General features: G+C 42.8%; 12 protein-coding genes across 12 annotated transcripts; 7 read left to right on the plus strand and 5 right to left on the minus strand.

Annotated features, from left to right (window-relative positions):
- Nucleotides 1-2,577: 2,577 nt before the first annotated feature.
- On the minus strand, nt 2,578-4,358 carry J4E92_002024 (uncharacterized protein; the record flags this gene model as incomplete). Its single annotated transcript, XM_051493430.1, has 4 exons — nt 2,578-2,822; nt 2,887-3,013; nt 3,064-3,708; nt 3,771-4,358. The coding sequence occupies 4 exons, from the start codon at nt 4,356-4,358 to the stop codon at nt 2,578-2,580; spliced, it is 1,605 nt and encodes a 534-aa protein (XP_051356661.1).
- Nucleotides 4,359-6,077: 1,719 nt separating this feature from the next.
- On the plus strand, nt 6,078-6,869 carry J4E92_002025 (uncharacterized protein; the record flags this gene model as incomplete). Its single annotated transcript, XM_051493431.1, has 1 exon — nt 6,078-6,869. One exon carries the CDS (start codon nt 6,078-6,080, stop codon nt 6,867-6,869), a length of 792 nt encoding a protein of 263 aa, XP_051356662.1.
- A 29-nt stretch (nt 6,870-6,898) lies between these two features.
- J4E92_002026 (uncharacterized protein) lies at nt 6,899-8,572 on the minus strand (the record flags this gene model as incomplete). The annotated part of the gene is made up of 2 exons (XM_051493432.1): nt 6,899-7,927; nt 7,979-8,572. 2 exons carry the CDS (start codon nt 8,570-8,572, stop codon nt 6,899-6,901), a joined length of 1,623 nt encoding a protein of 540 aa, XP_051356663.1.
- Nucleotides 8,573-8,972: 400 nt separating this feature from the next.
- J4E92_002027 (uncharacterized protein) lies at nt 8,973-9,512 on the plus strand (the record flags this gene model as incomplete). Its single annotated transcript, XM_051493433.1, has 1 exon — nt 8,973-9,512. One exon carries the CDS (start codon nt 8,973-8,975, stop codon nt 9,510-9,512), a length of 540 nt encoding a protein of 179 aa, XP_051356664.1.
- Nucleotides 9,513-11,816: 2,304 nt separating this feature from the next.
- Nucleotides 11,817-13,367, plus strand: J4E92_002028 (uncharacterized protein; the record flags this gene model as incomplete). Its single annotated transcript, XM_051493434.1, has 3 exons — nt 11,817-12,479; nt 12,530-13,191; nt 13,238-13,367. The coding sequence occupies 3 exons, from the start codon at nt 11,817-11,819 to the stop codon at nt 13,365-13,367; spliced, it is 1,455 nt and encodes a 484-aa protein (XP_051356665.1).
- Nucleotides 13,368-14,241: 874 nt separating this feature from the next.
- J4E92_002029 (uncharacterized protein) lies at nt 14,242-16,239 on the plus strand (the record flags this gene model as incomplete). The annotated part of the gene is made up of 5 exons (XM_051493435.1): nt 14,242-14,556; nt 14,613-14,879; nt 14,930-15,965; nt 16,021-16,138; nt 16,194-16,239. 5 exons carry the CDS (start codon nt 14,242-14,244, stop codon nt 16,237-16,239), a joined length of 1,782 nt encoding a protein of 593 aa, XP_051356666.1.
- A 9,955-nt stretch (nt 16,240-26,194) lies between these two features.
- J4E92_002030 (uncharacterized protein) lies at nt 26,195-27,907 on the plus strand (the record flags this gene model as incomplete). Its single annotated transcript, XM_051493436.1, has 1 exon — nt 26,195-27,907. One exon carries the CDS (start codon nt 26,195-26,197, stop codon nt 27,905-27,907), a length of 1,713 nt encoding a protein of 570 aa, XP_051356667.1.
- A 2,890-nt stretch (nt 27,908-30,797) lies between these two features.
- On the minus strand, nt 30,798-36,036 carry J4E92_002031 (uncharacterized protein; the record flags this gene model as incomplete). Its single annotated transcript, XM_051493437.1, has 2 exons — nt 30,798-35,810; nt 36,028-36,036. 2 exons carry the CDS (start codon nt 36,034-36,036, stop codon nt 30,798-30,800), a joined length of 5,022 nt encoding a protein of 1,673 aa, XP_051356668.1.
- Nucleotides 36,037-37,163: 1,127 nt separating this feature from the next.
- On the minus strand, nt 37,164-38,987 carry J4E92_002032 (uncharacterized protein; the record flags this gene model as incomplete). The annotated part of the gene is made up of 1 exon (XM_051493438.1): nt 37,164-38,987. The coding sequence occupies one exon, from the start codon at nt 38,985-38,987 to the stop codon at nt 37,164-37,166; it is 1,824 nt and encodes a 607-aa protein (XP_051356669.1).
- Nucleotides 38,988-40,444: 1,457 nt separating this feature from the next.
- On the plus strand, nt 40,445-42,451 carry J4E92_002033 (uncharacterized protein; the record flags this gene model as incomplete). Its single annotated transcript, XM_051493439.1, has 1 exon — nt 40,445-42,451. One exon carries the CDS (start codon nt 40,445-40,447, stop codon nt 42,449-42,451), a length of 2,007 nt encoding a protein of 668 aa, XP_051356670.1.
- Nucleotides 42,452-47,039: 4,588 nt separating this feature from the next.
- J4E92_002034 (uncharacterized protein) lies at nt 47,040-47,691 on the minus strand (the record flags this gene model as incomplete). The annotated part of the gene is made up of 2 exons (XM_051493440.1): nt 47,040-47,083; nt 47,379-47,691. 2 exons carry the CDS (start codon nt 47,689-47,691, stop codon nt 47,040-47,042), a joined length of 357 nt encoding a protein of 118 aa, XP_051356671.1.
- Nucleotides 47,692-51,651: 3,960 nt separating this feature from the next.
- Nucleotides 51,652-53,184, plus strand: J4E92_002035 (uncharacterized protein; the record flags this gene model as incomplete). Its single annotated transcript, XM_051493441.1, has 1 exon — nt 51,652-53,184. The coding sequence occupies one exon, from the start codon at nt 51,652-51,654 to the stop codon at nt 53,182-53,184; it is 1,533 nt and encodes a 510-aa protein (XP_051356672.1).
- Nucleotides 53,185-71,718: the final 18,534 nt, after the last annotated feature.

Here is a 71,718-nt window from a genome sequence, read left to right on the forward strand (position 1 = left end):
CTGGGCAAGACCGAAGCGCCAACTCAACTTTGCGCTCTGCCTGTGCGATACACGTACTCTGTAAAAATGGAGGCATTGGACAAATGCATTAGAAAATTCATCGTGCGATGGGTGTAACAGCCATGGAGACGATTACACAGGTCAACAAATGGCGGTGGGGTGATACCCGATGTATGTGGCGCGACTTTCACGCTACTCGCAGACGATCTTTCCCTTTTCGGACCGAGGCTTGGAATCTTAACGTGACGGCGAGCAGACGACGATACTGACGATAAGGTGATTAAGATCGATATCACGCACGAATTGCTTTGTATAAGAATCAGGTTAACCCGACGGTGTTGTATAACATAGTTCCAAGCTTATCATCATCGACTTTCGGACCTCCGTCAGCAACAACTCCCCGAGTCAGCATCACCCGATCGGGACAAAGACGAATCAAGATATCAGCAACGAACACTGTACCGTCATAGGATCTTGAAGGGACATATATTCACTGGAAACCAAACAGCTTGACCCACCAGAATTGCAAATTGCGAGTGGTCAACCTCGGAATACATCAACGACGACGATTCAGCACTGCTATCGATCGACTATCTCCAATTCATCGCCAGGCTAGACAATCAAAGGAGCAAAGTATTCGGAAATGGCAACAGCATACTACTTCGCAGCACATTTCAACATGCCCAGAACGCATGCGATCGATGATGCATCGCCATTCCATGCAAGCACGCCGAATACCACCTCGCCATTCTCCTTCATCCCAGTTACGCACGAATCAGTACAAGCCCAGCCTCTTGTCTCAATAGCACCAAATACAACCACAAGGGAAAGAGGCGCAACGAACCCACAGTCGACCTCAATCCTCTTCCGTCTACCGGCAGAACTCCGAAACCAAATCTACGAGGAGCTACTCTGTCCGAACACGCCGCACCACAAGAACCTCGCTACATACTACACGTCATCCAGACCTCCAACGGTCTACCCAGCCATCCTCCGCACATGTCGCAAAGTCCACGAAGAAGCCCAGGATCTACTATATACAACACACGTCTTCCACGCCCACCGTTCCCTCCTCACCGCCCTACCACATCTGACCTTACCCGAGAAGCCAATCTTGTCTCCAACCAACATTGCGAAGATCACGCGCTGGCAGCTTGAGCTACGGCTAGATACCGATCCCCGGTTTACCAGCAGTCAAGCTACGGCCGCATTCTCCGGTGCGGAGTTCCTCCAGGTTAAGGTTTGGCAGAGTATGTTTGACGGGGCGGACAATTCGGTCTTGAAATTGTTTACTGGGGTGAGGGGGGTGGGGGTTGCGAAGGTCACGGGGTGTGATGATGAGAGATTGGCGAGGTGGTTGGAGAAGAGGATGATGATGCCGATTGGAGAAGAAGAGAGCAGGGAAGGGGGATGTTGTCAGTGTGGAAAGAAGGCAGATGAGGAGCTGGAGTGGTTTGGTGTGGCTAGAGATGCTTGGACGTTTGGGAACAGGTAGGGAGGAGGATGACGTTGGGTTGACTTTCGATTGCACCTTGGGTTTGTTACACGGGAATCACTCAATGAGACCAATGAATTTAGACTTAATTGCAGGAACAGTGCCTGGGTGCCCTATATGCCATGCTTTTGGAGGTCTACACACGGGAATGGCCCCGAAGCGGTATGTGCGAGAGTGGTGGATTGGCAACCAATCACAATGGTGCGGTACAGCGAGGAATATGAAGTGGTAGGCTTGTTCGTCCATCTGACAAGCTAAGACATGCGTGTGTTGGACCATGCGTAAGCTGGCCATGGGGTTGCTGATGCCAGATGCGATTACATTAAAATTCGGTTCTAGCAGAGGTCTAGGCCACTCAATCATCGATTATGGGCGTGCTGCTTATGAATGATATATCGGCCGGGCTCTGACAACGAAGAGATGGGGTAACAACTACATGGGGGCCGAAGAAGAGTCTGGGAGGGAAGATCTGGGGAGACGTCGGAGCGTGGTGAGCGCGCGTCTGTGCTGGCGCAGGGGAGAAATACATGATGTCATCATTTCTCTCCACTCGTGATTAGTCGTCACATTCGTCTTCAATGTTTGAACCATCAACTCTCAGCTTCGATACTTACTCTCATGCGATGACAAAATCCTGCACTCTCTGTTCCAAGCCACGCGACGTCCTCGTGCGCTGCCAGATCGACGAATCGCAAAAATGGCATTTCGTCTGCCCTGGTGCATGCTGGAAATCGGTCTCTGGTGGCGTTGAGGACGCGAAAGGGATGCAAGATGAATATCCACATTACCGGTATGGGGGCATGGTGAGTTGCTGAAAGGTTCTGGGAGAAAGAGAGGCGGCTAATGTGAGGTCGTGGGTAGTGGAAGGATAGAAGTGCCGATGGGCCGGTTAGCGCGAAGAAACCGAAGAAGGTCAAGGAGAGGCAAAAAGAAGAGATGAAAGCGAGGGAAGGAGGCGATGAGGCTCAGAGTGAAACATGAATGATACAATAGGTAGGCAAATATGCTCGTTGCTCGATCGGATGTGATAAGACGCTGACCATGGCAGCCTTATGACGGGGTGTCCAATGCCGACACCAAATTTATACACTATACCGAAACTTCCTGTTGTGGAAGTCGGTAGTATCCTCAATGGAATCCACATCGCTCGAATTGATGCCTTGAGCGTGTGAACTCTCCGCTTCTTCGCGATCGCGTTGGGCGTTCCGCCGTAAGAGCAGGGCTCGCAGGCAAAGCGCTAGCACAACTTGAGAGACTGCGCATCCCAAGATCATCTTCACACCGGTCTCGTATTTTGGCGCTTCCTTCGCCAGGAAGGCTTGTGGTCCTGAAGTAGGTGATGTTAGTAACCGCGGTTCTAAGATAGGGTTTGACGGTGTGGCGAGGCTTACCGATGATGTTACCAACACAGTAACCCAGAAAGACGAAAGCTGTGCTAGTAGTACGCTTGGTGTAGCCGCCTACATTTGATGCCGGAAATTGAAGCGCAATTACCAAAGAGCCAACGAAGGCGCCAATCTGCCTTTGTTAGAAACGTCTCCGCAGAGCGACAAATGGTGAAGACGAACCATGTAATAACCCGCCAAACACCCAGCCAGATTAGTGCGTGGAAGTTGCCAGATCAGACATGCGCCGACGATCGTTGGACAGAGGTAAAGAGCCATAATGTATGTGCGCGCGTTCGGCAGTCGAGAGGCGAGAAAAGGGCCTGTGAAAACCCAGAACACTTGAGCGAAGCCCTGCGGGATGCCATACAGTGTTGTCTTGAGCGGATCACCCCCCGCTGCGTCCTTGACAATGAGCTTGCCGAAGTTCGCAGTGCCACCGTTGATCATCTCATTGAGCGTGACAAACAGAAAGAGTATCCAGATTTGCGGGTCCGTCAAGGCTTCCCAGACCTGAGGTAGCTTGATCTTGCGGTTGTACACTCCGGTGCGATTGCTGGCGGCGCGCGCGATCAGGAGAGCCTTCTCTTCGACAGAAAAGCTCTTGGCTGTCATGATGTTGTTCGGCAACCTGAAGAAGAGGACTACAGACCATAAGACGGTCATACCTCCACAGATGATGTATATGATCTTCCAGACGACGAAGCTCTTCGCATATCCGGCGCCGTAGAAGAGGATGCCACCGACGGCACTACCGAGGCCGTTGAAGCAGTAGAACGTACCCGCCCTTGCGGGTTGTTGTTTTCCTACGTACCACATTCCGACGATCTGCAACAGTAAAGAAAAAACGTCAGTGTTGTACGGCATGTGACCTGAAGAGCAAGACTCACCATCATAAACGCGGGCGTCACAACACTCTCGAAGACACCCAAGAGGAAGCGCATGACAGCGAAGCCCGCGAAGTTGTGCGTAGCAGCTGTAAGTAGCATAATGGAGCCCCAACAGAAGCAGAAGAGCGACACCACTCGGCCGGTTGGAAAGTGCTGCGCAAGGTATGCTGATGGCCATTCAGCGAGCAAGTAGGCAAAGTAGAAGATCGACGCCAGCCAGGAGTACTGATCACCGGTGATGCCAGTGGTCTCGAAAAGATCGAAGACGGCGGAGTAGCCCATTGCTTGCTTGTCGATGTACTGGAGGAAGTAGGTTCCACATAGTAGTGGTAACAGCAACAGGTCGACTTTCCTGGAAACGCGCTTGTTGGCTATGTCGTCTTCAAGGAGCTCAGCCATGTACTCCGGTGTGATATTATGTTGCCTTAAGAACAGGTTTGCTTCGTCGAGGTCTTCAACTTCACCCACAATAGCGCTTTCTTGCTTGTGAAGGGAGTTCGCGTCCATACTGCTGAGCTGAACCTCCATGTCTTTTGACATGGTCGGTGTTTTGTCGTCGCATTTCGTGGTATTCGGCTCCGTCGACATGGCTGAAAACGAGGGTCGACAATCAAGAAAGTGAGTGATCTATGCGTCGGGGACCAGAGCAGCCATACGAGGATGCTTGCAGTTGAGCTTTAACATAACTTCGGATGAGATACCCGCGTCGAACTACCCCGCGACATCGATCATTCAATGCAAATGAACGGAACCCATGTAGGATTCGATAAGAACGCGTGATAGCGGAAGACAGGCGGCCGATCGCATTGCCCAGAGGACATATCCGGGACTCGTTGCTACCTTGTTATCAGAGTGGGCCAGTATTCGCCTGCAAGCTGAAAGCAAACCTGGATAAGGATTGAAGAAGTGGATCCCCGCCCTGGTAAGTGACCTCGAGAGGATGCAGCAGATTTGTGAACATGCCATCGCCCGACGGCAATACTTCGGCAGTGATAAGGGAGTCGCATGGCAGATGTCAGATACCGGTAGCGCCCCGCGGCATTCGTAAAGTGGTGGTCGCAAGCTGGGGTCGCATCCTAGTGACCACCAGTACCCGTTAGCGGCTCCGCCATACCTGCATCGATTGTGCGTGAGCTCCGAAGACGGCGTCGACAATGCTGATACCGAGCACAACAATGAGCGATACGTCGCTGCGACTAGGTACCTACGTGCTTGAATCATTTGGATGTAATTGGCACAGGTTATAGGAAGGCTTCGTTAAAACCGAGTGACGAGACTTCGACTTCCAGGTTCGAGCCTGAGGGGGGATGCCGAGTCTTTCTGCAGACTGCACGAAAGCCCACGTCTAGTCATTCATCGCAGTCTGGAAATGAATTTCTCCTAGAACATGGATGTATTTCGGACGCAGATACGCTTCCCCCAACTTTCGTTGTTCGATGTCCGTGAGGTTTGTGAACATGGCGCGAAAGCAAGTGAGGACAGGAGGATTCGGTGGACGGTGCAGCTGCAGCCGAGGTCTTTACCCAATCGGGCGGCACTATCTTATCGATAACGTGGACACCGCGAACCTCGAAGAAATCACACTTCTCCTTCCATTCAATGCGATCACCGGAATGGCGAACACGCTCAAGCCTTCAGCCAACAACTGTCGGTAGCGTTGAGTTCCCCGGCGGAGAACTCGCGGCTCGGGCTTGGCATCGATGCTGCATATCCGACCCGACTACTTAAGCCAGGCGAGCCTAGTGAATGCTTGTGCGCCCCAAGGAAGCGTGCCGTTCTTCTTGAAACCTGAGAAGAAGATCTCCGCCTTTGGAGCATTCACTGAAAGCTGGAGATATTGCAACTAGAAGATGCCTAACATCATCGTAATCGGGTACGCTTCGTTCCATTTCTTGACAGCTGTCAGCTCGGTCATACTAACGCTTCTTGGTGTAAAGAGCAGGCGTCTCCGGGCTGACCTCAGCATATCTTCTGTCCAAAGACCCAAGTAACAGAATTGCGGTCGTAGCCAAGCACATGCCCGGCGACTCCGACATCGAGTATGCATCTCCATGGGCTGGCGCGAACTTCATGCCGTAAGTAGACGCGAACAACTGGGTACACAATCAGCTGATGTATGTGGTGCAGAATGTCTTCAGAACCACAAAGTCGCTATGAACGTAGAACATGGCCGCAACTAAAAAGGCTAGCAACAGAAGTACCAGAGGCCGGTATACATCTGCAAAGTAAGCAATCTATATCACACTCAAAATACAACAACGCCATTAAGCAAAACCAGAATGCCGCATCTACCGCCGAAAGCAAGACATGAAGAAGCTGCAAAGCGGCGGCGCCACATCCTTCAACAACGTCTTTACCGAGAACCCCTGGTGGCGCGACCTAGTCGACGACTATCGCAATCTCTCCTCCTCCGAGTTGCCATCAGGAATGGCATCAGGATCTGAATTCGGCTCTGTGTGCATCAACCCCGCCCTCTACCTCCCATGGCTCGTAGGCCAATGCCGCGCAAACGGAGTGGAATTCTATCGGAAAACTGTATCCCATATATCTGATCTGCGGTCTCCTTGGATCGGAAACTTCAAGCCAGACATCATCGTCAACGCGACTGGGCTCTCAGCCGGGAAACTAGGAGGTGTAGAGGACAAGACTTGCTACCCGATTCGGGGCCAGGTCGTGGTAGTGAGAAACTTAGCACCAGCTATGGTGTTCGTGTCCGGCACGGACGACAGCGAAGACGAGGCTTGCTATATGATGACGCGAGCAGTTGGCGGCGGAACAGTTCTAGGCGGTACCATGCAAAGCGGGAACTGGGAGAGTCAGCCCGATCCCAATATCACTAGTCGGATTATGAAGAGGGCGGTTACTTTGTTGCCTGAGCTGACGGATGGGAAAGGGCCAGAGCACCTTGATGTTATCCGGCATGGTGTTGGACTGAGGCCGGGGAGAGAGGCTGGCGTTAGGCTTGAGAAGGAGAGAATTGACGGGGTTTGGGTTGTGCATAACTATGGGCATGCGGGGTGGGGGTATCAGGGATCGTTTGGGTGTGCGGAGGAGGTTGTGAGTCTTGTTGGTGAGATTGGGCTGCAGGCTAAGCTATGATGTAGATGGTAGTAGCGGAAAGATCAAAACTACTGCTGAGACAACTCTACCTTGGACCACCAAAAATCACTCTCCTCCTTCGCATACGTGTCGTCAACCATGATAGCCGGCTCACCAATGGTCTGCCCACCGATCAACTCCTCGTTATCCCTCCCAAAGATCATCACCTTCGGATCCGCTCTATCATAGCTTTTCCACTCCGTTCTGTTCGCATACTTACCATCCAGCGCATTTGGAGTGCCAGTACAAATAAAGCTCGTGATATACGCGTGCAGCATACCCGACAGCTCATCTTGACTCTTGGACTTGGCAATGAACTTCGGGTCCCTCATTTCATAAAACATGTTGTCCGCGTGACGAGCTCCATCAACGATATCGCGTCTCATCGCCCAGTGGTAGAGATAGACAGGTGCATCTTGGCTGGCGAAGAATGCCGTTTGGCGGACTGGAGCAACATATGCGTAGTGCGCGTAAGCCGCTTCGATACGCTTGTACATAGGGCCAACACCGTGCTCGAGCCGCGTTTCTTTGTAGATAGACTCAGGTACTTCGGTTGGGTCGGGGTACAACTTGTGTATCGTTTGGATATCTTCATCGCTCATCTGCGGCAGCAAAGTCTTCCAGAAGTCCAGAAATTCAGAGGAAGTTGACATCTTCTTATTGACGTATAACGACCCTTCGTTGCCCTGGAAGCCGGTCATTATTGGCATTTTGTGCCATTTGCTCGTTCGCCACGCGTCAATTGGACGGCGACGGATGATTTCGTTGTCAATTACGGGCTGGAAGGCCCATCGCAGACTGGGGTTGTACTTTTGGAATACCTTAGTCTGGGCCTTGGCGATTGTGGTGGTGGGAAGTTTGCGAAGGTAACTGAAGACTTCGGATTCGGGTAGGCTTGAAGGACATTCAACTTCTTTTAGAAAGTCTTTGAACTGCATCTCGTGGATCCCTGCATCAGGGTTGCGGACAGCGCGGGATGTCGGAGCGCCTGACTCAATGATGACCCGATGAAACTTGGGCTTTACACCCTCCTCATAGTTCAAAAGATGATGCCCTATCTAGACGAACGTCAGTAAATTTGATCAGGGTATCCAGCGGCTCAAACATACCGAATGCGCGCCGGCCGAGAGCCCTATGAGCGTTACGTTGTTCTTGTCGCCACCAAAGTGCTCGATGTTCTCTTCCACCCAGTCAAGTAAGCAAATCTGATCCTTCAAGCCCAAGTTGAGTGCGCCTTCTGCAGCGCTCAGCTTTGAGGGCAGGAATCCCAACGCTCCTATGCGATAACCGAACGATACTGCGATGAAAGGCGACTCAGACCATCCAACCATAGACGCCGTATCGTGCATCGCAGCATTTCCGCGATTGAAGGCTCCCCCATGAAGGTAGACTGCAACTGGCAGAGCGGTCGCTTTCTCGGGTTGAGCTTGCCGGAAGACGTTCACTGTGAGGCAGTCTTCACTCTCCTCTAATTTCGGTCCAACTATCATGAGCTGCTGTGCTGGAGCTCTTGGGCCGAAGTTTGAAGCATCTATAGTGTCTTGACTAGGTGCTACCTTTTGTGGTGGTCGGAATCGGCGTTCACCTGTTGGCGGTAAAGCATAGGGGACTCCTCTGAAGGCCTCAACGGCCCGTGGATAGTCGCCCTGCAAGGTCGTACCTATGAGAGTACCCTGTGTAATTTTTACTTCCGGTCTCGCCATTGCGAAAGATGCTGTGTGAATTGCTAGCAAGTTGTCAGTATGCGAGGCCAAGCCAAGTCTTTCGACACACCTGTGAACTGTAAATCGTATGCTCACTATGTCAAGTGATACCAGTGCTCTGAACTGCTTGGATGTGTTAGTCTAAAGCTGACGCGGTACTCAAACGCCGATGTCAATAGATAGCCGTTGTAGCATGAGCACCGGCATCGGCTAATGCCCCACCCTGCTATCTCAGGCCCAGCTCGCTGCGGGTACTGCAGGCAGCGACCTTCCGAACGTGCATACCTATCGCAGGGACCACACGTCGGATATATTCGGTCAGTTTGATGTAACACTAGGAGCGGCTCGGCGTTGATAAGGTTACTAGGCATCTTCCCATCAATACTGTTTAATCGCATTGATGGCACCCGACCTATCCCTACCACCTCAGGCCCCGGAGCTCGGTCAATGCGACGACTTCAACTGGAATCGCGCCGCGTTTGCTGTCTACACCTTTGTCGACGGGGTATCACTTCAAGATGTCGCCTCGACTCTTGAGAAGCAGTGGTTAGAGCAGGGCAACGAGGATCATCTCGTTCGACCTGCCCCTTCCACATCAGAGCTTAAGACACTCCAAGAAGTCTTACAGGCTCACATAGCCTTGGACAAAGGGGCAGGCAACGAAACGGATGAATTACAGTGGTGGCCGACTGCGTTCATCGTCGTGGTTCGAAAGGACTGGAAAGAACCTGGAGGGTTGCTGTTCGTGTTCGCAGACGACGAGAACGATTACAAACTGGACAAGTTCTTTTTCAAGGTCGATGATGCGTACATGATGCTTTCGAGTCTGAGCTTCCAGGATGAGACTGAGGCTGGGAGTAAGGAGGCATACGCTCAAGGGTACTACGATGACGCAGAGTGGAGGAGCTACCCAGCACTCCCGCAACCTGAACGACGATGAGACACTCACAGATGAGAGGCATCGCAAGTATTGTGTACCAAGGAGGCGTACGGCCATAAGCCTCAGAGTGAATAGAAGGCTAAGCTGATTACTGTTATGTATCGTATTTGGTCCACTGTGATGTTACTATTGCCACGAGAGTTTGCGCATGCTCGGTATAGATGTACAAAGCCTATAGGCGGTTTCGGTAGTAGAAGCATTGCCGCGGCGGGCGCCAGGACGCGCCACGAACTGGGCTCGCCTGAGAATGTACTTTTCCTGCGTCGACAACGCTCACGAAATTGTCGGGCTCTTTGTAGGGTACCACCCAGTCACACCATCGCTGTTCGGTGTCCGTCGACAGTGGGTGGAGATGATGATGCAGGTGCGTTTGTTTCCAAGGTCGCGCTTGGGTGGATAGAACCTGCCCAAAGCTGGCGCGTTGCCGAGGCCCAGCCAATCCATCTAGGCACCTCTGTGAACGAGCACTATTGCAACAATCAATGACACTAAGTGTTCCGTGAACGTACTCCACACAGAGACAGCCGGGTATTTTTGCTTCTGTGCTAATACAGTTTGCTTGTTACTACCTTGAGGAAAGGCTGCGTAACGGAAGGTATGCCGACAGCTCGTGAACTCGACGAGCTGCAGCTGATATGCAATAGCTATATCGAAAGACCTATTCTTACCTTCTGCACAGCCTACTGACTCGAGACGAGTAGTTTGGTGAAGTTTTGACGAACTTACAACTTATGTTTAGTCGGAATGGTGATGTTGCTATACATAGGTCTCCATGCAGCGGCCCCGGGGGGCTCTGCTGGTCGCTCCTCTTGTGGGCCCCACTAGAGCTTCATGCAATTGCGGATAGCTCCATTGGCGTCGATAGCCAACACAAGCGCCGGCACCCGTGTTGAGATGGCACTGTTCCGAAGATGGGGTGATGCGGCGGTTCTTGAAACAGATGATGGTGATGGTGTTTAAGATGAGCAGATTGTCAGGTATCAACGGCATGTTTGCTGCAAACGCACGATGGGTGCTGGATTGCGTGGACGGCATCTTCAGTACAGACCACAATGCACCAGGCACGAAGTTGGTGGCGGTTCTACAAGTCTCTAGCTCCGATCGCAAGTTGCTTGTAGTTCTTGAGCCAGTGGCAGAGTCTAACGTCAGCCAAGCTGCACCGCCAAATGCCGTTGACATGTTCAATTGGGTGGAGGGGTAGACCCTTAGGGCTTTCTCTCGCGTGCGCACAAGGATGGCGAGTCGAAGGATGTATTCGAGCCTGCATACTATCCCCGTCATCAGAATAAGCCCTAGGAGAGTTGTTGTTACCTCGAGAAACTATCGATTCCAAGGGATCCCGCTGCGGTTGGAGCTGTACTCGCATGTGAGCCAACGTCAGTCGAGCAGTCACCGGCGGCAATGTAGACGCAGACACCAACCAGCGCATAGACTAGGCCGCCCAAATAGGGACCCTTCACATTGGGAGTAGGAGATGAAACATAGCTTGGAGCCAGTGATAAAAAGAGCAACCTCAGCGCTTGCGGAAACACTCAACAACCCGCCTCGCATCCTATCTCGTGGCATCATTCCGACCTCAAGGTACGGGCATGGGATCATCGTCCACGCCGCAACACTCTGGCCGCACTCCTTGCACACACGCTGTTGCCGACCTTCGACCAAACTCAGGCCGTTCGTCATTGGCTACACGTCGGTAATTCCTTATTATTAGTCCACGCGTCAAATGAAGGTTGGAGGTGTCAAGGCTGTTTGGAACCGCTGGACAGCGGCCTAGTCCCCTTGTCGGCAAGCCTTGCGCGCACGCGCCTAGCCGCTCTCCACCACCGTCCTGAGCCCCTCCAGCACGCTGAGGTCTTGAAACCTAAAGACCCGCTGCCTTTGTCACTCTGGCCGCCCGTCGTCCGCCTGATCTTGGAAGAGCTATCTCTTAGCCCCCCGAAACCCGCCCCCTAACGGAGCCCTCCCCACTCCACCGAGTCGCGCCTGCCGCCTGTCAAGCCGCACCTGCCTGTGACTCGTGGCCCAACGTCACTCGTGCCTAAACCCGAGCGGCCTCACACTCCACCGCACCTCACCTCCTCGTATTTCTCCCCCTGAGACGTCGACCGCGCGAAAGACCGCCTCGTTGATTCGGCTTACGGCAGCGACCCACCCTGTTGGGACCGAAGACGATTGACGTGCCACCTCAACACCACTCACTTCCCCTCGTTATCTCCGGGGCCAGCATCGGTTCAGACTCTGCGGGAGGAGCCAACGTAGATGCAGTCGTTCAACAACGGGCCTTCGCCACACCCACAGCCCAACATGTCGTCCCCCGCGCCCCTGCTGCGACCACCCATTCCCGGCGCGCGCCCGGGGAGGAGGGGACCGCCACAGCTTGGTCTATCCATACCACCATCACCGAACGCACGACCTGTCACCAACGGCGCAGGCGGCGGCATACCGACCCTGAACGCGCCTCAGCCCCGTCATGGGCCGAAGCTAAGCGTCGTTACTCCCATGGGTTCCAGCAATGCACCACAGGAAGGACGAAACGCACGAGCTCTCCCGCCGCTTATAACGCCAGGGCAAGGACTGTCAGCATCAGGCTCGAGCGACGCGAGTGCACACTCAAGATCGGGTAGCTTTGGCGAGGTGCAAGCAAATGGCTCTGCTTCATCATACCATGCGGCACTGGGTTTTATGGGGGTGCAAAAGGCCACAGATCCCATTTCGGCAATATCACAAGGAGGAAGTGAGGGCGCGCCTTCCATGGAGCGTGCAAACAGCAGTCAGCCTCTACCAGATCTAGATGCCATGGCTGTAGAGAAGGGTCGGCCATTGGAAGTGGACGACCTAGATGACGCAGCCTGGAGAGCGGCGAGCGCACGAGGCATGATTGAGGAGAAAGGCAGTTTAGGAGAGGGCGCTGGTGGCGCTGTCACAAAATGCATACTAAAGGGCGGAAAGACGACATTTGCGTTAAAGGTATGCATGGTCTCCAATGCCGTCTGAGACTCAACTGACCCGTATTTCAGATCATCACAACGAACCCCGATCCCGATGTCAAGAAGCAAATCGTACGAGAACTGTCTTTCAACAAGAACTGCGCCAGTGACCACATCTGCCGCTACTACGGTGCCTTCATGGATGACAGCACAGGGACCATCAGCATCGCTATGGAATTCTGCGAAGGCGGATCGCTCGATGCAGTATACCGCGAGGTCAAGAAGCTTGGAGGCCGAACAGGCGAAAAGGTCCTTGGCAAGGTGGCCGAGGGTGTGCTGAATGGACTGACCTACCTCCACTCTCATCGCATCATACACCGGGACATCAAGCCGAGCAACATCCTATTATGCCGAAATGGCCAGGTCAAGCTCTGCGATTTTGGTGTATCCGGAGAGTTCGGAACCAAGGGAGACGCCAACACTTTCATTGGAACGTCATACTACATGGCACCCGAGCGCATCACTGGCCAAAGCTATACGATCACCAGTGATGTATGGAGTCTAGGTGTTACTCTACTCGAAGTCGCGCAGCATCGCTTCCCGTTCCCTGCCGATGGAACCGAGATGAACCCCCGCGCTGGTCTTATTGATTTACTCACCTACATCGTTCGGCAACCCATTCCCAAGCTCAAAGATGAGCCCGAAAGTGGCATCAAGTGGTCAGAGAACTTCAAGTACTTCATCGAGTGCTGGTATGTAACCCTCTTGCATGAAGTGAATCCCTGCTAACCTTTACAGTCTTGAGAAGGACTGTCCTCGCAGAGCCACCCCCTGGCGAATGCTTGAACACCCGTGGATGGTCGAAATGAAATCGAAAAAGGTCAACATGGCACACTTCCTCAAAAAAGTGTGGGACTGGCAGGATTAAACGCGCTACGATCCGATTGCCAACTTCGACGCGACTCGCTGCGAACTTGCCTTTGAACATGACGAGGCACGGTGTTGTGGAACCTACACTTTCTCACTAGCCTCGAGCGGCTCAGACTGTACCTTCTATTCATACACTTGGTCACATGCTGGCCATCGGACCAAGATTACCTTTACCGAGAACAGCTGTACGCGGAAACAAAACTTTGGATCTGGAGCAGGGACTGCAACTTTGTCGATAGCCTTGAGAGTTGCTTGATTGAAGGAGGATTACGCCTAGTTAGGTAAAGGTGCCTGGTGGACATCAGGGGCATTAACGGCGTTTGAAGGGCTCATGTCGTATACAGCGGCCTTTGCAGAAACAAGATTTAGGTACGACCGAATGTCAAGATTGCATATATGAAGACTCTATGCACGATATGAAGTACTCTGTGATCGTGAAGATAGGATGGAGGACTAGGTAGTTCGTTAGCGACTATTAGGCCGGAAAGCAAATCGTTCATCCAGTTTCAAAAGAGCGATGCTTCATCTTGCATGAGCTGTTTATAAAGTTCTATCTGCAGAACTTCGACGCGCATCCAAAACGGCCTAGCGCCAAGGTCCGGTCCGACGCAGCTCCCGGCGCCGATTGCTGCGCTCGAGGCTTGGAGTCATACCAAATAATTTACGCAGCCGCACCTCTCACTCAGCCGGTCCATTGAGCGACTAAAAGACGACAGTAGCTTCCTGTATCGCTGCCATCATCGTATACGAGTACTGCGACATTCTCCACACCCCGCCAGTCGCTCCTTCCTCCCAACTTACCCCTCCAAAGACCCCACCATCGCACACGAGAACCACGCGAAACCCCCCAGAAGAGCAGACAACCCGCCAAAATGCCTACCATCGGTGTGGATAAGGCGGCCCTCTTCAAGGAGCTGGGCCGGGAATATACCTACCAGGAGTTCGACGACCTATGCTTCGAATTTGGTATCGAGTTGGACGAGGACACAAGCCTGAGCACCAAGCCAGAAGATCAGGCGCAACCACCACAACTCAAGATCGAGATTCCTGCAAATCGCTATGACATGCTATGTTTCGAGGGTATTGCCATGAACCTCAAGGTCTTCCTTGAAAAACAGAAGCTGCCCAAGTGGACTGTTACTGCACCCAAGGGAGGGGAGCTGCAGGTGCTCGACATCAAGCCTGAGGTATGACGGATATCTCGAGACTGGTAATGGAATCGCGCTGACCAATTACTTCACAGACCAAGCAAATACGAGAGCTCTGCTCAGGTGTCATACTACGAGGTATTAAATTCACACAAGAACGATACGACTCCTTCATCGCGTTACAAGACAAATTACACTCCAATCTGGCGCGTCAACGGACACTTGTTTCCATCGGAACACACGACTTGGATACAATTCAGGGTCCCTTCTCATACGAAGCACTACCGCCAGAGCAGATCAAGTTCGTGCCCCTGAAGCAGGACAAGGAAATGAACGCGAAGGAGCTCATGGAGTTCTACGAGGTCAGTTAACTTGACATGCCCGTTTGTAGCACCGTCCTGACCCTGAACAGAAAGACAAGCACCTGGGACGCTTCTTACACATCATTCGCGACTCGCCTGTCTACCCCGTAATCTACGACGCGAACCGTACCGTTCTCTCCCTTCCGCCCATCATCAACAGCAATCACAGCAAGGTCACACTGGACACAAAGAACGTCTTCATCGAGATCACTGCGACCGATAAGACAAAGGTTGAAATCGTCAACCACATGATGGTCACCATGTTCGCTGGATACGCAGAGTCGATCGAGCCTATCAAGATCAACTCGCCCCACAATGGAGAGTCAAGAGAGTCGCCAGATCTGTCACCGCGACAAATGCAGGTTGAGGTGGACTACCTGAATCAGGTCACTGGCCTCACCTTGTCACCCGAGGAGATCTCGAAACTCTTGTCGCGTATGGGCCATGACGTCTCACCGTCTCAATCCGACAAGAACATCCTCGACGTTTCGGTGCCTGTCACAAGAGCGGATATCCTGCATCAAGCGGATATCATGGAAGATTACGCTATCGCATACGGCTTCAACAAGCTGCCGCGAGTATACCCGAACAAGACTGCAGCTGTCTCTGCGCCATTACCCATCAACAAACTCGGTGATATTGTGCGGATAGAGTCTGCGTCATCGGGATGGACCGAAGTTATGCCTCTCATCCTCTGCTCGCATGAGGAGAACTTCGAGTGGCTGAACCGGAAAGACGACGGAAAGACAGCGGTGAAGCTTGCGAACCCCAAGACAGCGGAATACCAACTCGTCCGAACATCGCTACTACCGGGTCTGCTCAAGACAATCAACTCCAACAAGCACCATTCAGTACCGATGAAGATCTTCGAAGTCAGCGACATTGGTCTCGTCGATTTGGAGCAGGAGCGGAAGAGCAGGAATGAGCGCCACTTCGCAGCCGCATTCATGGGCAAGACAAGTGGCTTCGAACAAGTACACGGTCTGCTGGATAGGCTGATGCTCATGCTTCGGTCGGCATTCCTTACGCGCGAAGACGGACTAAAGAACGAACAATTGCAGGGCTACTGGATAGAAGAGGTTGATGGTAAGTAGATGCTAGTGCGCATCAGAGATGGCGCAAACTAACTGACTGGTCACAGATCCGACCTTCCTTCCCGGACACTCAGCGGCAATTAAGCTCAACCTCGGCGGCAAGAACCACACCATCGGTGTCTTCGGTATTTTGCACCCAAGTGTGCTGCAAAAGTTCGAGTTGCCGTAAGTTTACCCTAGAACTTGTCATAGTATGGGTTTGGTGTTAACTATCATACAGATACCCCGTGAGTACACTAGAGTTCAACCTGGAGATCTTCTTGTGAGCTGCGACCCCAAGGTCGCTTGCTCTCATAGTTGCCAAAACCATTCCAGCACAATAGATACCTACAACGCATGCGTGAATCAAGATGTCATGACTCATTTTCGTTCAGATAACGGCACTACTGTCTCTGGACAGACCAACCGGAGCTTCAGCCTAGTGCATGCGTGTTCCCATTTTCTACATGTTGTACTACTAATACCATGCTCGGCTCGCTAGAAGACGCCCCTATCTCCAATGTTTCTAATGTTTCAACGTAATTTTATTACTAAGACGCTAGTCTCTAAGTAGGTTTCCTCTTATAATTTTACTTTAGCATTTTATTATTTCTACTAACTTATACCTACTAGCTACTCTAAGCTACTACTATTTTAGTTTATTAAATTACTTACTATACTTAGTAATAATAGCGTTTATAACTATAAGTATTACGTTATTAGTAGTAAGTAGCTAGTGTTTATCTATAAGAGTTATATTTGCTAGTATCTATAATAGTAAGTTATTTAAAACGTTAATTTTTAGCTATATTATTATAGATTAAACCTATAACCTCTATCTAATTAGGCCTAGCTTTGTATTAGGCAAGAAACTTTAAAACTCTATCTATATAGCTCTCTCTTTCTATAATATAGTATCTTACTAGTAATATAATTTTAACTTAATATATCTATTATACTATACTACGTTCTAAACACTTTATACTTAGAACACTATACGCTAACTTTATTAAGTTATATTATAATTAAATACTAGACTATCTATGTATAACTTACTAACTAAAGAAGCGCTACTACTAATATTAGAGCTACTTATTAGGTAAATTAGATACCTATACTCTTTTAGAAATAACTTTATAAAGCGCGCTACTAATTAAAGCCTATAGAGCTCTATTATATAACTATAGAGTAGAACTTATAGCGCTAATAATTCTATATCTAAGTATACTAAAGATAGAGCTATAAAGATAAAGTACTAGTAGTTAGCTAGAAGCCTACTACTATAATAGTTAGATTTGTTAATAAAGAATATTAAAGAGTATTAGGCTTAGTTATACAAATAATATTAGATTATAGAGTTAGTAGAGAACTAGCTTATTCTACTTATAATATTAGAAGATAGTAAATATATAAGTAAGTAGATATAGTATACGCTATTAGAAAGATAAGGCGTCTCTATAATATCTATCTATATCTACATTTTATATTGCGCTAATGTTATTTAGTAATATCTCTACTTTAAGTACTTTTTCTAATAGCTTTAGCTTTAGTAATACCTAGAACTCTACTTAGATACTTATAGGTAATATATAAGAATCTATACCTCTACTAGTACTACTACCTTTATTAAGGCGTTATAAAAGCTTCTTTCTAGCGTTCTACCTATAACTCTAGCTTATAGAGAGTTTAGATAGTAGTTACTAAGAACTCTAGACTCTAGATAATATCTATATCTATATTAAGTTTTATAATATTACTATTAAGGCTACTTAGAATAACGCCTACTATATACGCGTTCTCTTCTATAGCCTAGAGACTAAGCTTTATAACTAGATTAAGCTTCTTAAATATAAGAAGAATAACTCTACTAATATAGATAAATAGGCTACTTTTATAATCTAGGTAAGTTAAGACTACCTCTCTAATAATAGTACGTACTAAGATAAGATTACGTTAACTATTACTAATACTGTAAATTTTAGTAAGTAAGCCTTTAACTAGCCTAATAACTAGTACTTCTATATAACTACTCTTCTTACTATTATCTATAACGCGTTATATTAGATAAAGTTAAAAAATAATTATATTAATAAGCTTATCTAACTACTTAAAGAAGTCTAGAACGCTAATAGCTTTAAAGGTTTTGTTAGTAGTTAAAAATATACTACTAAGAGCACTAAACTACGTAAACTCTAGGCTGTAATAACGCGCCTTTAGACTAGTTACGCTACTAAGTTAACTAGTCTCTTTATCTATAAGGTACTTCTCTTAGAATATAACACTATTACTAAGAAGTATAATAAGCTTAAGCTATAACTAGAAAACTCTATTACTAGTAAAAAGTATAACTAGCTTATTAATAACTTTAACTATAAGAAGAAAAAAGCTAACACTTACTATAATAAGTACTAGCTTAAGATTGTAGAGCGTAAGAAGATTACTATAGTACTAGAAGATAAGAACTAGAAAGTTATTATAGCTTAATAAGCTACTAACACTACTATTCTTAACCTCTAGAACGCCTAGCGTAAAGCTAAGGTCTACTTAGATAAGCTTCTCTACTATAAGCTCTTCTACTAACTATACTTCTTTCTTTTCTATAAGCGTTATAAGCTAATTCTACCTTACTAACCTAACTAATATAATACGTTACCTATCTAAGACCTACACAATACTTAAGTAACTTATAATTAGTTCTTCTAGAACCTAGAAACCTCTTAACTAAATATAGAATAGTTATAGTTTTTACTATAATACCTAAATCTATATACTAGGCAGAACCTTAGTACGCCTACGCTAGGTAGTGCTCTAGTACCTTTAGAAGAAATATATCTCTTAGGTATAGCGCTAGCTTTATTTTATAAGATATCTAATATTAAAAAGTTTTATAAAGAAGCTAATAAAGACTATAAGTAATAGTGTAAAACTACTATTAATAAGTACGCGTTTCTTTCTAATAAGACTTATTATATTATCTATCTTAAGTAAAAGATCTTAGACCTAGCCTAGCCTATTATTAAGAAGATAAAGATAACTAACTATCTTAACTACTTAGACGCTCTTAATAGTATATACTTAATATATAATTAGTTTAGTAAGACTAAGACTTTACTTATAGATAGTAGCTTATATTAGAAGTAAGATAAGACCTTTACTATCTAGTAAGCTTATTTTCTTAGTATTATAAATATTCTATATATATACTTTTAGCGTATACTTATTAAAAAAGCTTATAGTCTTATAAATACGCGCTTAGGTAATACTATAGCTACTATCTCTAATAACTATAAGACTCTTACTAAGTTTCTATAATATACGTAAAGTATTAACAAAGCTTTATAAGATATTAGCTTTAGTAAAGCTACTACTACTATAACTTCTACTACTATAAAGTTACGCTAATATACTCTTAGTAACTACTCTCTAAAGCGTAAGTAGTATAGTAATTACTATATTAAGCGTAAGGTATAGAATACTAGAACTACTAAGAATAAGAGAAAGTGCTATAAGTATAGTTTATACTATAAGTATAGTAAAGCTAGTTATAATTAATATAACTAGAACGCTTCTTATTATAGTAAGCTAATTACTTCTTTTAGTAACATTTTTCTTCTTACTACTCTTAACATTAATAATAACAAGACTAAGAAGAAAGATTTTAATAATATTATTGCTAAGAATAAGTCTAAAGATAACTAGTATTTTTAGATACTTCTAATTAAAACTATAAGTAGAAGTATAACTAGCGTATAGTAGCTAAGGCCTCTAAACGCTAAGTTTAGTAAAGTAAGCTAATAGAGCTTACTACTACCTTCTATCTTAAAAGTAAGAGAGCTATATAAAGAATATATTACATCTCTACTACTTTACTTTATAGTCTACTCTAGGTAGACGTTAGCTATTAACTAGAATTTTACTATAGTCTATAATAGTAATAAGACTTCTAGTAAAAGAACTCTACACTTATAGATACTAGCGCTAGCGCTTACTTTATTAATTAAGAATAGATTAAGTAATAGCACTTTACTACCTTTAAGGTATCTAAATCTATTTACCTAGCTCTAGCTAATAGAGAGAAAGTTACTAGGCTTATATACGCTACTAATATTACTATTAAGTATAGAAATTATATTAGTACTATTCTCTATTATATTATAAACTTAGAAAAGTATAATATTATTCTTAGAATAAACTAGCTTAATTACTATAAGCCTATTCTTAGCTTTAGTAGCTTACGCTCTATAACCTTTAACTATAAGAACTATAAAGTTAATTATCTTAAGAATAGACTCTAAGATACTATCTATAAAGACTAGCTACCTAAGAGCACATTCTAGAAAGTAGCTAGTAAATCTACTTCTATAGAAGATCTTAAGATCTTAATAATTAGTACTAACACTACCTATCTAGCTACTACTAAAGATCTAGATTCTATAGTTTAGCTAGAGCTCTATTATTTTAATAAGATTAAATAACCTAAGAACCTATCTATAAGTAACTACAATCTCTTTACTTTTAAAAACTAGATTATAGGCCTTTTATTAGTAATATAGAAGAACTTTAAATACTATATATCTAAAATAGAGTATCTACTAATAAGTAATAAGTAGATACGTAAGCTTATTTCTGCGTATATTCTTAACTAGTTTTCTAACTTATTTAGCTTATAGCTAGCTAATATCTTACCTTTACGCTGCTCTAGCGTTAACTATATTATTAATATTAAACTAGGCACTACTATTTCTAAGCTATACATATATAGGCTTATATAGAAAGAGATAATAGTAGTAAAAGTATATATTAATAAGATAATTAGCAAAGGTTTTATTAGATCTAGTATATTACTATATATCTTACCTATTTTAGTTATTAAGAAGCTCTTAGGTAGACTTTGTATTTATATTAATTACTAAGAGCTTAACGTAGTTACGCGTAAGAACTATAATACACTATCTATAATTAAGAAAACTCTTACTAGAATAGCTAAGATATAAGTTATAACTTTTATTAATATTATTACTACTTTTAACTCTATACGCGTTAAGAAAGATAGTAAAAAGAAAACTATATTCTTAATACGCTATAGACTCTATAAGTATTTAGTTATACTCTTTAGCCTATATAATATACTAGAGATATTCTAAACTTTTATTAATAAGACTTTTTATAATTACTTAGATATTATATATATAGCCTACCTTAATAATATTCTAATCTACTTAGATAATAAAAGAAAGTATAAAGGCTATATACTAACTATTCTAGAAAAAATTAGCAACGCTAGAATATACCTAGACGTATCTAAGTACTTCTTCTTTACTAAGCGTGTCTAATACTTAGAGCTTATACTAGTAACTAAAGAGTTAGACATAGACTCTAAGAAAGTAGCTACTATTCTTAAGTAGTAACTTTTAAAAATAGTTAAGAATATTTAAGTATTTCTAGAGTTTATAAACTTCTATTAATACTTTATTAAAGGCTTCTCTACACTTACAAAGCTATTAACTATACTTATAATAGTAGATAGAAAAAAGACGTTTCTACTATCTTCTAACTCTAAGGTAGTTATATTATTTAAGCTTCTTAAGTAAGCCTTCTAAACTATAGGTATACTTATATACTTTAATTTAGATCTAGAAATCTAGCTAGAGACTAATACTTTAGACTTTATTATAGCTACTATCTTATTCTAGATATATAATAGAGTACTCTAACCTATTACGTTTATCTTATATAAGATAAATCTAGCTAAGTATAACTATAAGATCTATAATAAGAAGCTTCTTACTATTATTTACACTTTTAAGAAGTAGAGATTTAAGCTTACTAGAATATTAGACCTAGTAAAGGTCTTATCTAACTATTAGGCACTTTAGACCTTTATAATAAATAAGTATCTTAACTATTATTAGGCCTAATAGGCTAAGTATCTTTCTAAGTTTAACTTTAGAATTACTTACTAGCTAGGTAAGTAAGGTACTAAACCTAATACACTTACTTACTATCTAGATAACTTATCTAAGCACATAGATAATAACTATTACTAGTACTAGTAGTAAATAGTTATTAAGCCTTATTAGGTTAACTCTAAGCTTTGTGTTGCAATTCTTACTAGCTACTAAGGTTCTAATACTAGATAAGCTCTATTTCTAGCTTACTATTATCTTTATTAAGTCTAGCTTACTATTCTTAATATTATCTAGCGCATATATAATAATAGTAAGGTAGTAATAATATATAAGACTAGCGCTCTCTCTATAATAGGTATTACGCCTACTAGCGTAGACTAGAATTAAGAGTAATAAGGTCTTAGAAAGAAAAATAACGCGTTATAGAATAACGTAGGTAACCTTACTAATTATATTAGCGCTATCTATCTATAAGACGCGCTCTTATAAGCTATTATTAAGGCTAAGAAAGATAAACTCTACTACCTTTCTTCTAATATAGTTAATAACAACTAGAAGCTACGTATTAAACTTAGAGATTATACTATCTATAATAATCTACTCTATATACAAAGTAAGCTTTATATCTCTAACATAGATAATATCTAAATAAAGATCTTAAACTAAGTCTATAGATCTTTATATAGAGATAGATATAGTAGTAAGTATAAGATATATACTAAGCTTACCTAATAGTATTACTAGCTATAGATAATATATAATATTACTTAGTATATATACGCTTATCTTACCTACTAAAGAGTTAAGTTATATTAAGAAGAGAAGTATAGTCTATTACATCTCTTACTAATTCTAGACTAATACTAGACTTTAATCTCTATAGATTATATTACTTACCTACTAGCCTATACTAATAATAGGCGTACCTATAAGAATATTCTAGTTATTATTAATAAACTTAGTAAGAAGAAAAAGTTTATACTTATTATTAACTTACGCGTAGATACGCTTATACGCGTATTTATTAAGTTTATCTAAAGAGAGAAGAAATACCTAAAGTATATAGTATCTAATTATAGACTATAGTTTACCTTCTATTTTTAGACTTATCTTTACTAAAGACTAAGAATAAAGTCTAAGCTATTTACTACCTACTATCTAGAGACTAATAGTTAGACTAAAAATATAAACGCTTTTCTTAAGTAATACTTACGCGCCTATATTAACTACAAGTAAGATAATTAAGCTCTTCTACTATTTATAGCTAAATTTAAAGCTAATATATTAGTTAATACTAGTATAAAAGTCTTTATATTTATTGTAACTAAGAGCTATAACTCTTACTTAGAAATTAAGCTAGCTAAAGTAATAAACGTATAGCTTACTACTCTAGCTAGAAATAATTACGCTAAGGCTAACTTATTTACTAAGAAGCTAAAGAACCTTTAGATCTTTCTTTAATAATAGCTTACTTAGATCTAAGTAAAGTAAGCTAAGTATATAAACGTATATTAACTATCTACTCTAGAGTTTAAAGTAGAGAACTATATTATAGTAGACTTTTATAATCTATACATAACGTAACTAAACTAGTTACTAGACTTTAAGAACTATAGACTCTTTATTATTATATAAGTTATTAATAATATAGCCTATAAAGTTACTCTATTACTAGAGATATAAGCCTATAATATCTTCTATCTATAGCTACTCTACGCTATTAATAACAAGCTCTTATCTAGCTAGTCTTGTAATAAAAAAGAATACGTAGAGCTTACTAACTCTAAAGTAGATAATAATACTAAGTATATAGTTAAAGCTATTCTTAATAGCTATATTAACTAATAACTCTATAACCTCTACTTAAATAAGAAGAGCCTTCTATAGTATAAAGTCTAATAGATAGACTACTTAGAAGGTTCTAATAACCTATCTTAGAAACTCTACATAAACCTAATTAGTTTACTTAACCTTATTCTAGACTACTATTAATATAAGCTATCTAAGCTAGAACTATATTAATAGTTTAATACGCTTACTAGTAGATAGAACCTTTTTATAATAATAATTTATCTACGTAATAACTACTAATTACTAAGGCTAGTTAAACTACTTACTCTGTAAATAGTTACGTAATACTTTATTATAACTTATTACTTATATAATAGGTAGACTATTACTATAAGCTATTCTTAGTAAACTAGTAGTAACTTAATACTCTTTCTACTATAATAGAACTTTATAGAGAAGGTATATTAGCGTTCTTATATAACGCGTCTTCTAATAATAAGCTTATACTACGTCTAGTTATATAATAGTAACTTAGAGTCTAGATAACTTACTAAACTATAATTAAGATAAGAGTAGTATAAGCTATAATATTCTAGATAACGCTATTATAAAAGCAATACGCCTATAAGTATACTAACACTAATAGATAATTCTAAGTCTCTTACTAATACTTTTATATTCTTCTAAAGCTACTCTAAGCGCTATAATTAAACTACGCTATAGATATAATAGTTATAAAAAATAATAGAGTAATAGTAAAGAATATAGAAGATACTTTAGCTCTTATAGCTTTTGTAAAAGAAGTATCTTCTTTATATATTTAATTAGAAGTAATTAGGTATAATATTACTTTTATAATATACTAGAAAAGTTATTTAGTAAAAAGACCTTAGGCGTTAGAACTTGCCTAAAAAGAGAGAAAGAGTAGTGTTATAGATTAAACTTATAATCTCTACCTAATTAGGCCTAGCTTTATATTAGGTAAGAAACTTTAAAACTCTATCTATACAGCTCTCTCTTTCTATAACGTAGTATTTTACTAGTAATATAATTTTAACTTAATATACTTATTATAATATAATATTAATATTATTATACTAGCTAATTACTATATTTTATTAGTAGTAATTACTTTAATACTTTTAGCTATTTTACTTAAGCTAATCTTATAGTATAAAAGAATAACTAGCTTAATATAGTAGCTACTTTTAAAGTACCTTACTACTAGCGTATACGTCTTTTTTACTTTATTTAAGTTATTAATAAAATAATATCTTAGTACTAGAAGTAAGCGTAGTTTAGTATTAGTAAGAGCTAAGCTTAAGAGCTAATATAGTATTACTATAATAAAGAATTTAGATAAAAATAGATAATATAGTAATAGTACTTTATATACTTAAACCTTAACTATAGTTTTATAGTATAAGCTATTTTATTATAAAGTTATTTTAAAAACTTATTACTATACTATAAATATATATAGAGATATACTAGCTTAGACTTAGTTATTAGTAAATTATAGTTATTATATACCTAACTACTTAATGTACTATTAAAGTTATTATAATTAGATTATTACGAGACAAGCGCGCAAATAAGAAGAAGACGCCCCTATGCGCTTCGTGCGAAGACGTCAACAAGCAAATCAAGTTACGACTTCGAAATAAAAGTCCAACACGTTGTAGTAAAAGTCAAGTCTATTCAAAATAATGAACAGGCTTGAAGTGTCAGTTTAGCATGTGCAGATAAAGCCTGCAGCTTTTCTCAACCCATTTGTGCACACCTAGAGGTTCGTGGGGGTTGGGACCAGCTAATTTGAGAGGAGCTACGCCACGCCGATGGGACTTCGGCATTCAAATTTACGTAGACTCGACATCGGGCTCTACGGCCACATACATCCCGCTGCCAGCCCTACATTGGGGACGGAATCACGATGTAGATATTCCGCTGACTCAATTCTAGGTGCAGCTTGGCGATCCTCTCAATCTCTTCTTGTGCTTAGAAAACAATGCCTAGTGCGCTGTCGTTAGCGTCCCGCGCGTTCGCTCCTTCGCGTTTACTCATCAACATCCCATCTCGAACCATAACTTAGCGGACTGGAGCCCGTGATTTGCGGACGAACACGATCGGCTCCAAGAAAACCCTTGGAATGATGGCCTCTTTCTGCTTTAGGCTGGGTCAGCTCATACATCAACACCCTGCCATGCCGCCGTGAAACAGCTCAATAGCCGCATCACTCAACGGCCCGACTCTGAAGAGCGCAACAACATGAACGCACAATTTCCACGTCCATTCTGCGTGCGGTCCGAACGCAACACATATATGACATCACGGCGATAACGGGCTTGATATGTTTCGAACGCATCCATGAAGATCCGGGGGAGTGGATTTATATGCTCACCATAAGGAGGCTGTAGTATACACAGTAGTCAGTCGGTTCTTCGCCCACCCATTTCAACTTTCGTGCATTTACGCACGTATCCATTCTTTACCAGAGCATTGCTCGTCCACGTTCATTTTCAATTTATTTTTCATCTCGAAGATGAGGCATTTCCACCAATTGCTTGCCGCTGGGGCAGGCTTTTCTTCAATTGCGCAGGCCGTCAACACTCTCGTCGATGTTGGCTATGCGAAGTACCAGGGAGCTGTTGTTGACTCACAGCTCGGCGTCTCTGCCTGGAAAGGCATCCAGTATGCGGCACCTCCTACTGGCGAACGACGCTTCGCAGCCCCGCAGGACCCTATCGTCTCCGGACTCATCAACGCGACTAGGCACGGCGCAACATGCCCACCCAACCGCCCTGATGATTGGACCATATCTGGAGCCACCGATCGCTTCCACGTCGCGGAAGACTGTCTTTACCTGAGTGTATATGCGCCTTCCGAAGCCAAAGTCGACTCGAGGCTGCCAGTAGTGGTCTTCTTCCAGGGAGGAGGTTTCTCATCGCAGTCCAGCGCGAACTGGGATCCTACGGAGATCGTCTCCGATGGTCAGGTCGTCTTCGTTCAGTTCAGCTACCGCGTGGGTCTCTACGGTTTCCTCAGCAGTGAAGCGGTCAAGGCTGGAGGTGGCGACGTCAATGCTGGACTTCGCGACCAGATCAAGCTCCTTGAGTGGGTCAAGGAACACATTGGACAGTTCGGCGGCGACCCTGACCATGTTGTCCTTGATGGAGTCAGTGCTGGCGGTTCTTCTGTCGCACTTATGCTAGCGGCAAACACCGGCAAAGAGCTGTTCGCTGGTGGCATCATGGAGTCAGGCGGCTGGGTCACCATGCGCACCCCGGAACTGGGCGAAGAGCAATACCAGTGCTTGCTCGAAGACAAGGGTTGTGCCAATGCGACAAACGGCCTATCTTGCCTGCGCGCGTTGAACGAGTCGGCTATCCGAACTTCCAACTGCTGGTTCAACCCCAACATCGACGGCGACCTTTACACTGACTCACTCGTCAACCTTTTCGAACAGGGCAAGTACGCGAAGGTGCCAACGATTATGGGAACCTGCGCTCAAGAAGGCACCAAGTACAATGCACCAGAGGATCTCAACACCACAGCCGATGCCGTCAAATGGGTAGCCAATCAAGACCCAAGTCTCAGCAACTCTTCCATCTCCATCCTCGATGATCTCTACATGAAGCCTAAGAAGCCCACTTTCCCCGGCAAAGGTCTCTACTGGCGTCATGCCGCTGATGCCATCGGCGACATCGGAACCCACTGCCCCACACGCAACATCCAAAACGCGATTGCAGCCGACGACGTACCAACATGGAACTACAAGTACGCCGTACAGGACCCCGCCGATGAGGCCGCCGGCTACGGCGCCTGGCACACTGTCAACGCCTACGCCTTCTGGGGCGTAAACCGCACCGACAACAGCGAGCCAGCCAGCTACTTCACCACCAACGCGCCCATCATCCACCAAGTCCGCAGCTACTGGACGAGCTTCATCCGCAACCTCGACCCCAACACCGACCGTGCCGAACGCGCTGTCGAATGGAAGCCGTACACTGGTCCCAAGTCGCGTGAGAGGCTCTTCATCCAGACCAACAACACGAAGATGGAGCGTATGAGCCCTGCGCAGGCGCTTAGGTGCGATGTTGTTATGCCGATGAGCGATAATCTTGGGAAGCCGGTTGCGAAGGGTGTTGTTACCAACTTCGATGCGAAGTTGGCGAAGAAGGTTAAGGGGGCTAGTGAGAGCACTGCTTGGAAGAAAGGCAGGAAGGATGCTAGGGAGTTTGCGCAAGACTACTGAGCAGGTCTGCCTCTATGTGGGGCTTCTGAGCATTTTGCTCGTTCTCGTTGTATATATTTTTCTCAGGCTGACGTATTTCTCTTTCCGCTGGAGGAACACCACTTCACTTCAATTTATCGTATTGATCGTCTATTGCATTGCCTATGATGCGACGGCTGCTAGATACACAGATCTCTGTCAAGACGCTACGAGATACTCAGACCAGAGTAAGGCTTTCCATCTTTGCTCCTTCGAGGCGCAAGAAAACCGATGGATCGCTTCTCTGCCACTGTTTTGACGTATGCTCGTGTCTTGGACCAGTCTGCTCATTATCGAGCGCCTCGTCTACCGGCAGATCTCTTTGAGCGTTCCAGTATCCAATACGTTTCCACGTACCTTCTTCTCCACCGGGAACCAGCGCTAGGCCTCCAAAAATGCTTTGCGTATCAAAAGGATCCCGAGTCTCAACTAGAAGAGCCAGCAGAACTCTCTCTGGAGGCTGGGTGTTGTATTCAATATCGTCATAATATATGGAAGTCCAGGTGTGTTTTCTACAATCATGGGGCCCGACGTAGAAAGATGCAAGCTTTTCCTCTAAGCAAAGACAATTAGCGCTGTAAGGATTATCGTCGCTTTCTATTCGGGTTTCGTGGAACGTAGGTACTTGTAGGGTGATCTGCAGTCCAGAGAAGTCGTGATATGCTGTTGGAGGCATCGTATCGACAGGCCAGCCCGACCACTGGAAGTAAGAGAGTTTCGCTAAGAATAGTAAGTCGCTGAGTTGGTATTCGTCGCCGTCACAATTCCGAGTCCAGCATTCGTAACGACCGAAGTACCTGAGCGGGTGATACACGTAAAGATGGCTCGAGAGCCACGACCAAGAAGGCACCGTTTTTGATCCATGCTCACGTATTGATTTGGATATTGGTAGTCTTTTCCCATCTCTATCCCAGTCAGGCTGGGCACGTATGTACCACAGTAAACCATCGGGAAAGGATTCTGCCCAGATACCAGCAAGATACGTAATTTGTGCTTCAGCTTGGAAAGCTCGGGCGACACCAGCAAAGGCGACGGGCCTATCGCTGGGGACGGTAAGATCCCTCGCTCTGTATTCCCAAACCAGGTCTTTCCAGTTCTGGAAATATTCCAGAACATGCTCGTAGTCTGCAACCGAGTTTGGGGTTTTGCGTCGGTGAGCAACATGACTTGATAGCAGATGCGATTTTTGAGTAATTTTGCGGTCATAGTAGCCATCGCCACGATTGTAGAGCCGAGTTTCGGTCTTTGGAAGCCAAGAGCCTGCCAGCTCATCACAGAACTCCTCCACGCACTCCCACATGAGGGTTTGGTGTCCATAGAACACTGTGCGTGGGCTTACAAGATGCTCCTGGAATGTCCATGCTCGCTGAAATATAGGCCATTCGTGGTAATTGAATCTAGACGTGTATATCGCGGGCTTGTCGACACCTTCGGGACCTTCGGGCTCAGACACATACAGACTCGGAGAAGCAACGATGTAGATCCCTTCGCTGGTCTTAGATGCTTTACGGATGACGCAGGGGCTCATAGTCCTCGGGTCTTCCCGTGTTTTGATGAGATCTCTTCCGGGCGGGAACAAGAATGCTATGCTGCAGATCGCATTGCTATAAACTGACGTCATTGATGCAGACTCAATTTTCCAATCCGATGGTGAGTCCTGGATAATACACAGTACATCCACCCATAGATGGTGGAAGCCGGTGTGGCGAACGATTCGTAAGGCCTCGACGAATATGGCGGGTAGCTCCGACCATGGTATTGCGTCTTGGAATTCTTCAAGCCTTGATTGGGTCAGGCGTAGACGATGGGGCGCATCTCCCCAGACATGGCTAAGTGTAAGGTATTGTAGGTCTGGAATGGTACCAGTATCGCATCGTAATCTCACGCCGTCGGGTGTAAGTTCTAGTAGTCGGGTCGGTCGCTGGGATGACGCTGACAAGCTCGAGGAGCCACTAGAACAACTTTCGTGCGTTCGGACACAAGCATTGAGCCACCTGTTGATCTGGTCCAGATTGGCAGTGGGCTGGCTTGGTACGCTCTGCTTTTGTTCTGGCGCGTCGAATTCATTGTTACTCGATACTAGAATGTCAAATGGCTTCGCTAAAGGCTTGGAAATACCTACTCACCATCAAAGCATCTCAAGTATAGTGACGCCCATCGATACCGAACATAACCAATGTACAAAAGCAAGTAGCCGGGCGGTTTCCTTGTCCTATCTGTGCATATACAGAGATATACGGGTCTATTGTGTTCTAGGTTGTGGAAATCCAGTATAGAAAGTATCATTGCACACATGTGGCATGTATCTCTCGCCTGTAATAATTGCGCAACGGTGGAAGAGTGAGTCGAACGGGGAGATTCGACTGGGACATCGTATATGCTTTCGATATCTTCTGGGACCAATTTTAGAAAATCCCAGCCATCGACAAAGCTTTTACAGTGGCCGCAAAGTTGATGCAGCATGACCGTATCGCCAGTATTCTGACTTTGCGTTTGATTCGCTGTGCAGTCACGCACACTGCCTGCATCGGCACCGTGAGCTGATGGGATGGTTGACATTGCGCCGATATCGATGCCGTCGTGGCTTGCTTTTCATCCGGCGTGAGAACTGATGGCAGCTTGTTGGGGTAGGCTGAGAGGTGTGGTGTGAAGATGGATCGCGGGGCGCACCTCCGGCAAGCGCGCGTGAGTACCCATGCAACTGTGCCACATGCAGCATGTAGGAAGGAGCCGGGTTTAGGCGCGGAGTGCGGAGATCAGCTGTGCGGAAGCAACCGTCCGGGGTACCAAGAGAACAAACTAAAAGCACACATGCATATAGACAAACCCATAAAGTCGTTCAAGAGAATACATTCCTACCCCCACCTCACTCCTACCTCTTCACATCCCCAAACCCACGACTAAGAATCCTATTAACATCGCCACCATCCTGCACACCATCCTGACCCACAACCTCCACGCGATTCCTAATCAAATCCTTAATCTCGCCCTCCCTCCTCCGCTCCTCTCTCTGATTCTCACTCTCTTCCAGCCCACCCACCCTAACCACGCCAGCCCCCAAGCCCACACCACCACCGTCTTTACTACTCCGTCCACCCTTCCTATCCCATCCCATCTGCAGTTCCCCCGCACTAGCCTCCTCAAACCTCCTCTTGACCGCGGGATCCCTCTCCAACGCCTGAAAAACATGCGTATCGCTCGTCCACCACGCGGCCGCACCACTCTTCACAGCCAACTCGAAGACCACAACCGCGAGCAAGATGAGCACGAGACACAACCACCAACTCCAACTTGAGCCGAAGCCGCGGAGAAAGGTGTCGCGGACGTAGTAGATTTTATTGCTAGGGTTGTAGACGGATGAGAGGATGATGTTCCAGAGGAACCAGCCGCCGATGGAGAGGAGGAGGGCGAGGGCGTTGGTGAGGGTTTTGGTGTGTGTTTCTATGAATCTGTCAAGCATATCAGTAAACCGTTTCCATTTGTGAGGGGGGAACAGGAAGGGGAATACACACTGCATCTTCAACGCAATCAACCACACCGCCGCCGTATACGTGATACTGCCCATTGCAAAAATGGAATTATCCTCCGTCCAGAGCGCATCCCCATACAGTCCCAACATGCAAAAGTAGACCAGCATCGCCTCTCCACTCGCCATGAACATCCACCACAGATACACCTTAAAGTTGAACCCACCATTCACCTGACCAATGGTATAAAGTTCAGGAACAGCAAGCAGCGTACTCGCACTAAGATCCTTTTCAAACACGCCCATGAAGATAACAGGCAAACTCGTAAACAGCGTGTTGAACATACTAAGACTCCAGCTCTCGTACAAGCTCGTCCCCGTGTACCCGACTGAACGCTGGAAAAGCGCTTGCGTGAGGTAGAAAAGAAGTTCTTTCCAAAACGTGCCGACGGTGTATTTGCATGTGCGGATGTAATTCCAGCGTCCATGCACCAGCAGTAATTTAGTGAGGAACCTGAATTGCGCGATACTGTAATCACTCGTCCTCGCAGCCTGCAATCCTTCTTTTCCGGTAATGCCGATGCCAACGTGTGCTTCTTGGATCATGGCGATGTCGTTTGCGCCATCACCGATAGCTAGTGTAATACTCTTCTTGACGCGCTTGCGGATGGATTTTACGAGTTGCGCTTTTTGGCTGGGCGAGGCGCGGCAGCAGATTACGGAGGAAGCGAGGATGGCGAGGGAGTGGAAGAGCGTGTCTAGGGCTGGGGAGGAGGTGATGCGAGACAATGTTTGGCCGTCTACCACGACGACGGAATGTGCGACTGTGCCGCTGGTGATGGCTTGGATGGCAGAGGTGATGGTTTGTTCGACGAGACCGCTTTCGTGGTCGAGGACTGTTACGGTGCTGAATTCTTTGATTAGGCGGCAGGAGTAGCCGATGTTGATGGCGGTTTCGCGCTTATCGCCTGTTAGCATCCACATTTTGATTTGGGCGCGGCGTAGTTTGTCGATGGCTTCTGGGACGCCGGCTTGCAGTTTGTCTTCGATGGCGGTGGCGGCGCAGAGGTCGAGGTCTTGCTCGATTAGGTCGCCGGCTTCTTCGATGAGACGGGTGCGGTCGACCAGGCTCGTGGTGGCGGAGAGGTAGGTTGCTTTCCAGGATTGGTATTCAGATTCATGCAAGAAGCGGTAGCCGTAGAGGAGGGTTCGGAGGCCTTCGGTGGCAAACTCATTGATATGTTGGAGACAGCGTTCGATGACTAGGGTGTCGTCGCCCGCTATGCCTTCGTCGACCATAGCTTCCATGTCTTCCAGTTGCATAGAGCTTCGTGCTGAGGAAAAGGCCATGCTGAAGCGATCGAGACCAGACTGGCGAGGTGTTATCATGGGTGTCTGCATAGGTGAGTCTTCGTCCAGAGATGACATGTCCATGCGGTCGTTCTCACGCTCGCGGAGCCAATGATCTACTTCGTCTCTTGCGGACATGGAGCCTCGTCCGCCCACACTGTGAGCGAAAGATGGACGACCTAGGTTGAGACTAGCCCTCGCAGCCTGACCGATAGTCATACTTTTCCGGCCGCCAACACTGCTCATACGACCGGCCACACTACTCCGCCGCTCAGCGTGTTCGCCCATCCGCGCAATCGCATGTTGAGCCTCCATGCTCTTTCGGATGTTGGCACGACGCTCAATCTCAACCATCTTCTTATTTGCCAGCGTAGCCAGCTTCAATCGCTGCATGACAATGGAGTCGGCGCCCTTGCAGATAATGCATATCCTGCCATCTGGAAATCGCAAGATGATCGACATGCGCTTTCGCTTGCTGGAGAACTCGATGACATCTAGAATCTCATAGACCTCGGAGGCGGGCTCGCCTTCAGCACCAGATGGCATGATCTTGAGAGTAATAGTGTGAACGTCGCGGTTGATGAGAAGGAAACCCATGTCTTGCGCTGCCTGGACTAGTGCAAGCTCATCCGGAGAAGAAGCCATGAAGTGCGTTTTGCCGTCTTCTTGGATCTCAGGCAAGCAGGTATGACATAGCGCTAGTGAGAGAAGGAACATGCGAGCTTTCTTCGAGAACGGGGTGTGAGGTTTCCTCTGGATATACCGTAGCATGTCCTGTGTACGCAGTTCTCGCGATGTTTTGCCTGGCTTGGCGCTCGACTGCCAATTCGACGGCCCCCCTTCCCCTGGGCTCTCCAATTGTTCGACCGTCTCAATCGCAGGTGTTGTGGGCTCGTCATTAGCTACGTCTTTGGCTGATCTCACACTCTTCCTACTCTTCGCAGGCTGCTTCCCCTTCTTCCTCGTCTTGTGAATCAGCTTCTTCTTCTTGTCTTCCTTTAGATCCGCATCATGCAACCAGCTCACACCCGCAACACTAAGCTTTCGGAACTTCATCGAGTTATCCGTAAGCGTGCCCGTCTTATCCGAGAAGATGTAGCTAATCTGACCGAGTTCTTCGTTGATGGTTGACGTCCTCGGTTCACATGGGGTATCGGAGACAGGGTCGTACATATCGATGTCGGTATGCAAGAAGAACATTTGCGCCAGTTTGACAATCTCCAAACTGACGTAGAGTGACAATGGAATCATGGTGTTGAACATGATGATGAAAGATGTGAAGCTGGGAAAGAAGGCGACGGAAGAACCGCGGAGATACCACATGTCGTCTTCGTTCTTCTGCCAAATCTTGTAGGCGACAGCATTGAAGATTGACAGAGCTATGACAAAGACCACGATGAGGATGACGATGCGGTTGACAAGGCCTTGCAGGGCGGGCGCCTTGATACGGGGGTTCTTGTTCGAGTTCATACGGATGCGACATTCTTCTCCGGAGTATATCACCATGCCGGTCGCATCGGGAGTGTTCCGCAGAATACTGCCGCGGAAAATGATTTCGCTGAGAGTCAGTGGCGCTTGCTTCTCGTCGACCATCACACGGCCTTCGAAGCTGTACAAGTCCCGGTTCGGATCTTCGACAACAAACTCGGCCTTCGTCTTCAAGACATCCTCCTGATCGATGATGGTCTTGGAAATGGAAGCAGGCGTTTGTTTGCTTTTGAGGTTCGTCTCCCCATCCAGCGCCATCGTCTCAACAAACGCCACATTATTCTCCCCATTCGTATGAAGAAGCGCCATATCCGCAGGCGCAGCGTCGTTCCTCTCAAGCTTGATGATATCACCAACGTTGATATCCTGCCACTTGATCGTCTCCCACTGCAGTGTCTCAGAACCAGGACTGGAACGCAGCACCTTCGCCTCTCTCATATTCTCCGCCTTGTCCAATCTCCATCTCCTCAAATCGTCGTATCCTTCTTTCGCGATGGAAAGGGTAACAAAAAACAGCAGCGGTACTATCGTCGTAAACTGGCCCGTCGTACTAAGCCCGGGTATCATTTGCAAAATGGAAATAACAAGAAAGTAAAAGTTGGCGAGTTTGGAGAACTGCGCGACGAGTTGGCGGGGGATGAAGTTCCATGCTGAGTAGCGCGTGGAGCGGATCCAGTTGCTGGTGTAGGGTTGCTCGGTACGTTCGTCCGTGAGGGGTTCTTTGCGCGTGGGATTAAGGTGGATGTGTCGACCGTCTTTGCTGGGTGGGACATCTTTGATGCGGAAGATAAATTTGCGGGCTTGCTCCGCGAGATCCTTCGTCTGCTTGACTATTTGTGATCGCCGGCTTGGACCCTTGGTCTCCAACCAGGGAAGTGCGATTGGCCCTTCTCCCAACTTCGACTTTGAGATGTCCGAGGCTGACGAAGCGTAGTCCAAATGCTCTGGCGTGACCGTAATGACTGCATCTCCAGACTTGCGCGACGGCGCATGTCCACTGGAGCCTTCCTGTCCCATCATAGGGTGTGACATTCCAACGCCCTCGTCCAGTTCAATTTGTGTGTCCGGTGATTGCGCCGTATCGTGGACATTCCTCCGGAACAGCGCACTGCGCAGCGAGTATCCGCGGTTGCGCGAAGTGGGTGAGAGCGGCGATCGAGAGGCGCCATTTCGTGGTGGTAGTTGTGAACGTGAGGATGAAGCCTCAGCGTGATCTCCCGGAGAGACCTCGCGCGTGTTGATGGACAAGTCGGGCGTGCCAGGTCTTTGCTTCCCGCCAGAACTCTTCCCAATGTGTGCAATCTCGTCCTTGCCATTGCGCTCAACATCCGTCGAGAAGCGAACGCGCGGCGACTCTTCCGTTGTCAGGCGCGCAATCGACGGGCGTGCCGTATTCTCCACCGCCGAAGTCCTCGATCGTGGCGCATCGTCGCCGTCTCTGGGTGTCTCGATCGCATACGGAGGGTTTGCGCTCGGTGTCGTGGGTGCCAGGCCATCCTCGTCGTGGGATGCGGAATGACGCCTTCTTACTCCTCCGCTACCTCCAATCCCAGCACTCGATGCATCGGAAGCATCTCCAGGCTGCGACATGATTTCCAGTCATTCCCTATTGTCGTGTACGCTGTTGTCCTACAGAAGCGTGCTGCAAATCGAAGCAAATCCCCAGCCTTTCCCGCAGAGTCCGGTCTAGCGGCTTGTCCACGCGGGTATTACGACGTCGATGCCCGCGCTGGGGGCCTTTGCGTCTTGGGCTTTACGCGGCGCCGGCGATATTGGAATCAATACAAATGCGAATTACAACAACCATATTGCGGTGCGCAAACATAGGTGCAAACAAGGCGCAAACAGTACCCTTCCCTGTCATTCATTCGAAAACGCGCCAGCAACGCGGGCAGTACCAAGGTCCAGGTTCATCCTTCAGCCCACCACATGATGCCAGCCGCAGCTGCCCAGGTGCCCCAGGCTATTTTAGGACTGACGTAGCTGGGGCCAACTCCACCAACTCCAGCTCCGCCCCCAGTAGTGCTCTGGAGAAGCGCGCACATGCAAGCCCTAAGCCCACCATGAGGGGTTACGATATGTCTGCTTCTTCTGCTGTTCACAGGTCATTCTATTCTAGAACTAAACCAATGGAAAGAGAGACGTCCACATCCGCCCCTCCCCCATCCCCCACCCACCCGAGAGCTTGCATATGCGCGCTTCCCCAGAGCATGTCTGCTTCTTCTGCAGTTCATGGATCAGCAAAAAAGGAACATATAACCCCGCAGCTCTGGGTCGCATTCCGGGCTGGCGCGAACGCAACGTATCACACATGGCTGAATATGCAGCTGTCGATCCACCAATCAGCCTCACTTCACGCAACGACAGCAGTCATCGCTGACAACATCAACGTCATGTACAGAGTTCATGATGTATTAGTTCTATCTCGATTATACATGCCGCTACTCAAATGCAAAGTATCGATGCTCACAAAACAACTCGCTTCAAGAACAGATGTGGAAGCTATCCAAGATGCATTTGCCATTCAATTGCACCAAAAACGCACTACTCACTACTCCAGAACCTGGCTTTTAAGGACCAATATGCTAATAATGCTTCGCTCCAAATGATATGGTATAGTTTCGTTCCTTCTCTCTCTCTCGCTTTCGCCTTTGCAGGCCAACTCTCTCTCATTCTCACTCTCACACAAGTCTCCAACCCCCTTAGATTTCCTCCGCTGCCAAAGAAGAAGCCGTCCTGAGTAGTGTGATCTTGCTTTGTGGTATCCGGTAGTCGTGTCGCTCATTAAGTATTGCACCTTCGAAAGATTATAGGAAAAGACATAGAAAAAGCAGTGTGCCCAGCGCCATGCAATATGCAGCCAGATGATGAAGAACCAAACTGGCGATGATGATTGGTAAAAGAGTATTAGAGAAGAAGGACTGTCGGCGTGTCCTACGACGCAGCAACGCACCAGTGGCGGTGGAAAACCCACGCGCTCTTCTGGCATTCTTTGCTGCAGTACTTGGTCCGCCGGCAACGACGGCACTTGGCGAACTGGCGGGTGTATTCTTCCCACTTGCCGCACTTGTAGTATGCGCACTGTCGGATGCCGCCTCGAGAGTCGTCTTTCCGGCATAGGTTGCGCATAACAACGCTGGCCCAGTACTGCATGTCGGACGAGTGGTGTCGTACCGTGAACTGCTCAACCAGGGGGAAGATGTTAAAGTCATCTGGAAGTTCGTATTCCTCAAGCTCCTCCTCTTCTTCCTCTGCCTTGGGTGTCGAGGCTTCTCCGTCAAGTAGCTCGGTGCCAATCTTCAGCTTGGGCACCAGATGCGAGTTCTGGAAGTAGGACCGGAGGTTGCAGTATTTCGATACGTAAGCGAGTAGTTGTAGAGACATGAGCACGTCTTCGTCCCGAGGCATGGCTGCGAGCACGCTAGCTGATGCATTGCGTTCTTGCTGGTACCGAGGTAGCCAGGGAGGCGGTGGGTTTGTGTTGACGACGTTGATGGTCGGCGGCATCGGGGAGAACCCGGTGATGGGGTTGTTCGGCGGTGTGTTGGTGGGATTGATCAGACTGCCATCGAGCGCTGGACGGTGAGTAATGTTGAACGTCTCGTTGTTCTCGTCTGTGCCTTCCGACGGTGCAGCGATGGGGACTGGTGTGTTACCAGCATCCAGCATCTCTGCGTTGTCGACGATGTCGGCCATGTTGATCTCATTGTTCTGAATGCCGACGATAGGCTCATTCACAGACGGACCCGCCGCTGTTGCAGCCTCTGCAGACATGTCATCTTGTTGTGCTTCGAGGTCCGACTCGCCAGATACAGACAGCTGGTGTCGGATGGAGGGTCGGCGGCGCGTCCGGGCTAGCCCCGCTCTTGGGCTCGTCTGGCGTGCCTGTGGGGCGCTCGGTGTTGTCGGTGACTCTGGTTGGGAAGTGATCTCCCCTTGCAGGGCGGGGAGCATGGAAGGAAGGCGATCCGCATCTCGCACCGGCCGTAGCGCAAACGCGTCAGGTGTTGCTTCCATGGAGGGTAGCGCCGTGACCAATGGCTGGCCGAGGTTGCGGGTGTTGTTGCCGGGAGCGCCAAACAGCTGTGCCCGGCTTTCGTGGCTGCGATGGTGATGGTGGTGGGGAGGTCGGCCGCGTGCAAATGTCGTCCGCTCAGGAGGGGAGCTCAGGGAGAAGGCGGGAATGGGCGTCGCGTCGGCCAAGGGTGCGTCCGTTGGCTGGGGTATCTCGATGGGAGGAGGAATGATGCGCCGTGATCGATCGGCTCGGTGTGAGGAGCTCGACGCAACCTCGCCGGTCCGCGAGGAGTGGTGTCGGCTCGATGCACCGAGACGTGCAGATTTGTGAAACTCAACCTCAGCGCGTGCCCGCATCTTGTCGATGACCTTGATGTAGTTGTCGAGGATGGAGGCGATGACGGGCACCATGTCGGCCTCAACCACACGCGTCCTGACGTTCTCGGAGCCGCGTACGCCAATGTTGAAGATGCATTGAAAGGCGAGGTTCCACTTCCACATGTCCATCATGTCCTTGCTCCGGCCCTCCTTGAGGATGCATATCAGGCGTTCGATGCCGCCGTCGACGGTGAGAATGTCCCGTATGCGGGCCGAGGAGGTTGTGAGGTAGGCGAGGTGGTTGAGCGAGTTGATGAGCGGGAGGGTCGATGTGCAGTCGAGAGCGCGGCGGTCGTAGAGGGCGGTGGTGATGCCGACCGACGCCTTGTTGGCGTTGGGGATGCTAAAGTTGACTTCGCGCATGTTTGGAGCTGTGTGGTGCCGTGGCTGGGTGGATGGGCGGGAGCTGGGTGGTGGAGAGGTGCAGGACTAGTGTCGCATGTGGTGGGCAGCAAGCAGGAGGGTTTGGCTGCAGGCTGGGAGCGAGCAAACAGCGGAGCCCGGGGTGAGAGGAGAAGCAGCCAGTTATTTGTTGATGCTTCAGGCTCGGACGCAATAGAGGGGCCCGTGTGGTGGTGTGCTCAGAGGTGCTCGGGTGGTGCTCAGACGGCGCTTCACAGCAAACGTGTGCTCGAGGGCGGAAGGAACCCGACAAGGCGGTGACGACGGACCACAGCCAGACTCGGACGAGACGAGGCTACTACGGCTGTTGGGGGGGAATAACCAAAGCAGAGGCCGGTGGAAAGGGATGGTGATGGCGGAGATGAGGCGTGTTTGCTGTTGTTAGGGGGACCAGGATGGCTTCGCTGCCGCTGGCTGGCAGGCAAGAGCGCTCTCTGGCGTCGCAGTGGGGCCGCGCAACACTGGAGTCGTCTCGTGTGTCGCTCTACGGGTAGTGGTGCTAAGGCTGGGCTATGGTATGCTGGATGAGGCTGTCGGCGATGAATGGGATGTAGAGAGGCGGTTCGGGTGAGAGGTCATGGGCAGTGGAGCAGCTAGTCCCACTGTTAAGGATTGGCACCGACCGCCCAGAAGGGTAGCCTCGAACCGCTAATTTCATGCGCTACGGGCAAAAGAGAGCACCGAAATGACTGCCCTCGCCTTGCACACGCTGTGTTGAATAGCAATATGGCTGCTTGGAAATGCACCCTCCTCGAGGACCGTCAGCACGTGTAGCGACATGTCACGGGCGCCTGTCCCCGCCGTCCACGAGTCCCTCTACCGCCCAAATTCCCTCACCCCGTCTCCGCCACAGGTGGCGCCCTTGCCTCTGCCTCTGCCAATGCCGTGAACCCTTGAAACTTGTCCCCCCACTGCATTGCCAGCGAACTGTGACTACTCAAGCTGCGTCTGTTGGCGCCTGCATCTTTCGGCGGCACTCAAGGGCTGCGTGGGGCGCCGGCCAGCTGCACGATGCCACCAAGGCTGCTGACAAAGGCGGTCCTCTCCTTGGGCCTCCTATGCGGTGTCACCACTACGGACTCGACGCATCTGACTCAACGTACGAGCGATTCACGCATTTCGGCCCAAATACACTGTGACGGGAGTGAAGTGGTACCGGATAGTTCTGCGGGGTGCACAGGGTCTTTGCAGTCCCGTATTTACACATTGTCCCGTCATGGTGAGGGCCATTGGGCACATGAAACTCGCGCGAAGCTCAGAGGTTGCGACCTCACAACGTGGGCTACACAGGAGAACCGCCAACCACCAGCCAATCCGCGCCCTGCCATATCAATGGCTGCAGCATTCTATTCTTCACTCTCGTTAACCTGAATAATTAACCCAACCCCATTGCTCCATAGTTTCGGATTTCGGACGCGATGGCCGCCTCTCCCCATGAGACAAAAGTCCAAGACTTCGCATCCGCTCCACCCGCGCCCGACCAGCCAGAGCGCTCTGCTTCAGATTCGGCCGCCCCTCCACATTTGACTATCGATACCCAGTTCGACGAGCAGAGAAGTCGTGGCCGCTCGGCAACTGCGACTACCGCGACTGCAGCATCGACAAACCGAGACGACATCCTCTCCCCTGACCGCTTCTCGGTCGACTCGACCCTGCGCCGACGCATAACACGATCGCATACCGTCAAGCACTACCAGTCTCCGACGCGCCCGTACCAGCACCAGGAACCCGGTGCGGAGCCCGGTGTCGACACCAAGAACGAGACCGACGGCGCCAACTACCACCATCTCTACGCGCGATGCCAGATTACCGTCGTAGACTTCTCCGACGAAAAGGTCGAGTGCCATGAGCTGGACAACGATACATTGGAGGACTTCCTCAACTACCCAAAGGAAGACTGGGTGGCATGTCGGTGGATCAACGTCAATGGCCTGTCCTGGGACGTGATCCGTTCCCTGGGAAACCACAAGAACCTGCACAGGCTGGCAATTGAGGATCTGATGAGCACCCAGAGTAGAACAAAGGTGGACTGGTACTCCGATCAGGCCTTCTTGCTCCTGACGCTGTCCAAACTCGTCCGGACGCCCATGGACGAAGACTCCGAGAGCGACTCCGACTCAGATTCCGACGACAGCGAACGACGACGGCACAAGGCTCGCTCCCGCTCCCGCTCGCGGCACCCTCAGAAGAAGAAAGAGAAGAAGAAGTCGCTGTACAAAAAAGCGAAGAACCTGCTCTTCCCCAAGAGCGAGGCCAAGAAGCAGGTACGCAAGGATGAGATGATGAGCGCATTGGACAACCTAGAGAAGCAGCTCGACGACACGCCCTTCGAGAAGGTCAAGATATCCACCCCACCCGCCACAACCGCCGTACGCACCCTCCAACGCTACCGTGGCGGTTACAACCTCGATCGAATCGTATACCTCGAGCAGCACTCTGCCCTCACCGAGAAGCACCTGACCGTCAGCGTCGAGCAGGTCAGCATCTTCCTGCTCGCCGACAACTCCGTAATCTCCTTCTTCGAGCACTCCGCCGACGATGTCGAAGACATGATCCTCAAGCGTCTCCGCACCGAAGACACCATCCTGCGCCGCAGTCAAGACAGCAGCATGATCGTCCAAGCCATAATCGACGCCATAGTCGATCTCGCCATCCCAGTTGTAGCCGCCTACGAGGACGCCATGGGCGAGCTCGAACTCGACGTCCTCGAAGACCCCGAGCTGCACCACTCCCAACTCCTCTACCTGCTCACCTCCGAACTCTCCATCCTCCGCAACACCATTCAGCCCATCGTCTCCTTGATCAACTCTTTGCGTGATCACAAGGCTGATCCCATGGCCCAAGCCACCATGATGAGCCAGAGTACCGCTAACCTCGCTACCCGCAAAACCATGACGCAAATCAACATCAGCCCCCTCGCACATACGTACCTCGGTGATGTGGAGGACCACTGCATCATGATCACCGCTTCCCTAGACCAAATGCGTCGCGCAGCCGATAACCTCATCGACCTAATCTTCAACATGATGGGAGCCTTCCAAAACGAATCCATGAAGATACTCACCGCCGTAACCATCTTCTTCCTCCCGCTTACTTTCCTCGTCGGATATTTCGGACAAAACTTCGAGCGCTTCAACGGCGTGCAACACCACTCTGATGCCTTTTTCTGGGTCATTGCTGTTCCGGTCATGGTTGTCACATTGTTGGTGCTCATGGCTGATCGCATACTGCGCAAGATTAGGCATTGGAGTGGGAAGCTGAAGAGGAGGGAGGCGAAGAGACGGGCGGTGCGGAAGGGCAAGGTTGGTGGTAATGGAATTTTGGGTGATGGGATTGGGCTGAGTAATGGGGTTAGGGGACAGCAGGGGATGCATCATAAGAGGAGGCAGACTATGTATAGTAAGGGGAATATTGGGTCTTTCTAAGTATTGACATGGGATTCATTGGCCATAAGTAAGCTTGTTGGTACGATTGTATAGATTTCCTTCGGTGTTGTGGAGAGGTTTTAGTGCCTGAGCCTTGTCGGACTACGCCGTTGCATAGAACTGGCATCCTGGCGTACTGGCATCCTGGCATTCGGCGACTCGTCCTGATAGATTGTATAAAAGATACCCTGTGTTACGCTCGTGACTGATCTCCCATGCGCGCACCTTCTCTAAGAAGAAGACTAAGCCCTGCAAAGTAGATAACCTACAGCCAATCTAGGCTGTAGTGAGGTCTGGATTGTTTTTTTTTTCAGATTGACGTGTCGTCGTGCATGCGGTCTGTGGGTCGTTGCTGCCTCGTCAGGCGATATTGCTGCATCACCGCATGCCTCTTGTGATCCTAGCCGGCGAACTGTTCGACAAACCTGGGCACCTCTTGATAACAATATCAACATCAACCACCACCACCACCACCACCACCACCACCACCACATAACAGCACTCGACGGACCAACTTGATACCATGGGACTTTCACGCCTGCCCTCTTAGATTTAGATGGAACATGTCGCGTTCAGTCAGTGGGTCGATGAGGTTACACCTGTTGGTGGCCTAATCTGTCGTGGTCTGCGGGTGCAACCGCCCGTGAATGAGCCTCGCCGACAGCCTCAGCCCCAAGCAGCTCCATTGTCGCGGAACATGTATCTTCCGCATGCTGCGCAGCCCTGCGCAACATTGCCAAGCCCATCAGGCTGAACTTTCTCACCGGCCTGGAACGCACGTTCAAAACTATCGCAATCCTCCCACATACCAAGGTACACCTTCAACGACCGTTCCCGAGTCAAGATCAGGTCACATTCTGTGTCAAACGCGCGCTATCCTCTTCGTTGGAACATACGCTTGTGCTTAATACCGCCTGGTTTTCTCCCGCCACACGGACAAGCGCGACACTGCCTCGACCAAATCGAGTGTTTCCTCATTCACCGGTGTAGTGGCTGTTTCCTATATACCATAGATATTATGGAAGAAGGACCATCATACACAGAATTCAAGCACGAACCACTTCCAGATTCGACCACACACATACGTTTGTTGCAAATCCAGGATATTGATTCAGATGGTCACATAGTCTGCGTTCTGACTGCCTGGGCTGTTGTAAAGGCTCCCGATTACTATGCTCTATCGTATGTCACCCCCAAACAGACCGGTTTCCTGCTTCATACTGACCCGTCACTGTCTCAGGTACACTTGGGGCTCACCAACCCCAAACCGTCAGATCTTGATCAACGGGCGCGCCTTCGCTATAGGCCAGAATTGCGCCTTTACACTCGAACAAGCGTATTCGACCAAGGCGAACGGGTACTTCTGGATGGATGCTCTGTGTATCGACCAAAACACCACACAGGAAAAGAGTCATCAAGTTGGAATGATGGGTCAAATATACCAAAGATCAAAACATGTGTTGGCGTGTGTTGGACCTCACACGAAGGGTAGCATATCCTTTTTCCGGACCATCGATGATAATAAATACCTTCTGGATAGCATACACAGACTCACCCTTGAGAGCGTCGTCGAAAATCCCCGCTCATGGGTAATGCGCAATTCTATCCCGAAGAGCTTTAGACTCAAGAGACAGTGTTTATCTATGGTCAGTGATCATCATCGATGGGTGATTGGAACAGAGTTCGTCGAATTCATGAAGCGCCCATATTTCTCAAGGATCTGGATCTTGCAAGAGCTTCAACTTGGGCCTACTATCTCCCTATGCTGCGGAAATGAGAGACGTCCGTTCGACCATCTCCTAGCTGTAAGCATGCTGGTAGAATTTTGGGTCAGTTCCTCTATCTATGAGGGCTCTCTGACCAGCGGAGTCTCATCAATACCCCAAGGAACCTCCGAACTTGGGGAGTGCTCAGATCTACAGAAATCTTGTCTACCAAGTCGAGATGATTTTGACGCTATATATTCACAACGCGGCTGTCTGACGCTTGCTTGTTGTATACCAAACAGCCGCCGACTGGCAAAGCTGTTGGAGATCATGAAGAACTTCCAATGTACCGATGTTCGAGACAGGCTGTTCGGCATTTCCGCCCTGGTGTATTGGGGATCACACAAACCCCCTGTTCCCGACTATGGGAAAGACAAGTATCAAGTCGCTATCCAGGTGCTACAGCTGTATCTCCAGGATGATCTAGCAAGCCCATCTCCAAATTTGGTCGTTGAGTGGCCTCGTCGGCTATGGGAAACGTTCCAAGTCAATATCGAGGAGCAGACCGTGCAACAGGCGATAACCAAGAGATATGGTAGCCTGAGAATTCCACTGAACGCGATCCCATTTTCTTACCCAGATTTCCCTCGTGAAATCAGGCTCCCGGAGGGTGATAGGAGCTACTATTGCGATCCAGATCGAATTCGACAGCATGAGGTCACAATTTGGTATCAGAGCTTTGATGGCCATCCGCGAGAAGTGTGGTATGGGACCCAGTTGCTTGACACCAGGCACATCAAAAAGGAGACACCAAGATCAAATTACTTACCAATTCGTCACCTGTACTGTTCAGCGCCAAGTTCCAGACACGGATCCGACTCTGAATCTCCGAACGTAGAGATCTTGGACGATATGGGGCGCGTGTTCGCTTATGCACCAGCGGGAACCAGACCATCCGACTGGCTTCTACTTAGTGAAGGAGGATCCCTGTGCGACGGGAATCAAGTGATGGTGGCAGTCACGAGCATGGTTGATGGCCCCCATGGTACTGCAATGACGCAGAGCGAAAAGAGCCAGTCACAACTTCCGCAACATCGACAATCCAGTCGAGAAGATGCTATCAAACAAACGAGACGTCGCAGGTTTAACAGACTGGTTGGTAATCATCCCAACTACACGATGATTGGTCCGGCGTTCAAGAACTGCGCATACGATGAACCCATCATTCATTTCCTCCTATGGAGATACTTTAGAGTAGACTGGAACGCAGAAGACCTGTTTCTGTTCGCCTGCATACATAGGAACCATCTGATACATTCAAGGAAAGCCAAGAGAACCCCTGGCTAGTTTGAGTCAGAAGTCCGCCAATCAAGGCCTCACCAGCACCTCATTCAGGAAAAAGCTTAACACCCTAGAGCCTACGTTGACGTTGTACTGTCGACTTTGTACGTGCCTATCTTAACGTATCCTGCAAACCTGATCAAGTCTTTTCCTATTATTGAGGTGCCAGGCCTTCTTCGTACGAAACAGGCCACTCGCGGGTCGTTACTACTACCTAGGTATCAGGCGCAGCTACCTTTCGGGCGATGTCGTCATGGCGTCATTGCATGACTTCCCTAGCCTTCCGGTCGTGCACTCACCTGTCTACAACCACAACAACACTCTACGAATAGAAACAATGCGACAGGCCGTCGACACGTCCGCTGGTGGCCTAATCTGCTTACCGGTACTGATTGTACGCTGCGTGTCCAAAATGCCCGGTTCTCGCTCGCGAAACAAAACAAAAGGTACCGTTCCAATTTCATTGAGCTTTCAATCATTCGTCAGTGCTAATCTTTTTGGTACCCAATTTTAGGACACAAGCTTTTCTGCACAGCACAGTCGAGTCCGCTTATTCTTTTCTAACGATCACTATACACATTACTATGGACGCCACAAACTTTGGATGGACGAGCGTACGACCGGAGAGCGACGAAGAGCGATTCGGTATGCGGTCACAAGAACGGCAAGCAGCCTTCGACAAGATTGAAGCCGAGCGTAGCTCTATCGAGATCGATCGCGTGCTTTGGGCGTTCTGCCAGTTCGCCGACCTAGACTTCGTGGAGAAATTGGCAGCATCTGATGATGCTTGGAAGCGAGGGACCAATCTTTCGCACGCGGCGATGGATGCCGTAAGGCTCTGGCAACAAAAGCCAGAAGTAAAGAACGACGTCGCATTCTCCAACGCCGTCGTACCCGTCTCCCGCCCCCATACCGCCTCCGGGAAAGCATCGCGGACAAGATCAGGACGAAGTGAGGGCGGCCAAGAGGCCAGCCTTGGAAGATCAGCGGTTGTCGCAGCTCGCTGTAAAGATCGAGACGGCAACCTTTGTGCCGTATCAAGGACAAAGGGTGCAGAAGCGGTTAGTAAAATCCCTGTACGAATTGTATGTGAGACAACAACTGACTTCGTACACCCATCTTTAGGCCCACATTTATCCATGGAGCGCGTTTAGAGAAAAGCGCCCGGACCGAGTGACGAGCAGGCCTGGAACCTACATCGACGTTAGGTCACCCACTTTGCAGGTTTCTACGTTGATGTAGGCTGCAGGCCTGCTCGTTTTGCAGTGGCACCTTCAGCGTATCCTCGCGATGTCTGGCGCGGCTGGTTGGCGCGATGAAGCTTTCGATGACAACGACGACGGCGACGATGATGCGGATGGCGTGCCCGCTCGGGATATTGACGGCTGGATCCGACAACTCCCTGAATCACCCTCCGGCTATCAAAGCCCTCCAGCCAGCGGGCTCGAGGATGCAGGTGAAGACCGTGCGTTCAGATGAACGCTATCCAACGATGTTTTCTCAACCTCTACAAACACCAAACTCCTCTTGACATCCTCTGTCTACCGCGCAATAATCTTCCGTAATACCACAATTCCCATGCTTACTACAACATTGTCCCGTCCTACAAAGATAGCCCTTCCCCTTTCCCTTTGCCTTATTCCCGCACGTCAGATCGGGTGTAATTCTCTCCCATGGAATAGTGTCGTCGGTGGTGTCGCACTTTGCGAAGGGTGTTTGGCAGCTCAACTCACATCTTGTGAGGGGGTATGGGAGGCGGGCGGTACGGTACCATTGTGAAGGTGAGGGTTCGCCGAGACATTCCGCGACGGTTACGGCTACAGGATTACCATCAGCCAAAGGGCATTTGCAGATGCATGAGGGTGGAATTGACGACTTACTTCTTATACCCCTCTCCTGCACAACAGCAATCATATAATCAATCAGCTCGCCCTGCGTCCAAAGTTCCTGGTCATGCGCCTCAACAATACTATACCCCTTCTCCAGCCCCTCCACAAAAAGCTGCTTGGCCTCACCAACCGTATCCTTGGCTTGATACTTCCAGTCTTTCGTATTCAGATCCCCGATAATGACATGGTATTCCAGTTCTTTCAGCACACTGAGCGCCTGGCTGTTCACAGAGAGCAAGGGCGGGCGCATGTAGTACGGGAAAAAGCCCAGGATATCCATCATGGCGTCTTCGAGTTTGATCATTTCGCTGCGTATGGCAGTGGGGGAGAGCGCGGAGAGGTCCACGTGGCTCCATCTAGATTAACTCTCGATTAGTCGTGTGTTTTTCTGGGCATGAGTGGCCGGTTGGTGGAGTGAAGAGGTATGATAAGGTGGTTTCTTACGTATGCGACCCAATTTGATGCCCCATATCAACCATCCGGCGCAGCGTCGCATTGTGATCGTATATGGTGCCCCTGTTCTCGCCGTTGATGAACCATGTCGCTTTGAAGCCCGCGACTTCCATCCTAACCATGATGTCAGCGCGAGACATGCACGCCAGACCATGCGGTCTGAAGGGATGGAATAATACCGGTCGAGGATGTCTGCGGAGTAAACCCCTGGTCCGTCGTCGAAAGCGGGGGCGATGACTCCGGGTGTTGTACACGAGTAGATTTGTACACCAAAGGGGAGTGCGGAGGCGGATGATGTTAGAATGGAGAGAGCAGCCAGTGCGCGTGCTATGAGAAAAAGTCTTAGGCTCATCGTTGAAGCTGGCGTATCGTTTGATAGAGGATGGAGGATTGGATATCCGCGTCTTCAACGTGGGCTTTGGACGAAGAGGGTGAGTAAAAGAATAGTTGACTTGCAAGTAAGCCGGCCCTAAACTTCCCAACCTATAGCTTATGATATGTGCATCGACATAGCAATTAGCTCGAGCTAGACGTTAACACCCAGGAAAGGCGTCTAAGCGTTGTACGTTCCCACGTGGTCCACGATGATGGCCGAGCGACCCGGGCTCTATATCCAGGTACACACATGGTTGAGTAATCGCACATCGTACATCGCATTTACAAACCCGCTCTTGTGGAGCGTACGCGTGTAAGCATGGAATATCTGAATCGCGCAATTCAGATCTCAAAGCTACTATCAGCGTCGGCGCTTACATAGGCGATGCTAAGGTTTAATTGTCCCGGCTTGGAGCTGACCGCTACCCGGGATGCGACCAGGATGAACCCGTTTGCTGGAAAGGCTTGAGCGCGATCTACGTACATAGCGTATTGTGAATACTTTACGTTCTTGTTGTAGGTGTATACCTATGTATTGGGTCTCTTCGCTCGATTGCAGTGTGGTGTTTAGGATGAGGGTACATTACTTCGTTGGTGAGATCATGCACTACCTAGGCTGCGACTCACGTGACTGGTCGTTCCCTTCCCAAGCTCTTGTGTGGACGATACTTCTCTTTTCGAGAGGACCTGATTGGATGGGTACATATGGATTTCGGAAGTTGTGAGTCGCTCGGCGTCGCGTCACCGCAGTACCATGGATTGCCTTCCCAAAGATGAGGAAGGTACTACCTACTTAAAGCATTCTCCTACCAATTGACACGAACCCTCAAAAATCTTTTCCTTTAAACTTCGCAAATACAACCCTCAAGAGTACCCAGATACCCTGCATTACATCTCTCAATACCGCGGCACCCCATACCCAGTCCGCCGCGTACGATGGATGACGTTTCCGTCCCCAACCGACAGTCGCAGTCCAAACTGTTCTCACTTCCCTCCGAACTGCGCAATCTAGTGTATGGCTACTACCTTACAGCTCCGGGCGGGTATCATTACCGGTATGAGACGAACAGACTGACCGAGATGGATGGCACTCTCATCGACCTTGAGTTTTTGTATACCTGCAAATTTGCTGCTGCAGAAATGCACGGCCTCATATTCACACTCAACACCGTCAAGTTCTCTACATTTTACAACGAAGCTACATCAGATCATGCAGGACAGTATCACTACATGCAGCTTAGGGATGAAGGCAGCAGGTCACGCCTACTACGAGCGTTCCGTGGATGCATCGACCAAGACAGCTGCAACAAATTGGAGGCAGACTTTCCACAATTCCTACCCGTCATCAGACAACTTCGCGGCATGGGAGTGATCAGTGTCGATGGTCTTGCCGATGACTCCTGGGGTGAAGCTCCGTCGCTCTATCGCCGATTCGTCATACGGGTTTTAGAGGCCCTTCTTGAAGATGCTGATTGGAACATGGAAGGCTCGAACCACAAGACCATTGAGGTTGTCTCACTGCAACATTCACCTTGGCTTATACCGGACAGCAACGAGATAGCTGATATCAGGCGCAGTCTGCAGCATAACTTACACCTTCTCCAAAGCCTGCAACGAACTAAATACAGTTTCTCCGCGGCATCGGCCGCAATCCGCTTCTTCTCGTCAATGCCTGCATCTATACGATGCCGCTTTCGTCGCGTGCTCTTGGATGAGAACCACGTAGCTGCTGCTTGGCCCGAGTGCCATGTCCAAGGCTTGCTTCCCTACTGTCAAGAGAATGGAGCACTTCGAATAGAACGACGGGTGGATTTGTGGAGAAACGCGCTTCCTGCCGGTGCTTCCAGAATGAACGGCTTTTATTGTGGCCAAGGTCGTTTGCGTCCGCTGCGTGCTAAGTATATCACCAGATCGTGCTTAGCACCATGGATCATGGAGGCGCTTGCCCTTGACGATCTAGGCATGCCACCTCAATGCTTCAAGTTGGTGTTCAACGGGCAGCCAATACCTGCGAGGAGCGCCGAAGTGTTCAAGATCGTGCAACGAGATGCTGCATGGCAGACGGTATTCGAAGAGCATCGCGCAGATCATCACAACAAGATGAGCTGGTTCGAAACGAGGCGCAACGCCGGCTACCAGATGAGAGGATTTCCGGAAGCTCTCGCTGCGATTGCTGACGATACGTCCATCGTGAGCTGTAACTTCAGTCTCGCTAGTTTCGATTACTCGTCTTCCATAAGACAGGCTGCTCAGGGATGGTCAATGAAGGAATGGGAGGAGCAATGGAGTAAGCACGAACCTCGTACCTTTGATGCTCAGGCGCCATGAAGATGGGGTTTTGCCTCGGTGGGATCTGTGTGAACTTATCAGCGACCGAGAGCTTCGCTAAACATACAAAGGAGGTCGTTGGAGTGTAGGTTCGGGCCTCGTGGGTGACAGCATTGCGCAAAAAGGCGCGAGCATCTCATTCCGCATTCATTTGGTTTTTAGGTGACAATCGCAAGCTGTGGTAATGTATAGGATGACTACCCAATACGTAGAGGGCGAATTTGAGTAATATCGCTGATGATATACAAGAACGGGGCGTCAAACCATTAGTGTTAGTACTGCAATAGACGTCTTCGTGTAACTCACCAGCCACGAGACCGCATCCAAATGCTGAATGTCAGTGACTTTTAGCAGAAAGACCTTGCATGACTGCCGTGAACTGATTGTCACGAATGTCAAGAATACAACCTTGGAAAGCTCTCGAACGTGGGTCACCGGAAAGCGATCGCGGCATCCCTTTGAGGGCGAGAGTCAATAGGTGTCTTGCAGCCTACAACGGTTTTAAAATAGGTTTTTGTGAAATGTCAAGGCAATATAGCCTTCTTAACTTTGTTTTTCATAGGTGGCGGCCATCCGGCGCGATCGCGACGCGCGAATATAGGGGTCATCCTGAGCTAGCTACCTCGGTGGCTAGCGTCTTGGCACTCCATGAACCGGCGATTGTCGCAATCCGTCTCCTCGATGACGGTTCAATGCCTCTCTTTCTTTGAGGCCGCGCCAGCAAAATCGACGAAGGCGGTTTTCCAGAACTACCGCGTATCTGCTACCACGTGAGGCTCCGGAAGCTTTGGGGCATAATATCATTGGTGCGAGCTACTGCCTTTTTTCGGTTCCCGGGTTGTGTTTCCCGAACTGTTAGTCGCTGCACCTCCTCCGCTACCGCCTGGGAGTATGAGAATAAGACTGCGGCCATAGGTCCATTCCTAGTACCATAGGTACGAAGTATCCGCACTTTCTACCGCAAAGAGCAAGTCTGCGCCTTCAAAGTCACGTGCAGAGAGCGTTGCCTACCGCCGCCCAGGTACAAAGTCGCAGCTTTGTCGCCCTCGACTCATATTTCGTCCTCACATCCTTTTTTCTCCCCATGGACCGCTTGCTCAATAACGACATGGCCAAACCGCAAGGCTTTCTCAGGCTTCCCCGCGAACTGCGCGATAAAATTTACGAAGACTGCTTCACGCTTGAAGATGGGTACCATTACAACCACAAAACTAACAAGCTGCTTACAGCGCAGGCCGAGGTCATTGACTTTAACCTCAGGCTTACATGCCGTCAGGTGGCAGCTGAGACCCGTGGCCTTGGTCTGAGCCTGAATCCGATCAACTTCTCGACCGTGTGCGACGAAAACCTCCGCCAACGGGCTGGCCGATTCAACGCGATCCAGATAATCACCAGCCAACTCAAGGCAGGATATCTGACATGGCACGCTCCGCTATCTGGCCTCATCGATAGCGCAATATGCGACTACGTGGCAAAACACCATTCGGCGTTCCTGCCCACCATCCAAACAATGCAGTATTTTGGACGCACTGGAATCAGTGGTAATGTCGATGAATGGAAGGAGATTCCGTCACAAACCCGACAGTTCATCGCGTCCACATTGGAAGCCGTTGCCGCAAAACCCGATTTTGAAGACGCCGTTAGTCGAGAGTCACATTGGAAGGGGACCGCCCACACGCCAAGTCCCGATCCGGTGCTTGTGGTAGCGCACAGTCATCCACCATGGATGTTACCAAGTGAGGACGACATTTCCGACATGGTCGAACTCATAGAACCTGTATCCGTCGAGGCCAGTTACTCCAAACCGTGGCTATATTGGGATCAAGAACAATATAGGTTCTCGGCAGCGACTGCAGCCATCCACTTCCTGGAATCTATGCCGGCTGAAACGCGACTAGCAATGCGCAATCTAGTGCTACACGAAGATCATGAGTCTGTCGCATGGCCTGAGTGCCATGGTCGGGGCTTGATACCATTCTGCCAAGAGAATTCTGACTTGCATATAGAACGTCGAATCAGCCTTTGGAGAACCATCCTACCTGCCGCCTCCATGTCGCTGTGCGAATTGCAGTCCCGAACGCTCGAAGATGTGCAACAATGGAAACTCGATCGCTTGACGGCGCAGATGATCAGTCGGGGATACATGGACGATAATGGGGTTGCTGCCTGGATAATGGAAGCGCTTGCACTTGCGTCTCTGGGCATGCCGGCAGGTGCTTTCAACCTAGTCATTGACGGGATGCCGACGCCCGAGACCTCGGCGCAAATCTTCAATGTCCTACAACGGGACGCCGCATGGCAATCGGCGTATCAGCAGTGCGTTAAAGCTCCTGATTCACAGTCATGCCAACTTAACTGGGTAATGATTCGAGAGAATGCTGCATTCATCATAAGGGGCTTTCCAGAGGCTTTGCAAGAGATATGTTCCGGCAAGTCAATGGTGAGATGCAACTTCGACACTGGCTTCGCACACGATGTGGACCAAATTGTTGCACAAGGACGTACGTGGACATTGAGAGAATGGCGGCAAAACTGGCATTCTACCGGAAGACTCCAAGCTGACATCCATACTGTTGCGCCATTGCCTAGCTGGCTTGAAATTCTGCGAGAGAAACTCTTGAGTTGCACAGGCACCGATTAGGTATTAGTATGTCCTTTGGTTCACGTCAAATTTGTATGGAGTAGGATTTACTGTCTGCAGTTTCTAGGGGAGGCTTACCATGGCTTTCCATTGCATAGTGAACCATGGAAGATTTATAGTTGTAGACATGACTTTGAGTAACGACTCAACTTCATATATTCAACCTTTAGCATTGACTCGACCTTTAGAACGCCTCCTGGGCGTTGGCTCCTATTTAGCTACGAGTACTTGTGATCTCTCAAGCGGAGCCAATAGCAACACGATGTAAAATGCCTTTCCAAACCCACCACGCCGAATCTCATCCTATTAACCAATAAGCCCTTCCATTGCTCTCAGTCATCGCATTTGTTCGCCATCCCTATTCCATTATCGCTTCGCATCCCTCTGTCGCGCACTTTCCCCTCTCCCGTCTTTCAATTCCACGAGGTTGTCTCATATATCGAATCACTCAGTCTCCTGCATATCCTCAGCGTCGTCCTCAATACCGCCGACCCCCAGGGGTGTCACCGGAATTTCTACTGGTATATGGTCATTCGGATACCCCGGCACATCGGTGATAATCGGGTAGCTCGGTGTTTGGGATGCCTGCGTGTTTGATACGAATGTTAGATCGATGACCGCCATAGATGACGGCCACTGACTGTTGATCTTTTTACGCCTAGCATTCCATTGCGTCTTCCACTCAGTCAATGACCAGTGTACATGGCTCGTCGGCACTTCTGTCTTGCCAGGCAGCCTTCCGATGGGGAAATTGCACTTGGCAAGTGATGTTCCGCTGGCGATGTCCCGCATGGCCAAAGGAAAACCAGCCATGATGAAAGCCTGGCATGTTCGGACGGTGGCTGGTTCGAGATGACCATACTGAGTGGCCTATGTACACTTTTCGAGCGCATCTTGCCAGGCTGCATCTTTCAGGGCAACCTTGAAGATCTGGGACGCGAGCGATGGGTTCATATCGCCAGTGAACGTTAATGTGAATGCACGTTGGGGCATACCTAGATCTAGCAACGCAACTGCTTCTATAAGCCAGCGAGCAATGTACTGACTACTTGTGGTCGCTATTACATTCCACGACGTCTTGAACATAATCTTCTAAGGTATAGTCTTAAATAGTGAATAACTAGAATTTTAGACTAATAGCGATAAGCGGACCTAATTACATTAGCATTTAACTTAACATGTAAACTACCTTCTAATAAAGAGGCCTATAAATACTAATATATTAAACTTTTATACTTATAATTCTTTTAACTCTTACGTCTAGAATGTTTCTAGACTTTTCTACTATTATTATAGTAGATATTTTTAATTATAATTATATTCTAGTTATTACTAACACTATACTCTATTTATATAAACTTCTCTCTCTTATTTAAGATATTACTAACGTGTTTTACTTTCTACCTTTAGCTCTTAGTAGTATTTAGGTTAGATATATATTAAATATTAAAAGTATTATATACTATTACCTTAATTATATTATTTTTATAAATATACTAGAGTCTCTTATAGCTAATAAACTACATAAATCTCTCTTTATATAGATATAATTACTACGCCTAGATACTTATAGATATATAACTATTAAACTATATTAAGAGTATATAAATAAATACTAGTAAAATATTACTATCTACTATAAAGTAGCGCTAAATACGCTAGAGCTAACTCTAAAGTCTATAAATAGTATTAATTCTAAGAAGATAGACTATAACTAAGTAGATACTATAAGTCTTTATAATTACCTAAAGTAAGTTTATAACTAGTTATAAGAGCTACTAGATTAAGAGTTACGTTTTCTATACTAAGAGATTTAGTATATTAAGTTTTATACTAAAGAGAGTAGTGTAAAGAATAGTATATTACTAAGTAATATTCTTATCTAACTAGAAAGTATAATTAGGCTCTTTAGAAAAGTAGAAGTAAAATTAGTATATAATAAAGCTAGAGAATAAGATAGATATTAATAGAGTAGTAATATCTTAAGTAGACCTTTACTTATAGATATATCTAAGACTATATAGATATCTAGAAGAAATAACTATATCTTAGATACTAACTAAACTATCTATCTAAATTAGTTTAAAGAGTACTTTACTTTCTTTTCTAGACACTCTTATTAGTTATTAATAATAGATCTATTTTATAGTAAGGTTCTTACTATACTTATACCTACCTTATCTACTACTAAAGAAATAGTTTACTATTACTAAAATAAATCTAATATAGTATAAGAAAGTAATTTTTTATATCTTATATAGAAGTTTTATTATAACTATATTAGTATAAAAATTACTTTAGTATCTATTATAAGTAGATAGTACTTACTATTAGGCTCTTTTTAAGGTTACTTAGTATAACTTCTTAAGAAAGATTAAATAGAGAATTAGTATTTTATTCTATATCTAGATTCTATTACTATAGCTCTTTACCTTAGAGATATATCTAGTACTAGTACCTAGGTATACCTATTAAGTAGAAAGTAACTAATATACCTATACTATAAAGTAATACAAATTATGTCTACTATACTTATTAAGCTTAGAAGTAACTATTATATATAGTTTAAACTCTATATAGATTAAAACGCTATATAATCTATAATACTAGCTTAAATTTAATCTACACAAATCTTCTAAATAGAAGTTTCTAGAGCTGTTACTAATATAAACGTCTATACTAGTACTAGAAAACTATAAGTATATTACTAGATTACTTTAGAAATAGAGTATATCTAAGAGTACCTATATAAATAACTATAGAAAAGAGCTTAGTATATTAAGAGATAGTAAGAATCTATAGATAGTCTACTATATAATATACCTATTTATAAAGCTAAATAAATATAAATTAATAATTAGAACTTAGATTAGCTCTAGTAAGTATAGGTAAGGCTTTAATAGACTTACTAGAGCTTAGTAAATTAGAAGTAAATTTAAGATAAGTTCTTTAGTCTTTTAGATTAGTTTACTACTATTAAGAGTTAAAGAAGAGAAAAATTTATACTTATAAGACTATAGCGTTTCTAGTTAAAGAGTTACTTTTAGTAGTAAGGTAAAAGACTATCTATAGAAATGCTTTATATTAGTTACTAAAGAATAGTATTACGTAAAAAGTAGTATTAAATAAGTACTATAGATATCTAAGAATAAAAAAAATATATAGTAAGTAAAGCTAATAGTTAATTATTATAGAACTACTAGTATATATATATAAAGCTATATAATTAAGTAAATTATACTAGTTAAATACTCTTTCTAACCTTAACTATCTATAGAGTACCTAGATAACTTTAATAGTAACTTTACTTTATAATTAAAACTAATAGTTAGTTACTAGCGTCTTTTTACTACTTCTAAGCTATATTACTAGATAAGAAAGTATCTATAATAATACGTAGCTTACTATTACTATTACTACTTACTATGTTATAGAAGTAAGTAATAAAACGCTTAACTTATATATTTATTTCTAGACTATCTATAGGCTTTACTTTTCTTATAACTTTTACCTTTAGAGTTTTTATAGTTAATCTATTCTAAGATATACTATCTATATTAGTATCTAGTACTTTAAAGATAGTTAGTTTCTATAAGATAGTTTAATATAAAAACTCTAGACTAGACCTAAACGTAAAGTTACTAGAACTTTCTTAGGCTATAAAATTCTATATCTCTTTTTTATAAAAGCTAATAGTTAGATCTTAAAAAAATCTATAGCCTTCTAATAGTATTTAGTACTAGTAAAGAAGTTTCTAAGAAAAGCTTAGAATAGTAAGATAGTATATATAATCTAAACTAAGATTATTACTACTTCTAAGATCTACTAGTATCTTCTAAAATATAATTCTCTTAATGTCTCTAAGTTTAGAAGTTTTACTAGTAAATACTAGATTTATCTAGTATAACTACTTAATAGCTATTATATATTACTATTCTAAAAACGTTTAATATTAGCTAGGCTAGACTAAAGAATATATTATAGAGGTTTCTAAGGTAATAACTAATATATTAATATTCTTAATATTATTATATAGTAATTATAAATAGCTTAACTTTTATATTATACTTATTATCTAAGACTAGTAGTTACTTAAGATATTCTTAGGCGTAGATAGATATTATATAGATATAGTATAGAGAATAGTTCTAAATCTCTTTAGCGTACTCTTAGAGGTAGGCTTAGTAGTAGCTATAGTAAAAGACTTATCTTTTAATATAGCTTTATAGTTCTTAGAAGCTAGTCTAGTTATAAGCGTAGCTATTAATCTATCTTTAGATATAGCTTTAAAGTTCTTAGAAAATAACTTAATATAAAGCGTAGCTTTAGACTTACTATTAGATACGTTCTTTTTACTATAGTTAGAGGTTAACTTACTTATAGGCGTAGAACTAAACTTATTATTAAGTACGTTAGCGCTACTAGTAGAAATTACTAAAGAAGCTTTCTGTAATCTCTTTATAGATAGATAATTTAAGACTTATTACGCCTCTAGTAGTATATTTAAGTAGCTTTTCTTAAATATACTAGTATAGACTAGGTAAAAGTAGTTAGTAGTTAAGAGAAGAGAGAAAAAGGCAAGATACTACTTATAACTAGAAAGGTACTAGTTTACTAACTAATATTTATATATTATATGCCTAGTAATTAAGTAGTAAAAGAGTAATAGTTATAGCTAGCAGTATCTATTTAGTATACTTTCTAGTAGATTCTATCTTACTAGCCTTTTATTTATATATATTTAGTAGCTACTACTATAGTAGATATAATATTATATAAAACGTATAAAATATATATTAGTAAACTACTATCTTATAAGTAATATTAAAAGCTACTATAGGTATATTTAGCTCTAAGTAGACTAGTAATAGATAGAAAGCACGTACTTATAGAATTAGAAAGCTTCTAAGATTATTTATATATCTTAAGAAAATAATAAAAAACTATATACGTCTTTAACTTAAACTATAGTTTTATTCTAGATTATAACTTATAATAGAAAGTAGAAGCTTTAAAGATTTTTATAAAAGAAAGTTTTATTTTCTATACTATATATCTTCTAAGCTTATATAAAGAGTAAAAGACTCTTCTTAAAGTATAGTATATAGCTTTACACTTAATAAAGGTCTACACTCTACTCTTATAGAATTTCTTTACTAGATATATAATATCTAGAGTAAAAAGGCCTACTTATAGGCTGCTAGAACTTTTATAGCTTTAGAGTATAATAAAATAATAAAGTAAAGTAAAGAGATAAAAAGAAAGTAAAAGACTTATAGTAAGTAATTATAATTATAGTTATAAGGTTTTTACGCTTTTATTTAATTTTAATATTAAGCGCTTTACTCTTAACCTAGGTATCTTATATATTAGTACTAGTAAGATCTAGAAGTAAAGTTAATAGATTTTTCTATTATATTACGTTCTCTAGACTTACTATATAATTATTCTAGTTAGTAATAGAGATATAAATTATATGTGCCTACTTAAAGTTAAGTATTACCTATAGACTATAAATAGCCTACGTATAGTAATTATATCTCTTTTTTATTATTTTCTATACTACTAAATTATTCTTTATCTACTTAGATATAAGTATAAGTATTTACGTACTAATATCTATTATAGCGCTATCTTACTTATAGATAACTTTCTAGTCTTCTAAAGTAGATTATAGTATTAGAAGACGTATCTTAGTAGATAAATTAAAGTATTCTAGTATTATAAAAAAAGAAGAATTAATTAGAGAAGGTAGATAGATAGACTATTATTAAAAAGATATAGAGAGCTATAGCTTAAGATAAAAGCTTATAATTACTACTATATAAATAGTAAATAGTAAATAGTAAAGATAAAAGTAAATATAGCGCTAAGATAACCTTTACTAGTACTTTACGTAAAAGCTTTGTACCTAATAGTATTATATTAAGAACGTTTCTATTTATTATCTTAACCTTAGAACGTGTGCTAAGACTATAATAATAGTAAATTCTAACTACTTATCTATCTTTCTAAGTAAGATAATCTTAGAAGGCCTTTTATAACTTAGTAATTACTTTTATTACTACTAAAATAATAGTCTATAGTAAGAAAATATAGCTTATATTAGTATAACTTTTTATACTACTTATACCTTTATCTTTAGATAATCTAATACTACCTAAGTATCTATAATAACTATAATAAATATAAAAATAACTACTAGAAAGATAAAAGATTATCTATATAGAGTTCTTGTAGCCTTACGTGTAATACCTAGCTTATCTAGCTAAACTCTTATAACTCTAGGCTATATACTATACTATAACTTCTTTATCTTTACTAGTACGTAGAATAGTATATACGCCTTCTCTATTTTGTAAAATAGTACTATACTCTACTATAATTTAGAATAAAGAATACGCTAGTAAGCTATAAGATATTCTAGTTTATATATTAAAGTCTTAATAATGTCTAAGATATCTAAGTATAACTTATAGTAGCTATGCCTACCTTAATTATTTAAAATAGTTCTTCTACCTTTTCTCTTACTACTTATAAACTAAAGTCTTTTTAGCTTTCTATATTCTATTTTACTCTTAATAGAAATCTTAAATACTACTATAACTTATAAGTTATCTTTATTTAAACTCTTTATATTCTAACTAAGATTATAATATACTAATCTAAAGATAGAAAGTTACTTATATTATTATTAGATAATATAACTATTAGAGCTCTACTTACTTATTTAGATCTTATATAAAAGTATTTTAAAGCTATTAAAACTATCTATAGCTATTTTACTAAGACTATAGAATACTACTATATAAATTCTAATAGTTCTATTCTAGTTAAAGAGTTTAGCACTAATAAGCTTACTAATAATAATATTCTATAATAAATAGTATATTTATATAAAAGAGTACTATTAGAGTCTAAGACTATACTACTAAAGGTTTAAAAGCTAGTAATACTAAAAAACTAATTTAGCTAATTTCTAAAGCTAAAGAAGATAACTATTCTAAGCTATATTTTTTATTATATTATAAACTATAGAAGTAACCTCTAAGTGTTCTTCTCTTACTCTAAACTCTAATACTCTATCTATAAATACAACACTTAGTAGGCTAAAGATATATTTCTTATATCTTACTACTATACTATCTAGTTATATAAAAATATAGTAGCTAATATAGCTATCTAAAGTTTTCTTATACTTTAATATTTTAATATCTACTAGCTTCTTTACTCTAGCGCTATAGGTAGTTATATAGAAGTAATCTAGCTAGAAGATATCTAGTTATTCTTAGTACCTCTTACTACTATAGATATTATAGAAAGTATAAAGTACCTAAAATTTAATCTTAGTATTATAGTAGATAATATTTATAAATAGTGTATATATAGCGCGAAGATTAATATCTTTATATTAGAGTTTAGGTCTAGTTATATCTTTCTACTAGCTAAATATCTCTTTTAGAACTTTCTTAAAAATAAAGTTATAAAGTCTAGATCTTACTATAATAAAGTAATTAATTACCTATAGAATAAATTAGGCCTAGCTACTTTACTACGCGATTCTAGTACTAGTAAGCTAGAAGAGTATATTAGAGTATTTTTAATTTAGCTATTTAAGCTTTTATATAAGCTTTAGAAGAAAGATAGTTATACTAAGATAGAAATACTAGATAAGAAAGAGTCTTAGATTATAGAGCTTATAAGAAATAGTTAGACTAGATAGTAAATTTAATAAGAGCCTTTAGTTTATATTTTATCTTTATCTATACTTTAATATTCTTTACGTATATATTCTTTTTTTATAATAAGAAAGTGTCTTATATTATATTATACTTATAACTTCTCTTATTTATAAATATTCTTTTATCTAAGTTATTACTATTTCTAAAATTATAAGTAGCTTATTTTGCTTTATATTATTATAGTACTATAGAAATATATCTTATACACTTATATAATAATTCTAAAAAGAAATAAAAGTAGTATTATTAGTATAAGAAAGTTATATAAAAGTATATAATCTAAGACTAGATAAAAGAGTATAAAGCTTAGAGAATATACTATAGCCTATAATAGAAACGCTTATTATATATAAAGATACTTTTTAAATAAAAGAAATAGTAATTATTAGAGTTACTAGTAGAGCTACTAAACACTTCTTAAAGTAGACTTCTACTATATTTCTATACGTTTATTTTAGCCTAGTATAGTAGTTCTTTTACTAATAAGAATCTATTTATATAATACTATATCTACTTTTCTAATAACTACTTCTATTACTATAACTATAGTTCTAGTACGCTCTTTAATCTATATAACCTATAGTTCTTCTTCTCTAAAACTTTATATACTTCTCTTATTACCTAATAGTATTTAATAGTAAGTATACTATAGATTTTATTCTAATAAAATAGTGTTACGCGTATACTAGAGTGCTTTAGTATTAGAGTTAAGCTACGTAAGCTAAGTGCTTATATCTTCTAATTATCTAGGCTTTAGATAATACTATTTATAGGTTAAGGTACTTTTATACTTAATATAAGCTTTATACTACTTTATAATACTACTATAGTTAAGCGCTAAAGCTTTAAGAAGCTTACTTATAGATTTAAAGGTTTTCTTAAAGTAAGAGAAAAGATTATAAGTATAAGATAGTATTAAGTTAATAGAAAAGCTAGTATAGTTAACTAGCGCTTTGTCTAGTAGTAGGCAGCTTAGCTACTAGATACTTAGTATTATTTACTATTAAATAACTAAGGTAACTACCTTCTTCTAGCTAGAAATTCTCTAAATAAGTATATATACGTGCTTAATCTCTATATAATAAGATATTATTACTTTATTTTTAAAGCCTATTATATTAGCTAGTATATCTATTATATTAGTAAATACTATAAACATGTATAGATATTTAAGTAAAGGTACTATATTACTTTACTTTAAATATAGTACTATACTAAGAAGTATTATAGATACTAATAGTACTTAGAAAAGAGATCTACTAATATATAATTAAATATTATTTATCTAATAGCGTAGTAGACTTATATAACTTTTCTTATAAGTTTCTATAAATAGGTTAGCTAGTTAGTAGAGTTAGAGAGCTAAGATAAGACTACCTATACTAATATAGGTATAGTTATAGTAGCGTTAGATTATATCTTAGATAGTACTAGATTATATAAGCTATATAATATCTATCTTAGAATTTATCTAATTCTATCGCAGAACGCACCTCTAGATACTTCTTAAGAGTACAGTACGTAATTATACTAGCATAGATTAAGATAAGCTCTTAGAAGCTTTACTACTTAAAAGAGCTTTCTAAGTAAGCTTATAATATAATAATTTATCTTCTATTTATTTCTATACTTCTAGACGTAATAGTTATAAGCCTAGCGCTTTAAAAAGATAATACAGTTCTATATTTATATACTTAAGACGCAAGGCGTTTAATAGAGTATAGCGTTACTAATTCTATTACTAATCTTTACGCTTCTACAAAAGTACTACTTTATTACTTATAATAAGCAACTCTACAACAATCTCTATAAAAGCTTTTACGCTTACTAACTTAGCGTATTAGTCTAAGTAGTTTACCTAGTTTAAATTCTATACTCTAAGCAGAGAAATTTAGGCTAATATTAACTCTAACGCTAAAACAGCTACTTCTATCTAAATAAGCATTCTAACTACTCTAGAGCTAGTAGTAATTATATAAAACGCTTTAGTTAATAAGCTCTACGCTAATAAGTATAACCTATCTATTACTAAGTACAAAATATAAGTAATAGAATAGTAGTTAAAGAGCACTTATATTAAGTATCTTTAGAACTAGGTTAATTAGACTATTAGCCTAAAGCTTCTAGCTTCTACTATACTCTCTATCTCTATAGAGAAAGAGGCTACGTTATAAGTACTTATTAAATACCTTAAGTCTACGCTTTCTCTAGAGAAGAACTATACTAAGAATCTTATACACTTATAGTATAGAGCACACCTCTAGAAAGCGCAACAAGAACGTATTAACGCTAAGCGCTAGCAACAGAAATATCTCTATATTCTAGCCTAAGCTAAAGCGTACAAACTTACTAAAGTTAATAATACGCTTACTATCTAGAACTATTTAGAAGTAATTAGCGTTAGGCTTACTTTAGAATAGAGGCGCTCTATATAGTAGAACTTTATTAAAGCTCTTACTATTAGTAGAACTTAGGTTACTCTTAAATAAGCGTTAAAAATTTTTACTACACTAATCTAAGAGCATGCTACTTGCTCTACTAGCAGAGGTAGTATATTTACTATTATAGAAGTACTATAATAAGCTTCTAATAATAATAACTTATTCTAGAAGTCTAAGAAGAATTACCTATATAGATAGCACTATAAGTAGTCTACTACTATATATAAGCGTTTAGAAACAGCGCTTATAGGTAAACCTCTAAAGCTTTCTAATAAAGCTAAGGCTAAAATTACTACTAAGCTTAGAAACTTAAAGTATAATAGCCTACAAAAAGCTCTTAATAAGAAAAGATAGACTACTCTATAGTAAGCATAGATTAAGAGCCTAAACTCTGTCTATCTAGAGTTAATTTAGGTAATACTTATTAACTCTACTCTTATTATAAGTTAGCTAAGTATTAGTAGTATATACTCTACTATAGATTTTAACGTCTACTTACTCTTAGTAAGTACTATCTTAGATAATAGAGTAGCAGTATATTTTATTAATAACATATCTCTACTTAAGCTAAAGACCTTTATAAGAGTATACAAATTCCGCACTATAGAAGTAGAAAGCTTCTTCTTCTAGGTACTTAAATATAGTACACAAAAGATTAGAAACGCTTTAACTAGAAAAAGAGGACTATATATAGAGAACCTTATTCTAATAAGCGTAGCGCTTATAGAGAGTTTCTACATTAATATTATCTTAGAAGCAGCTCTTAATAAAGCTAGACTATAGTACTTAGAGTTAGACTTAACGCTTTGTATAGAAACGCTTACTAATAACTTTATACTAGTAAAGCTTAAGAAGAAGTATAAGCTTACGTTTATTAAATATAATTCTTTAAAGTTTTACCTAACTATAATAAGTGTAACTAATAACTAGCGCTTATAACAATTCTAAAGAAGCCTTTCTTAGTTTAATTTAGAGAAGCTTTAGCACGCAAGAGTAGACTACCTAGGTCTAGAAGCGCTCTAAGCTCTTGTTAAGAATACGCGTAATATGCGTATTAAGAGAATAAGCTAAAGTAAGTATAAGTATTGCGCTATTACTTATATAAGGTAGCGTATCTCTAGGTAACTACGTAAGAAAGCTCTAAGACCTTATTAGAGAATCTTGTAGAATCTTTTTAACTTTTCTACTAGTTATAACAAAGAGCTCTAGATTATAGTGCTTAAAGATAATTATAGTAGTAAGATTTATTAATATGCTTTCTAAGCTAAAACGCTTATAGAGATTATAAGAGTCTTTTACAACTTTATAAGCTTTCTTATAGCTTAGTATAAGCTTAATATCTATATTATTATCTAAGATAATAATATTATAACACTACCTTAGAGAGGCAAGTTACGCTTTAAAACATAAGCTAAAGAGCAGAGCATTATTATAGAGTATACCTCTATCTATATCTATAAACTAAATAGAAGAGTAGAGAGAGTAGGTTAGAAGATAATTACTAAGTCTATTAAGATAAGAGTTAGTGCAAATCTTTCTAAAAAGCTCTAGCTAGATATTATAGAAGCAGCAACCTAGCTATATAATATAAGCCTATTATATACTTATAATCTCTTAGTACCTAACACTATACTTAACGCATAGTATATAGAGTATAGTAAGAAGGTCTGTGCTATTACAGCTAACTTTTACCTAGATTAGAGCACTATCTACGCCTATAGCTATAGAGCTTATCTACTTAATAGAGAGTAAGTAGCTAGAAGAGATAAGTATAACTTTAAAGTTGTACTAAGAGGCTATATTAGATACCTAGTAGAATATAGAGCGTCTAATATTTATAGAATATAGATTCTAAAGCTTAATTAAATAATTATAATAAGAAATATAAGCTTTAACAAAAAGCTTTTCTATAAGAGCAGCGCTAAAAGTAGCTAGAAGTACTTAGTAGAAGAGCTTACGCATATTATTAATCTTTTATATAAGAATAAGCTATATAATACAAAAGAAGCGTATAAAGATATCTTTAACTAGCTCTGCGCTATAGTAGGTAAAATATAAGACTAGTATACTCTTAAAGACTCTATCTAGAAGCTAAAAAGTAGTATATTATAGCTTGCTATTAAATAGGCTAGCTAGCCTAATTAATAAGTAGTATATAATACATCTCTTATATAGGTAGAAAGCTTAGCTAGCTAACTACTAGAAATCTATATAGACTCTTAAGAGTATACTAGCCTATTTACTCTAGAGTAAACACTAGAGCTTAGAGCGTACTAGACTATAAGAACTAGTTAGAAGTATAATAGTAACGTCTAGAAAGTGCACTAAACTAAAAAAGAGCGCCTACTAGTACTAAGTAATAAACAGCTTTCTAACATAGAGAGCTTTTATTAGAATAAGGCACATAGTACTTATTAGAATAGAGTACCTCTAAGCATACTATATTTCTACGTACGCTCTACGTTTAGAACTTCTCTAAAATAAAGCAAAATAGAACTACTACCTACTTCTAGACTAATACGCTAAAGGCGTAATTATAGAGAACTAACGTAGTTAAGCTCTAGAATTAAAGAGCAACGCAAAGAACTAGAAGTAGAAGAACTAGAAGTTTATACGCTATATAATCTATAGAATAGTATATAAAATAATAATCTTCTAAACTATCTTCTCTAATACTTATATAGAGTAAGAGAAGACTATAAAAAGCTTATAACTATTTACTTAATTATAGTAGCTATAATCTTAGGTAATATACTTCTATAAAAGTACAAGCTATCTAAACGCGCACACTATAATTAACTACTCTAGCTTTTAAAAAAGTATAAAGATCTTAGTAATTATCTATATAGTAAGCTTTTCTATAAAGCCTATAAGAAAGAAATTAACATACTTTATAGAGTAGATACCTAGAAGAAAATTAAGCGCTTCTTAGTATAAGAGCGTCTACTTCTACTAAAGTAGGTATTTATATATAAGGTTAATTAGAATAGCTACTTTATTAAGTGTAAAGCTTGCGTAGTAGTAAGAAAAGATCTATAAGTAATTAATTCTATATACTCTACGTATATAGTAACGCTTACTTTACGCTCTTTTAGAATAGCAATAGTAATAGTAGCTAAGTTTAACCTAGAGATTCTCTAGTTTAATATTATAGAAGTATTTCTTTATGCGCACTAAGAGCACTAGCTAGTTATAGTATATAACATACTAGATAGCTTTAAGAAGCCTAGTAAGTGTATAAAGCTTAAGCGTGCTCTCTATAGACTAAAGAACTCTCTACTACTCTAGTATAAAAAGCTCTTACGTATAGTAAAGAAAGTAAGTTTTATTACTTCTAAAGAAGAGTCTTATCTCTTTTTTAATAAATAAAGAAAAATTCTTTTACTCTTTTATATTAATAATATACTACTTATATATTACTATACTACTTATTAAGAAGCTTTACAAGTCGCTAATATAATAAAAGTAGCATATAACCTAGAGAAGAAAGGCCTAGTTAAATAGTTTCTAGAAGTAAGAGTATTGTGTAATTACGCTACTTATACTATAACGCTTATACATAATAAGTATTTAGACAAGCTTACTAAGAAGTTTAACTTAGAAAGTACTTCTTTAAGCTTTACTATACTACTTCTAAGCTAAAAGCTTATAAAGTTAATAGATAAAGTAGATAAGAAAGTAGTTAAAGACTACTAAGAGCGTGTTAGATTACTACTCTACACAGCTATTATACTACAGCCTAATATAGTATACGCTGCCTTAAAGCTTTTACACTTTCTTATAAACCTAAGTAAAGAGTATATAGAAGTAGTTAACTAAGCAATTATATACTTATACAAGACTTACTATTAGGCTATTTACTATAAAGCGTACTCTAGAGTAAAGCTTATAATTTGCAGCAACGCTTCTTTTATAGATAACCTAGAGACTAGGCGCTCTTTATAAGACTACCTTATAATACTCTTTAGAGATACTATTATTTAGAAAGTAGTATAATAAGTAACTATAATAACTTTAACTATAGAAGTAGAGCTTCTTACTTTTAAGTATATTAGTAAAGAAGTAATAGCTCTTAAGAGGCTGTTTTAAGAGCTTACACTTACCTTAGAAGTAGCGTAGACAATTTTCTGCAATAACTAGTAGACTATACGCTTAGTAGTTAGCGCTAATAAGCGTATAATAATACGCCTTAGACATATTAATATCTAAAATATATAGCTAAGGTAAGAGCATACTAAAGAGTTTTTTAGAGTTAAGTACCTAAAGACTAAGAGTATGCTAGCTAATAGGCTTACTAAAAATCTATTAGTTTAGCAATTTACCTACTTTAAGAAGTAGTTAAATATAAAGAATATTAAATTATTAGTAGTATTATAAAGCTTATAAGGTATAAAAGAGTTTTTAGCTACTCTTCTTAGAGAGTAGTAAAAAGTGTATTTTAAGCGTAGCCTCTCTTATAAGCCTACAGAAAACTACTTATTAGAAAAAGCTTTTATTAAAGTATATACTCTAAAGAGCGTAGTAAGACAAGAAAGCGTACACTTAGAACTATAATTAGAGTAACGCTTTTTTAGTTATCTAAGTATAAAGTTAAAGAAGTACTACTAGTTATTAGTAGTATTCTTATAAGCTTAAAGATACTTAAACTTTAAGGTAAAGAACTAAAAGAGTATAACTTTCTCTACAGACGTAAATACGTAACTAAGTTTAGTAGTAATACTCTTATAAGTAACTATAATAGTATTATTAGTAATAGTCTTAAAAGACACTCTTCTATTACTATTATTAGAGAGCGCTACACTATTATCTATAGTCTTATTATAGTTAACCTACTTAACTACTAGATAAAGTTTTATAAAGCTTGTTAGCACTAAGAAGTTAGAGCACTAGAATAAAACTTACTAGAAGAGCGCTACTTAGAAGTAGAAGCGTTATTAGTCTTATTATTAAGGTTAGATTAAAACTACTTAATACTAGAAGTATTCTTAGACTTATTAGCGTTACGCTTTGCCTTTAAGGTATTAAAGCTCTACTTCTTACTACGCCTCTAAATTATATAGCTATACTTAAGGTACTACTTAAAAGCAGTGTTATAGTTATAGACAAGCTTATAAAAGTAAGAGTTCTTAATATTAAGTAGATAACTAGTCTTTAGGTTCTACTCTATAGTGTAAAACTAATTAACTATATACTTAATAACTTTCTTTATATACTTAGGTCTAAAAAGAGGTTAGCAAAGCTTCTTAAGCTTAAAAAAAAGTATACATATACGTTATTATATCTATAATTACTAATAGCACTAGTAAAGCAGCGCTTAAACTTCTTACTCTTATTAATACTTACGTAGTTTTTGCAGAAAGAGTTAGTAGCCTTTCTAGTACTTATAGACTAGAAGTATTAGAGGCACACTATTTTGTAAAGCTTGCTAGTAGTAATAAAAATAGGTTTCTTAGAGCTGCGCTTATGTGCAGACTTAGTTACTAAAGCTCTATTATTCTTATTATTAGAATCTTTATTAAGCGTATACTTTTTGCTATTATACTCTTTATTATTATACTTATTAGAAGAATTAGTAATATCTAAACTATTAGACTAGATAGAGAGCTCTAGATTAAAGAGAGAGCTCTTTATACTACTTATAATAATAAAAGAACACCTCTTTTTAAGAGTAGAGCTAGAGAAAGGTAAAGCGTTATAAACTATGCTACTCTCTTAAGAAATAGAAAGCTTACCTAAGGCTTTAGCAGAAAGCTTAGAAGCGTTAGAAGAGATAGTAATAGAATTCTTAGAAGCAGAGCTCTTAGAACTAGAAGAACCTAGAAAGAGAATATTAGAATAAGTATTACTAGTAGCTAAAGAACTAGAAACTATAATAGTAACTTTAGTAGAATACTTACAGAAATTACTAGAAAGCTTCTAAGAGAGCGTAGTAACGTTAGAATTATAGTTAGTATACTCTTCTTAGGTAGTCTTACTAGCCTACTTATTATTATACTTTTCTATTACGCTAATAGAATTAGCAGACTACTACGCTTAGCAGATTACTTTTTCTAGAACTATCTCTTAACAGAGCTTAATAGCTCTTAGAAGCAGAATCTTAAGGTATTCTTACTTAGCACGCTACTTATTAACAAAGCGCTTATTCTTAGACTTAATGCGCTTAGTTTTAGTAATTACCTTAGCTTTAGAATCTTTATCGCTACGCTCTAAGTTGCGCTTAACCTACTTATTATACTTATAACGTAGACGCTGCTTATTTTCTATAGCTTAACTAGTAATATAACGCTTATAAGTAATCTAGTTATAATACTCTTACTCTACCTTATTCTTAGCTTTAAAGTTATAAGCGTACTACTTATTAGCGTACTTCTAGGCAGCGCGCTTATTATAACGTAAAATATTATTAGCCTACTCTTAAGTAACTATATTACTATACTTAGTAAATAGATTAGACTTCTTAGAAGTGTAAGTTAGAGTAGTAAATAAGTTATAGATAGAAGTAGAAGCACTTATAAGACTAGAGCTCTACTTCTTACTAGAAGAACTACGCTTAGAAGAGCTTCTAGAAATACTATAGAGCTTATTTAAGCGCTTATAATTATCTATCTTAGAGAAAGTAGCTAAGTGCTTAGAGAAGTTAGAGATATTAGAGCTTAATAGCTTAGCCTTTAACGCGCTTATATAACTAAAACTTAAAGAAGTTACCTTAGAAACGCTTATAGAGCTAGAACTAGACTACTTATTCTTAGAAGAGTAGCTATTCTTATACTTATACTTATTCTTATTTAATATAATACTGCAAAGCTTAGAGATAGATATAGAGAGGTATACTTAGTTTAATTAGTATAATAGAGTATACTACTAGAGTTAGTAAGCGTACTAATAAAAATTAGAGATACTTACTCTTATTTTAGGTAAGAGGTAGAGAGCGTTTAGCTAATTAAATAATTTTTAGTAATATTATAATTAGCGCGTATACGCTAAGCAAGCTTTTAGCGCTACGCACGCTCTAATAAGTACGTAATTAGCGTTCTTAGCTATAATAAAAGAGCTTATTATAACTACGTAGCCTACTCTTATAGGCTACTTAGAGAGTATATTACAGAACGCACCTCTAGATACTCTTTAAGAGTATAGCACGTAATTATACTAGTATAAATTAAGATAAGCTCTTAGAAGCTTTACTACTTAAGAGAGCTTTCTAAGTAAGCTTATAATACAATAATTTATCTTCTATTTATTTCTATGCTTCTAGACGCGACAAATTCTTATTATTATTATTAATAGCTTAGTTTATTATAGATAGAAATTAATATATAGACTTAGAAAAGCTATATAATAAGAAACTTTATAAGTTATAACTATTTAAATATAAATATAAGTGTAATTTATAAGTTTTATTTATAAGCCTTACTAAAAAAGATATAATATCTAAGATATATATTATCTTAGATAAGTAGAAGCTACTACGTTTATCTTAAGTAATAGTAGAAGTTCTTAGCTATCTAAATATAGTTATAAAAGATTTTACGTTCTCTATCTAATATAGTTTATTCTTATCTAAAACTATAGTAGAAAAAATCTTATCTCTTTAACTTAGCCTCTCTATCTAGTAATAGCTATAAACTAAGACTAAAACTAAATTATCTCTAAAGTAGATAATTAAGCGTCTTAAGAAATCTAATTACACTATTATTTAAAAAGTAAAGATATTAAAGACTTTAGCCTAAGGCTTATAGACTTAAATTATATACTTTACTACTACTATAAATAAGCTTCTTACTAAAGTTACTAGTGTAGAGTAGAATACTAAGCTTAGAAAGTTTATTAAATAGTAGATATACTTTTTTACTAAGGTAACTTAGTAGTATACGTAAAAGGCTACTAATTATTCTATACCTAGATAGGTAGAGTAGATAACGTACATTATAGTGCGTCGCGAAAATTAAAGATAAATCTTAATCTTTATTATACTAATATATTTATTCTTATAAATCTATTACTATAGTTATAGTATATATTTAGCTATAAAAAACTTTAAGCGTAGTTAGATAATTACTATATTAAATATAATAGTAGTTATAAGTAATATTTATAATAAACTATCTATTTTATCTCTTATATATATAAAGATATAAATATCTACTTATATTCTACTAAGTTATATACGTATATAGTATAGATATAAAAGAGTTAAGTCTACTAATTATAAATAATAATTATTTAATATAAGCTATATTTACTTAATAGTATATAGAACTTTTACTAGGTATTTAATAATGTAAATAGTATAAAACTTATATTTCTTTATATCTAATAAGCTAAAGAGAGCGTAAAATTATAAAATCTAT

The sequence above is a fragment of the Alternaria infectoria genome (genome assembly GCF_024043175.1).
Source record: "Alternaria infectoria strain BMP 0036 chromosome Unknown scaffold_2, whole genome shotgun sequence".
Lineage (NCBI taxonomy): Eukaryota > Fungi > Ascomycota > Dothideomycetes > Pleosporales > Pleosporaceae > Alternaria > Alternaria infectoria.